Source organism: Sorex araneus, chromosome 2 (assembly GCF_027595985.1).
Source record: "Sorex araneus isolate mSorAra2 chromosome 2, mSorAra2.pri, whole genome shotgun sequence".
Taxonomy (NCBI): Eukaryota; Metazoa; Chordata; class Mammalia; order Eulipotyphla; family Soricidae; genus Sorex; species Sorex araneus.
The window spans coordinates 197,156,510-197,228,214 of NC_073303.1; the positions used below are offsets into that span (position 1 = coordinate 197,156,510).

General features: G+C 46.7%; 2 protein-coding genes across 2 annotated transcripts; both read right to left on the bottom strand.

The window, feature by feature from the left end:
* Positions 1-4,249: 4,249 nt before the first annotated feature.
* Positions 4,250-43,680, bottom strand: TMEM50B (transmembrane protein 50B). The gene is made up of 7 exons (XM_055126514.1): positions 43,523-43,680; positions 19,215-19,354; positions 17,573-17,685; positions 16,684-16,751; positions 12,263-12,355; positions 8,836-8,893; positions 4,250-5,643 (listed from the first exon to the last, which is right to left on the bottom strand). The coding sequence occupies exons 2-7, from the start codon at positions 19,311-19,313 to the stop codon at positions 5,598-5,600; spliced, it is 477 nt and encodes a 158-aa protein (XP_054982489.1). The 5' UTR covers positions 19,314-19,354; positions 43,523-43,680; the 3' UTR covers positions 4,250-5,597.
* Positions 43,681-56,530: 12,850 nt separating this feature from the next.
* DNAJC28 (DnaJ heat shock protein family (Hsp40) member C28) lies at positions 56,531-61,251 on the bottom strand. Its single transcript, XM_055126308.1, has 2 exons — positions 60,955-61,251; positions 56,531-60,036 (listed from the first exon to the last, which is right to left on the bottom strand). The coding sequence occupies exon 2, from the start codon at positions 60,003-60,005 to the stop codon at positions 58,845-58,847; it is 1,161 nt and encodes a 386-aa protein (XP_054982283.1). The 5' UTR covers positions 60,006-60,036; positions 60,955-61,251; the 3' UTR covers positions 56,531-58,844.
* Positions 61,252-71,705: the final 10,454 nt, after the last annotated feature.

Sequence of the window (71,705 nt, forward strand, 5' to 3'; positions counted from 1 at the left end):
GTCACTCCTGAGCTGAACCAGGAGTCTCGCTGGGCAGAACCCAAATCCTTTCCCTCCAAATAACAAAAATAAACGCCAGGGAGAGCCAGAGCTCCCTTGATGCTAGGGTTGGGAAGACAGGGAGAGAGTGGGGACAGGCCACCTGGGAGCAACACTGGGCAGTGTAAGTCCCTATTGCAAGGAGGAGAATAAGGCTGCAAAACTGTGGCCCCCGAAACAGGTAGTAATGGCCTGCCTGGGAACACCAATGAGATTTTTTTTTTGAGCTGTTCTTTATGAAAAAAAAAAAAAAAAAAAGGTTTTCTATGCACATAGATACAAGATCGCTTTCAAAAAACGGCAACTTTCCCCTGGCCATTAAATACTAGGGTGAATGTAGGATATCATTGGTTTGTCCTTTCTCCCTTGCCACAAAGAGTTTAGGCATATCTGGTAATAATCTCTAAACATTTTAAGACAACATTGGTATGTCCTATTCGTCTTGCCACAAAGAGCTTAGGTTTATCAGGTTACACCCATCAAAGTGCTCCCGAGTCACTCCCATTCCTTTGTCTATCTGTAACCACGTCTATGCGCTCTTCCCCAACCAGTTAATCAGCTTTTCCCCCTAATCAGACCCTGTTAATTTGTAAGGTCAGATCTTTCTAGAACACTGAACTTGTAAGTTAATACTGCCTTTCTCCTCTCCTTGTGTCTTTTGAACAGTTTACTTTAAAGCAATGTCCTTTTTGTACGGACAAAGAAAGACAGTTGTTAATATGCTTTTGTAACATGGGATTTAACTGGCTTCGAATATTATTCACTCCTGGGCATCTGCTTTCTCAATTTAAGCCTCAGCTGCCCTTACTTCCTAGCACCCCAAAAGCAGGGTCCCGACAAGGGACGGGACGGACCCAGGGCAAGTGGTGAGTTATATGCTACCCTGGCATCGAGATGGGCCTGGCCAAAGTGCCTAATGCTTAACTATAAGTTAAGAGCTTGATCATGGACAAATGCTGTCATGATCCAAAAGCAACGATGAGACTAGGGCCCTGCTACGAATAGGAAAGACTAATCTGGCCTGAGCACTATAGTCTGAGATCGAGATGACCCAAAGAGAGCAATTCTATAAGCTTAATGCATCTCTTGCTGTGTCCATACAAAATGACTGATATTATGAATGCTTATATGTTAGTTGGACAAGGAGAGGAGAAACATACCCATGGGATTCCGCTCTGGGGCGGGTGTCCTGCTGAGAGAGAATCTGTCCTGGAAGCAGCATCCCCTGAGGGAAAGAACTTTACCCCTATTGATTGTGACCACACCTATGTGTAAGCCCCAACCCCTCATGCAGGGGGATTTAACTAGGCTGTAAGAGTGGGCTGGGGGTCCCAGTGCCAGATCTGGAGAAACCAGATCGAGATCGAGATCCAGAGAAGGAGAATGAAGTAGCATGGGGGGAGGAAGAAGCAGGAGGAGAATCAGAGGAGAATGGAGATGGGAATGGAATAAACTGCAACTGAGACCAACCAGCCTGGCTCCGTTCCTTCCTTCGCCTGCCTCGTCATCGCCATCAACCTCCCTGGGGTGGGGGAAGCGGCTGGAGACTATTGAACGCAGGCGGTGGGAGAGATAGAAAGCGGCTGACCTGTGCCCAGTGTGCCCCCTTTTTTTGTATGTTTACACACTAGTTGGTGCTTGGGGGACCATATGGGGTGCCAGGGATTGAACCTGAGTCAGCTGTGGGCAAGGCCAGAGCCCTACCTGCTCTACTATCTCTCCTGTCTGACATTTAAGAAATCTGAGTATTAAACAGGAACTCTGTTTTGTTTTGCTTTAACATTCCTGTAAGACTGAAGTTATTACCAAAGAAAAAGTTGACCTCTAAGTCCACAGGTTCCATAGGACTGGGGATGTAGCACAATGGGAGAACCAATGCCTGGCATGCGTGTGGTATGGGTTCAGTCCCCAGCACCAAGAGATGGATGGTAGATAGAAAAGCAAATAAATATCCAAGGGCCAGAGCAACAGTACAGCAGGTAAGGCGCTTGACTGCCATGCATGCGGCTGGCCTGGGTTTAATCCCTGGCATCCCATAAGGTTGCCAGCACCACCAGGAGTAATCCCTGAATGCAGCAACAGGAGTAACCCCCAGCATCGATGTGTATGCCCCAGCCCCTCAAAAGAGAGAAGTAAAGAAACATACAACTTTCATCATGGTGAGTAAATACACAGAAGGGTTTATCTTTTTTTTCTAACTTTTTTGTTTGTTTTGGGGCCACACCCAGTGATGTTCAGGGGTCACTCCTGGTTTTGCATTCAAGAATCACTCCTGGCAGGCTTAGGGACCATATGTATGGGATGCTGGGGATTAAACCCAGAATGGCTGTGTGCAAAGCAAATGTCCTACCCGCTGTCTCTGGTCCCTTTTAACTTTTTGTTGTCATTCTTATTGTTTTGTTTTCTTTTCTTTTTGGGTCACACCCAACGGTGCACTGGGATTACTCCTGGCTCTGCACTCAGGAACCACCCCTGGTGGTGCTCAGGGGACCATATGGGATTCTGGGAATCGAACCCGGGTCAGCCGCGTGCAAGGCAAACGCCCTACCCGCTGTGCTATTGCTCCAGCCCCTGTTGTTGTTTTTTGAAGAACAGTAAATCTTTTTTTTTCCTCCCTGAAATAGAATCTTTGAAATCAATCCAATTTAATGTCCTTTACTGAGAGTTCTTGGTTTTCAGCCTACACTTGGGGGGAACCTTTCGGGGAGGAAGGCCAGATGCTCCCCAATCAAAGATTCAGTGTTCCCTGCCCTGGCATAACCCAGGCGGGTCTGGAAGGCTGGCCCAGACACACCACTCACAGAATTTTAAAATATCCCATTGCAGTAGCTTAAAGAACAGAAGAGGCACGTACTCCTCCTGTTTGAGAGGCCAACATAAAACTCCTTAGGCTGATGCAAACTGCTAGAGAAGAACAAGAATAAGCTCCCAAACACTTGAAAGAAAACAAAATTCTACTGACTTACGACAGTTTCTTAAGGGTTTCTTAAGATGGCACGCCCCCTGGTGACAAGAAAAAAAAAAAAGAAAAACTCAGAGTACAAGTCCCTTCCCCAAGCCTCAGGGAAAGGACAAGGACCCACATTCTTCCTTGCTTCCAGCCTGCATTTTTGGCACATAGCCTCAGGCGCTCCTAATTAAATGTGGCTGTGCCAGAGTTAGGGAAAGTAAACCAACTTCACTGTAAATGCAGAGCCCCCTGAAAATCTCGGCTTCCAGGTCAGAGACAGGATAGCTGTAAGGCACTTGCCTTTTCTATGCTAACCCTGGTTCGATCCCTGAGCACAGAGAGAGGAGTAAGCCCTGAGCACCGCTGGGTGTGGGAAAAAGAAAAAAGTTCTGGCCTCCGACCTCTAAATAATGAAATGTGACAACACAAAGGATATATAAAGTTCTTAAGAAATGTTACCTCTAGGGGCAGGAGAGTTAGGATAGCAGGTAAGGCCTTGCATGCACCCAGGTTGCATCCCTACACTACATATGGCCCCACGGAGCACCATGAGGATGATCCCTGAGAGCAGAGCCAGGAGTAAGCCCTGAGCTGGGTGCAACCCAAAAAACAAACACAAGGTGGAAAAAATCATAAATGGGGCCCTGAACACACAGCCAAAGATGTGAACACTTCAAATGAAAGACATATGGGCACAAGCATGAAAATGTAACCCCGATGAGCCAATATTCACCTTTTTTTTGTTTTGGGGCCACATTTGGTGATACTCAGGGGTTACTCCTGGCTCTGCGCTCAGGGATCACTCCTGGCAATGGTTGAGGGATCATATGGGGTGCAGGGATAAAACCTGGGTTGGCTGCATACAAGGCAAACACCCTCCAGGCTGTACTACCTCTCCAGCCCCTTCCACCACCCACCTTTTCTGAGCCATTTCTGACACCTTTTCTGTCCTTGGTTAGCCTCCAGCATTTTACAAGCCTGAATACAAGAGGTGTTCTTGTTTTATTAGATAAAATGTTTCTTTGACCAGGTCTTCTTGAATAGCTAAATAATGAACAGTGAACTATTGGGGAAGGGAGGGGAGGGACAGCATCACTAGGCTATGCCTGGTGCTGCTAAGGAGACCATGCAGTGCTGGGGATCAAACCCAGAGCCTTGCCCAGGCCAGGCCAGGCATTCTCTCCAGCCTCTGAGCCAGCTCCCTGGCAGCAAACCAACTTACGGTTCATTTTCTCCCATGGATGTGACAAGAAGGGAACGCGTGAGAAGTCACCTTTATTGCAACAGGGTACAGCAGGAGAATGGCAACAGGTACGCAGTCTCACAATGTTTGGGAAGCCGGATGGCTGACTGGTATTTTTTCAAGGGACAAAACGAGAAGAAGAGGAAAGAGACCAGTGATGAACCAAGCTGGTGTTCGGATAAAGGCACAGCGCTCCACGGCCGATGGCTTCATACTCTGTGCACAGGAAATCCCCCCGCGAGAGGAAGGAAGTGAAGCAAAATATAAGGCTGGCGTTAGACGCGGCATACGAAACCATGGATATTATTCTGTCTCTCACCAAAAGGCTCTCTCAAATCCTTCTGGAAGAAAAAGAGTTCCGCCTGTGGCCTGCCAGGACAGAGGACATCACGGGAGCAGGGGAGCCCTCCCTTCCCTGTGAAATCTGGAGCAAGGATGGTACAGACACACTAGGCAAAGGGCAGCTCTAGCTGCCAGCTGCCAGCTTCCAGACACAAGTAGGCAGCCTTTTCCAGCGCTTGAGGGCTGCCCAGAGCCTTGCGGTTGGTACCGGGGAGGCTGGAGCGGCTAATTTTTCACTAGGTCATAATGACTCCCTTCGGGAAGATGGGCTTCACCTCACAGCTCGAGGTGCCACTCTGTTCCATGGTTCAGGCTTTGGCACTGCAGCCCGGAGTCCCTTTCAGCCGCCTTCAGACATCGCCGGTCTGGGGCTCCTAACCACATACAACTGTGCTTTCCTCATCCTGCACTGGCCCTGCTCCAATAAGGTCCTATCAGAGACCCGGTGTTTAAAGCAGGCCTTTTTCAAATCAGTTCTTCAGGCATTAAAAAAGAAATCTCCATATAAAAGTCCACTTCTTTCATACACAAGGACAAATGTTTTTTTCTTGTTAAAAAAAAAATCTGCTTTAAGTCAAAATAAGTTACGGCTTACCAAAATCCCCTTTGAAATGGCTCAGTCAAAGTTCAGAGAGCGCATTAGGGGGAATGGGGGCGGGGGAGGTGGGGTGCTGCTTTTTTTTTTTTGCATGACTGCAGAAAAGAGAGAAGGCAAAGAAGCCGTGAGCTCTCACATGGGCCCACGGCTCAGGAGCAGGCCCAGCTCTCAGGCCCCAGGAAGACAACCCACGCTCCTCCGCCCATCTGTACATGGTAGTATAGACATATTAACCAACCAGTCCATAGGGAAAAAGGACACACATGTCAGAAGCCTGCTTCAACACTCAGAGTACAAACGCAGAGAGGAACCGACAGTCTCCCTGGATAGGTCCGTTTGGCAAAATGCAGTAAACTATATTGAGAGATAAAAACTTATCTACAGCTAGAATACAGTCAGAGAAGGGGGTTGGTGACAACGTGGTCTCAGCTCCACAGCTCCTCCGTCCTTCCGAATTTGTAGATCAGAGTGCTGGAAAGAGATGGAAACATATTGTGAGGGGCAATGCGGGAGTACCCCACTCACACCTTGGGGGCAATGCTGGAACTGAAGATGGTGGCAGTAGTGGAGGTGGGGTTGGCTTGCTCTGTAAAGCAGGTTTTTAACCCTGCTAGCCAGGCTGAATTCCACATCCTTCTTCCCTGTCTCCCATTTTTTTTGAGGTGCCTTTACTCACAATACTGTTAATGATCGACCGTACAGTGATGGAGGAATGTTACAGTCTCCTATGACTCTTTCATTCTCTCAATATCATCCTTCATGTCTATTAGTAGTTTTAAATCAGGTGACAGGGATAACTCCCTATGCTGGACAGAATAGGTAGAACCCAGGCGTGCCAGGGATGGAACCCAGCTCAGGCGCATGCAAGCCAAGAGCCTTAACTGCTGTGCTATTGCTCTAGCCCCAAGATGTGTTTCTACAGGGCCGGAGAGACTGGTCCACAGATGGAAGTTCGCCACGAGAGTGTGTGGAGAAAAGTGCAGTTAGGATCCAGAAGGGACCACTACGGCAATGATAGATGGAAATAATCACTCTGGACAAGAACTGAGTGCTGAAAGAAGTTAAAAATACATAATAACTTTCATACCTGTATTACAAACCATAATGCCCAAAAGGAAAGAAAAGTGGAGGGGGGAGGGGAAGAAAAGTGCCTGCCATGAGGTCGGGGAGGTGAGGAAAATTGGGGACATTGGTGGTGGAAAATGTACACTGGTGAATGGATAGGTGCTGGAACATTATGACTGAAACCCAATCATGAACAACTTTGTAATTGTGAAAAATATAAGATAACCAAACTTAAAAAAAAAAAAAGATGTGTCTTTATATTTGTTTTGCTATGCAGGGTCTACACCGGGACTTACCCCTGGCTCTGTGCACACCTAACCAGACCCAGGGGACCATATGGGGTTCTGGTGATTGAACCTGGGTCAGCTGTGTGCAAGGTAAACGCGCTGCCCATGGTACTATCATTCCAGACCCTAAACCAAGTTTTTCAAGGCTTAGAATATAAAAGTTTTATGGGGTTGGTGGAAGAATAAACTTGTTTTTAATTTTTTGCTGCTTTTTTTTTTTTTTTTTTTTTTTTGCTTTTTGGGTCACACCTGGCAATGCACAGGGGTTACTCCTGGCTCTGTGCTCAGGAATTACTCCTGGCGGCGCTCAGGTGACCAAATGGGATGCTGGGAATCGAACCCAGGTAGGCCACATGCAAGGCAAATGCCCTACCCGCTGTGCTATCGCTCCAGCCCCGGAAGGATAAACTTTTATAAATGGGTATCTAAAACGATACTTTCCTATTAAAAGATACTCATTTAGGGCCGGAGTGATAGTACAGTGGACAGGGCATTTGCCTTGCATGCAGCTGACTTGGGTTCGATCCCTGGCATCCCATATGGTCCCCCAACTAATGCCAGGAGTAACTCCTGAGTGCAGAACCAGGAGTAACACTTGAGCATCACCGGGTATAACCCTCAAAAAAAAAATGTTCATTTCTGAACATCACAAAATAAAAGCATAATTTTGGGGACTTTCTAGATGACTGTCCCTAAAAATTATTTCAATATTAATTTGTATGTTTACTAAAAGTTATCTTACAAAATCAGAAAATCTAATCCCCTAACTAGGTTTTGTATACCATATGCATACTCTGAATAAATTCTAATTTATTTTCTTCTTCATTAATGCTAGCTCTTCTGGTATTGTTGGTTTTTTTTTTTATTAAAACATAGGCTATTGGGACTGGAGAAATAGCACAACATGTAAGACACTTGCCTTGCATGTGGCTGACAAAAATTTGATCCCCAGCATCCCAGATGGTCCCCTGAATCCCACCAGGAATGATTCCCTGAATACAGGGCCAGAGTAAGTCCTAAGCACAGCTAGTTATGTTCCCCAAACAAAAAATAAAATAAAAAACACAGGCTATGGAAGCAGTACTCTGGAGTCCAATTTCTGTTCTATGTTTACTATTAGCTGGACATTTCAAACTACGCTCTCTGAGTCTTATTTCCTCATCAATAGAACTAGAACACCATCAACTTTATATACCAATTAAGTAGATCTATATATACCTAAGGTAATTAAATGAGCATTAAAAAAGTAACCCACATAAAGCCTCTAACTGTGGTTCTGGCACGTAGCAGAACTCCTAATTAAATGGGTAATGTACATACTTATACTATAGAATTTTCACCTTTGGAAACAGTTCTACATAAATGTTGTAAAACTTACTCATTTATAGATGCCACATTGTAATGCTGCTCATAAAATAAAACTAGTTTTGTAAATGGCAACAGGTATGGTTTAACAGATTAGGCAACTACTCTTACCACCATTACTCAAGAAAGCTGAAGCAATTAGGGAAAAGAAAAAAGAATGACCTGAGTTCAATTCCTGGCACCCATATATGGCCCCCTGAACCCCACCAGGAGTGATCTTTGAGTGTGCAGAGCCAGAAGTAAGCCCTGAGTACTGCTGGGCGTGGCCAAAAATAAAAATGAAAAGGATGATTAAAGAAAAGATGCAATCTTGTCTTTCGCTACAGGGACAGATGAAACTGGAGAGGGCCATGCAAAGCAAAATAACTATCAGGGAAAGACAAATACCAGCTAATCTCACCATCGTATGGGATATTAGCACTGTATCACTGTCGCTCCATTGTTCGTCCATTTGCTCGAGCGGGCACTAGTAATGTCTCCATTGTGAGACTTGTTGTTACTGTTTTTTGGCATATCAAATACGCCATGGGTAGCTTGCCAGGGATACTCTCGGTAGCTTGCCGGGCTCTCTGAGAGGGATGGAGGAATCAAACCCGGGTCGACCTTGTGCAAGGCAAACGCGCTACCCGCTGTGCTATCGCTCCAGCCCATATAGGATATTAAGAAACAAAATAAGGGACCAAAGAGGGCTCAATAAAAACAAGCCCTCAGACTCTGACCCCAACCCTTAGGTGACCAAGGCGGTGGGGGAGTCAGAGGGAGGGGCGGTGGGAGATCTGGAAACAGAGGTAGAGAGATACTGGTACTTTGGTGGTGGTTGTGGCGAGGTAACACTGTAACCCCCAAACATATGACCCATTACACTCTTACACATGAATGTCATCTCAATTTTTAACAAAAATACATTTTTAAACATTAAAATGAAAAATAAAGTTAGCCAACTCACCTAAAAAAAATCAGCGCATTTTGAAAGAACACAGCTAGTCCTGGATAAACATCGGTATCTGCACACACAAAGTAAAACCCATTAGGAGAAAAAACAACAGGCAAAAAAAGGGCCAAGGGCAGAACAAAGCATTTGAGCCATCGCTCTGACATGCTCTGTGTCTCGAAGAACACAGCAACTCCCCATTTGCTCTAAGAAACCCGGGATGGAGTGAAGTATGGAAATCCAGTGCCACTCTCTCACTAAGGCTTGCTCTTGCTATGGACGAACTCAGCAGGTTTTCTTTGTGTCTAAAGCAATTGCAGCAGTTCAAACTGCCAAGGAAGCAGTAGCTTATTCCTTTCCTGTCTGGCCACACACAACACAAATGTTAGAAAGACAGAGGTATGCTTGGGTTCTTTGTTTTAGGTTGGTTTTTTTTTTTCTTGAAGGGGCTATGGGACCAAACTCAGTGGTGCTCTGTGCCAGGGATCAACCTGGGGCTTGAGCCATCTCCCAAATGAAATTCTTGATTATGTTCATTGGTTTCCTTCCATAAATTCAGCTGTTTCGGTGTGCAAATCTGACCAGTATAAAAAAATTCATGACAGGGGCTGGAGTGATAGCATGCAGCTGACCTGGGTTCGAATCCCAGTCCCCTGAGCACCGCCAGGAATAATTCCTGAGTGCAGAGCCAGGAGTAACCCTGTGCATCGCTGGGTATGACCCAAAAAGAAAAAAAAATCATGACAATTCATCATGTTCTTTTGCACACTCTCCTCTGAATGCCACTTCACGGGAAAAGAAAATATCAGACACAACACAGATTTTTGTGGATGGTTAATTTTTTTTTTCTTTTTGGGTCACACCCGGCAATGCACAGGGGTCACTTCTGGCTCATGCACTCAGGAATCTCCCCTGGCAGTGCTCAGGGGACCATATGGGATGCTGGGATTCGAACCCGGGTCGGCCGCGTGCAAGGCAAACGCCCTACCCGCTGTGCTATCGCCCCAGCCCCAGGATGGTTAATTTTTATAACTATAACTCTAGGTTCTAGGTTTAAGATATTAGATAGGAGACACAGCAGTGAATCCCAAAAGACAGCAGTTCGACAGAGATCTCTCTGGACCCCGTACTGAGTCAATTCCACCGGGGCCCCTTAGATGGATCGGGTGTGTCCCCCCGCCCCCCTCCCCGCCTACTATGGATGAAAACCTGATGGCCAGGAGCTTCCAAAAGCAAAAGCCAGGTATGGGGTTCAAAGACTAAGACTCCAGGCCGAATGGTGGCGGCGGAGACAGGCTCTTCCTTCCCATCTCCCAGCCCACTTGGGGTCCTGGCTGTCACGCCCACGATCTGCCTCCAGGAGCCATCTCAGCACATCAATGGCCTTGATCCAAAGACTCCCAAATGAATCTCAAAATGGTTAGCTCCGGGGCTGGAGCAATAGCACAGCAGGTAGGGCATTTGCCTTGCACGTGGCCAACCCGGGTTCGATTCCCAGCATCCCATATGGTCCCCTGAGCACCGCCAGAGGTGATTCCTGAGTGCAGAGCCAGGAGTAACCCCTGTGCATCGCCGGGTGTGACCCAAAAAGCAAAAAAAAAAAAATGGTTAGCTCCCTACAGAGATTTACAATTTTACAATTTTAGAATCCAGAAGCATGCAACCACTTTTGTGACCGCACAACGTCTTATGATATCCGCAATAAGTAATAGAAAATAAATTATCTAGCATCTGCCCCTGGCAGGCAGGCTTGAATGGTGGTGGGAAAATTCTAAATAATGGTGGTAGAAAGGTGTATTAGTGGTGGGATTGATGTTGAAATATTGAATGTAATCAATTAATGTGAACAAAATTATGAAAATAAAATTTAAAAAAGATACTAGATACGATGAAAAAGTGACTCAATCTCAGCTTTTGCTATAACAATCAATATCACAGCATGGTTCGTGAGGCCCCAAAGCAGGCTCCTCAGCAGCCGTGACAAGCTGCAGCAACAATAAGTCTCAGCCAGGCCTCAGTTTCTGTTTCCCCAAAGCAGGACTTGCGGTTTCTGGTAAACTCCCAGTTGAGTAATTAGCCAAGATAAGGAATTGGGCAGCTGGGTCTGGCCGGTCATGAAGGGTCACTGCACCCTCCTTAGAAATTGTTACTAACCATTTTCTAATTGCTGACTGCCATTGTAATAGGGCCAATGATAAAAATAGATCAGTATATAAATTGCTTCTTAATTCTGAACCCTATATAAACTGCTTGTGATTTGGAGTCGGGGTCCTTGTCAAGACTCCACTGTACTGGATGAGACTTGGACCCTAGCTCGGGCTAGCACTGGCTCAGGCTAGTAATAAAGTTCCTTTGTTTTTGCATTATCATGTGTAGACTTGGTCTCTCCACAACTGGGGATCTGAAAGTTGGGCACAACAGGTTAAGAACTCCAATTTTCATGGCTGGAGAGATAGTACAGGGGTTAAAGTGCTAGTCTTATAGGCTGCTGACCCTGGTTCAATCTCCTGCACCTAAGATGGTCCCCTGAGCCTGCCAGGAGTGATCCCTGAGCACAGAGTCAGAAATAAGTCCTGAGCATAGGCAGGTGTGACCCAAAAACAATTAGAAAAAAAAATTTGGGGAGGATCACACCCAGTGACGCTTAGGGGTCACTCCTGGCTCTGCACTCAGGAATTACCCCTGGCCGTGCTCAGGGGACCATATGATATGCTGGAAATCGAACCCGGGGTGGCCGTGTGCAAGGCAAACGCCCTACCCGCTGTGCTATCACTCCAGCCCCAAAATTTTGAATCCCTTATTTACACCTATACTGAAAAATTATGGGCTCTGTTTGGAGGAGGTGTTTCAGTAGACAGTGGAACCCACCACCCTTTTTCTAAAATCTTGGAGTAAGATACATATTTTAAAATATAGAATTTTTCATATGTAAGTATGGGTGACACAGAGCCCATATTATTATTATAGCCCATATTATTATATTACACAGAGCCCATACCATCCGTCATCACTACAACACTTAATAAATGGAATAAAGACTACACTGCAATGGCCCTTGAGAACACTGGTTAGGCTGTACACAGACAGGGCCTCTCCTTGTGGACAGGTTTCTCACTTTTCCCACTGCAACCCTTGGAAGCGGGCATTCAGCGTGGAGCCTGGTGGTTGAAGGAAAGGGAATTTGAAATTCTGGAGAAGGCCAGATGGACTCAGACCAGCAGGTGCTGAGTTTCCTAAGCAGGATGACACTGGTGGGCTGGGGGACCTCGCTGCCATGCCTCATCACACTCCTCAGCTCTCTTGCCCCAGAGGATTTCCAAGCTAATTGACCTACGTTTGACTCCAGAGAGAGGTAGCACACTTGAGCCAAATAGAGGACACATTAGGATTTCTCCTATGAAATAAAAAAAAAAAAATTTAAATAAAAGAATTGAATACTTACTTTGGGTAACATATGCACCAAAGAGAATCCACATGGAGGCAATTAGTGACCCGAACATCAACATGAAACCGATGAAGAGCCACACTCGAGCACCTGTGTGGGAGACAGGCGTTAAGATTCTGCTCATTTCTGCAGCTCCCAATCCTAGGACATGCACAGCAAAACAGGCACATTTTCACATATGCTGTTACAATCGTAAAGTAAAGAAAGATTTTGCTTTGTTTTGCTTTATTTTGGGGCCACACCCTGCAGTAATCAAGAGTTACTCCTGGCTCTATGCTCAAGAATCACTCCTGGAGGTACTCAGGGGACAATATGGATGCCAGGGATTGACCTGGGTCAGCTTTAAGCAAAGTAAGCCCCCTAACTCCTGTCCTATCACTCCAGCCCCGAAGAAAGACTATTTTTTAATTTTTTTTAAATTTATTTATTTTTTAATTAGTGAGTCACAGTGAAGGTATAGTTACAGATTCACACATTTTCGTGCTTGTTTTCCCTCATGCAATGTTCGAGAGCCCATCCCTCCACTAGTGTCCATTCTCCACCACTAATGAACCCAGTATCCCTCCCACCCCCCCAGTCCCATACCCCCACCCCACCCCACCTCTGTAGCAGGGCATTCCAGTTTGTTCTCTCTCTCTCTCCTTTTGGGTGTTGTGGTTTGCAGTAGGGGTATTGAGTGGCCATCATGTTCAGTCTCTAGTCTACTTTCAGCATGCATCTCCCTCCCGGAGTGGGATTTCCAATCACATTTTACTTGCTGTTCCCTTCTCTTTCTGGGATGACTTTCCCCCAGCATGTGAGGCCAGCCTCCAAGTTATGGAGCCAACCTCCTGGTATTATATACTACTATTCTTGGGTATTAGTCTCCTACTCTGTTATTTTGTATTCCACAGATGAGTGCAATCTTTGTCTGTCCCTCTCTTTCTGGCTCATTTCACTTAGCATGATACTTTTCATGTTGATCCACTTATATGCAAGTTCATGACTTCATTTTTTCTAACAGCTGCATAATATTCCATTGTATAGATGTACCAAAGTTTCTTCAACCAGTCATCTGTTCTAGGGCACTCGGGTTTTTTTCAGATTCTGGCTATTGTAAACAGTGCTGTGATGAACAAATAAGTGCAGATGTCATTTTGACTATACTTTTTTGCTTCTCTGGGATATATTCCCAGCAGTGGTATTGCTGGGGAAAGACTGTTTTACAAGACAACTCTAAACGGGGGCAACCCCCTACTGGAGAGGGAAAGGAGTAAAAATCACTTTTTCCTCCTGCAGAGACACGAATGGAAACCATGAAAGTTTTCCAAGTAGTGATTTGGCTAAGGTGACTATGACACACAAAGTGCAAGGCTATCCTGTGGAAGTGTTATTTAAATAATAGGAAGCAGTAAATGGGATTGGATCACCATAACTTGCAGGAATGAGAGACTGCCAGTTAAGGAAGACCAATGCATTCCCTTGCCCTCGGTGTTAAATCACACCAGCACCCAAGGTGGTGCGAGCAGCAGCCATTCTCAGAAGCACACTCATTCTACTTTATGGCCATCCCACAAGATGACCTTGAAAAGTTCAAAGTCAGAGCCATCTCTTCAATGCTCTACTATAATATTCGATATTGGGTATTTCTGGAGGGGGACCACATCTGGTGGTGCCCAGGACTTACTCCGGACTCTGCACTCAAGGATCACTCCTGGCGGTGCTCAGGGGACCATATGTAGTAACAAGATCAAAATGGGGTTGGGGTTTTTGAGTGATAGCACAGCGGGTAGGGCGTTTTTCTTGTACGCGGCCGACCCAGGTTCGATTCTCAGCATCCCATATGGTCCCCCGAGCACCACCAGGAGTAATTCCTGAGCACAGAGTCAGGAGTAACCCCTGAGCATTGCCGGGTGTGACTCAAAAGCAAAAAAAAAAAAATCAAAAAGATGTGTATATATGTGTGTGTGTATGTGTCTGTGTAGCCATTGTACAATGTTAATAAACAGTAAAATATAAAAAAAAAATCGGGTTGTGGGTTGGTTATATACAACATAATCTCCTTAACCATTATATTATCTCTCTGGTCCAGAACCCTAAACTTCATTATTACTGAGCCTCTATATTCACATGGACACTTAAGTGGATTCAAAATATTTTAGGAAAGCAAGTTAACATTTGTGTTAGAGGAGGCTAGAGAGATAGTGGGTAGGAGTGATTTCCTCACACACAGCCAACCCTAGTTAGATCCCCAGCATCTTAAATGGTCCTATGAGCATTGCAAGTAATTCCTGAGCACAGAGCCAGGAATAACCCCTCAGCACCTCGAGTATGGTCACCAAATAAAAACAAACAAAAAAAACTTGTGTTTTCCTCCTCTCCTTTACATATGGCCAAATACATTTATCCTAGTAGAACTAAAAATATTTTAAAATTTCCTTTAAAAATGAGTATGATTGGGGCTGGAGAGGTTGTGCAGCAGGTAAGGCATTTATTTGCCTTATACACCATTGACCCAGGTTCAATCTCCAGCATCCCATATGGTCCCTGAGCCCTGCCAGGAGTGATCCCTGAGCACAGAGCCATGAATAAAACCTAAGCATTGCTGGATTATGGATTATGTCCCTCACCTGACACCAAAAAAAAATGTATGTTTTTATTTGGGCCTGAGAGAAAGCACAGATGTTATGCTGCTTGCCATGCATACATCTGACCCTAGCTCAATGTCCAGGACTGCATATGGTCCCCGGAGCACGAGTGATCCCAGTGCACAAAGCCAGGAGTAGGCCCTGAGCTCCACCCAGTATGGGCTGCCCCTCACTTGAAGCAAAATAAGTGTGCTTCTACTTAGCAAAAGAGGATAACATTTGACCTTTTTGTGTTTGACTAAAAGGAAGCTCAAACTCCATATGAACAATGAAGGGTGTCATTTCATCCTAGATCCTAACTACATGGTTCCTGTTTTTTCTCAGCACTCCATTATTTCACAGTTCCATTTGGCATTAGTAATTACCTTGATAACTCTTTCTAGCAAATTCCTTACATGGAAATTAAATGAGGCTGCATTAAACAAACCATCTAAGTAGGGTAAAAGCTTACTGTAACAGTATCTGAGCATGCCTGTAAGACAATGTGCCCTTAATTCTTAAAGCACTGGACAGAACAAGTAAATATTAACTGTAATGTACATTTTTAACTGAGCAGGGAATAATCATGAGATAAGACGTGATAGTAACTTTTTTTTTTTTTTTGCTTTTTGGGTCACACCCGGCGATGCACAGGGGACACTCCTGGCTCTGCACTCAGGAATTACCCCTGGCGGTGCTCAGGGGACCATATGGGATGCTGGGAATCGAACCCGGGTCTGCCGTGTGCAAGGCAAACGCCCTACCCGCTGTGCTATTGCTCCAGCCCCCATGATAGTAACTTTATGAGGGTAAAAACCTATGGGCTTTTGGGACTGGAGAGATAGTACGGCAGGCAGAGCATTTGTCTTGTACACAGCCGACCTGGATTCAATCCCCGGAACCCAATATGTTCTTCAAGATGTAGGCAGATAGATTAGAGAAGCCCCCCCCACATATACATTAATATGTATAAAGCATTCAAGGTAGTTGACAGTGCACGTAAAATATTTACATAGACTTACTAAATTCTTAATTATCCTTCAAAATTCCTCTCACAGCCACTCCAAACTTCCAAACAAATCACCCCTCCTGAGGCCTGAGATGTTGGACACAGGATTTCTAGCCCTGTGCTTTTGACACAGGACATGGAAATACCCTTGTAAGCCCCCCTAGATTCAAATAGAATCCATTATTATAATCTGAAGTAAACTACTACTAGATGATAAAAGTACTGAATTCTGTCAAACTCAAATACTAAAACAGTAATTTTAGTTTGTTTTTGTTTCTGGACCCCACCAGGCAGTGCTCAGGGCTTACTCCTGCTTAGGGATCACTCTTGAGCAGGGTTCAGGCGACCACATATGGGTCCAGGGATCAAACTCATGCGGGTTGCTTGCTAGGCAAGGGTCTGACCTACTGTATTATCTCTCCAGCCCTAAAGTAATTATTTATATGTGCTAGGCTTTTCTGCCCAGAGCGCCAGCCTTGGCTGCAGGGAAAGCCATCCACTGCATGAGAAATGATACTGGTTAGACTTTGGGATCTGGAACCAATCTCTCCGCAGTGATGTAAGAGATAACTGGAGTCCAAGATACACTGATGATGATTAGGCATGTTTTACCTGCGCCTTAGAGCAGATAACCTACATAAGTAGCAAGCTGAACCTTTTTTTAAAGGGATCTTAATGAAGGACTTGTTTGGAAATAAAGCTGAAATTATCTCTCATTGTTACCAAACACACTAGACGCTTGGCTCTTCCTGCTGCCCCAGCCCTCCTTGCCAGTTTACATAAACAACTCAAAGTGCCCTTACCTGTTCTTCCCAAACAGCCGCTCTCATAGCTATCTCCTCTCACCTGGGCATTGGATACAGCATTGATCCTGCAAGAGACCATTCACGGTGAGTGTTCATGTACTAATAGTTTCGTAGCTCACTGACAGACCACTTAGAGGGTACACACTATTTCTGAGCTAAAGGAAGTATTTATATAACTAAACACAGCTTTTTGTTTGGGGCCATACACCAGCAATGCTCAGTGCTTACTTCTAGCTCTGTGCTCAGAAATTACTCCTGGTGGTGCTAGGGAACCGTATCAGGTGCCAGGAATTAAAGCCAGGTAAGCCACATACAGAGCAAGCACCCTCCCTGCTATACTATGATTCTGGCCCTCTTTTTTTGGTGGGGCAGGAAACACATACAGCAGTGCTCAGGGGTTATTCCTGGCTCTATGCTCAGGATCAATCCTTGAAGTGCTGGAGGATAATCTGTGATGCTGAGGATAGAACCAGGGTTGGCTGCGTGCAAGGCAAGTACCTTACTTCCTATACTATCTCTCCATTTCCACATGATTCTCATTATACATGCTAAAAAGATATTTAACTAAACTCAACACTCATTCCTTATCAATGTTAATATCATGGCAGATATATGCTTAAGAAAACCAATCCAGAGCCGGGGAGATAGCACAGCAGATAAGGAACTTGTCCCTGGCATCCCATATGGTCCCCTAATCATCAGAATGACTCCTGAGAGCCAGGACTAAGCCCTGGTTGGGTGTAGTCCAACCCCCCCCCCCCACAACCACACACAACATGCATAAAACCCATCAACTAAATTAAAACAGTCTTCGATGTGGCATGGTACTTTAAGGAAAACCATATTTAGAAGGCACTCTTGAACCAAGAGCTACCTTCACACTTACATGAAAAAAGCCAGCGTGGAAAACACACCACACGTGTGAAAGGCGTGGTTCAGCTGTTCAGGCTTAGGGTACACCACAGCAGCGTCAATCATTATCCACCAGCCTGTGAAAAACTGAAGGAGCCATCACAAAGTTAAACTGGGCTTGAGCTCAACCGACCTGCTCCCAACAGCCCCTTTTCCTACAGACCATATAAGTAACCCATAAAATACTGTTTTGAATGCTGAGATTAAAAAAAAAAAAAGACTTACCATATCTGGGAGACATTCTGCAGCTCTGCTCTCAATAGAAAAATGTATCTGGCAAGGGATTCTTTGGCCTTTACTTGCCATAAGTACCTGCAGCCAAGGCTCTCTGAGCCAGCTTCCAACTCCCTCATTGCCCAAGAGCTGAAGAGGACATTTCTCCATCAAGCTCAAGCCTCCTGCTTCCATTAAGGAGCTCTACATTTACCAAAAAGAGTCTTCTTTCATGTTTCCGAACTTTATTGGAAACTATGCCATACTTTAAGAGAACCCAGTACTATATAGCTGAGCATGAATTTTAAAATGTAACATTCAGGAGCTAGAGCATTAGAACAGTGGGCAGGGTGCTTGCCTTGCATACAGCTGACCCAGATTTGCTTTCTGGCATCCAATATGGTCCCTTGAGTCCAGTCAGGAGTGGATCCCTGAGTGCAGAATGAGAAGTCCTGAGCACTCTGGGTGTGACCCAAAAACCAAAAGAATAAAATAAAATGTAATATTCAGGGCTAGAGAGAGAGTACAGCAGAGAAGGCACCTGCCACGCACACAGACACCCTGAGTTCCATTCCCAGCATTGCATACAGTCCCTTGAACCCCGCCCAAGAGTGATCTTGAGCACGGAGCCAGGAGTAAGCCTTGAGCGCCACCAGGTGTGGTCCAAAAGTCAAAATAATAACAATTATTACTATAATAAAATGTAATGTTCAGACACACTCATTTTGGGGCCCAAAACAGCACCCTCAGGCTCTCAAACTGAACTGCCAGCCTGGTTGGCCATGAATCTCTGGGAGGAGCCCCTGGGTCTCCTGAGAACTGTTTAGGAGCCTCCCCTCCTGAATAGATGCTGCAATTTGCATCAATATTGGCAGAAAGCAATAATGGGCCCAGTTAGAAATGTCATGGTTTGCTTTCTCTGGTGACTGGACTTTAAGTACGTGAGTAAAAGCATAGGGCTTCTTTAAGTGTAAAATGGAAATAAACATTGTCAAAAAAATTAAGCAAGGATTTCCTCCACTTTGCCCAAGTGCTGCAGCTGGGGGAAGAGAGATGGTATCTCAAGGGCACTGCAGTCTCTGCTCACAGCCGAAAGCGCAGTGAAGCCAAAAGGGCAATGCTGCTGAAGTGAGCACTACAGCTCACACACCGGAACGCCATGACTCACAGAACTCCACAAGAGCCTGGCTGGTTACATCAAATTCAGGGCCTGTGAGGATCTCCAGGGGCCCATACACACTACTGTATCGCGAGCAGGGGAAATGTGGGGTAACATGTTCAATAATAATATCTAGAACTCTGATGTCTATGCAAATATGGGGAAATTAATAGCTGCAGAAGAATACTCATAGGCCAAATGAAGACAAAAGACATCACATCACCAGCTGGGCCTTTTCACTCACCAATATTCCAGCTACCACAGAGGCCACAGCATTCCTTCTCTCGCTCCAGTCGATACACTCACACTCTGGCCAGCGGAAGTTATCCAGGAAGCCTGCCATCGTCTTGCCTTGAGCGTGGATCTTTCATTAAATACTGTATTCTATAAATAAAAGGGGGTAAAATATCTAAGCAAGTGTTTCTAGGACTTTCTTCCGTAAACTGTGAAACCCAAATTGATGTTAAGCGGTTGGAGCAGGTAAGGCACTTGTCTTGCATGTGGCTGACCCAAGATCAATCCTCACATCCCATATGGTCCCCTGAGCCCTGCCAGAAGAGATTCCTAAGTATAAGTAGGAAGCCCTGAGCACTGCTCATCGTGACAACCAAACCAACTTAACATTATGTCCTGCTCTTCAATGCTTAAGGAGTCCCAACTGCCATGTCTGCCTGCAGAGACGTACACAGGAAAGCACTGTTTGATTATACTGATGCAGGCACATAAACCAGTGACTCACACTGGAGGTGGCTTAATTAACACAAGCTGCAGCACCAGTATCAACGTGTTTCTGAGTATGGTGGCTTTAAAACAAGTCTGAAAATTCTTTGACATTTTTCCCACTAGAAAAGTGGGTCTGCATCCCTTCTGTTAAATTTATGCTGACAATGAAGAGATAGCGTAAGCTAACTTTTATTGTGCGACTTCTAAAACCAGGTGACAAAAGGCAAAGCAGTGTATTGCTGGTTCTCTGGAATATGAATACTCAAGTGCTCAGTCACTACAGGGGAACTCCAAGGCCACAATGCTGTGAGGGGACTGTGCACAGGTATTCCAGGGTGGACTTGGCCGAGAGACATTCCAAGTGCACTGTAGCACCCAAAATTTCCCCCTCCCCCTAGAATTCTGAATCTCCCCAGTTGAAACTCCCAAATCTATAGCACGGACCTAGGCCATCCTTGCCATACCCTTTCCAAACCCTGGCCCAGAGAAACCAGCAGCATCAGAAAAGAGCTGGTGTTATTTTCCTTTAGATTTTTAGTGTAATTTAATTTCTATAAGTTGACATTAACTCTAATTTTTAATAATGGCATGTTAAATAACTGACTTCCAAGCTTCTGAAATAAAATAATGCATGGGGCTGGAGAGCAAGTAAGAGGGTAAGATGCCTGTCTTATATGCAGCAGATCTCAGTTTGATCCCTGACTCTGCATATGGTTCCCCAAGCACTGTCCAGAGACCCCTAAGCACAGAGCCAGGAGTTGTCCCTGAACATCAATGGGTGAAGTTCTAACTTAACACACACACATATACACACACACAAACATACACACACACACACATACATACACACACACACACACACACACAGAGTACTGTGTTGATAAGTACTAGGAGAGAATCTAGAGGGGATCTGACCCTTGGGGGAAAATACAAGGAGAAAGATGAGCTCTGCTCGGTGATCAGCTTTGTTCTGAGATATATTCCAAAATGCCTATTCCAACCCAGTGAATCCCTGTGGTAGAGAATGGCTAAAATTTGAGCAAAATGACCATCTTTTAGGCTTGGGAGTCTCAGGATTCCTCAAGTAGCTGGAAATGGATGGGTGGGAGGAGCCTTGTAAAATGTGAGTCATACAGATATTTACAGTCAACTCTCTTTAAGTCCCTGGTGAGCCCCAGAACAGCACATGATAAAAGGGATTGCAAGGAATTCTACAGAAAAAAATAGCTCAAAGGCTGAAAAAAATAAAACCGAGATTTCAGCTGCTGCCCAATGAGAATAGTGTAGACTCTGAGTTCCACCAAATCAGAGGGGAGTAGTAAACCTTGTGGGTTTCCAGGAACACTCTAAAGAGTGAAAAACCAAGTCTCTGCAATTCCAAGATTATGGGACAGCACTGTAACTGTGAGGAAAAAAAGTAACTTTCTTCAGATGGCAATAACTGAATCCATAGTGTTTGTGAAGTCCAAGTCCTTAATGTCCAATATATAGTTAAAAAATATATACCATGTAGTCACAAAAGGAGAAAATATGATTTTCAAGGAGGAAAAAGAATAGTCAAAAGATCAAGTGGTGGGGCTGGAGCAATACCACCTCAGGTAGGGCATTTGCCTTGCACGCGGCCGACCCGGGTTCAATTCCCAGCATCCCATATGGTCCCCTGAGCACTGCCAGGGGTAATTCCTCCATGCATGAGCCAGGAGTAACCCCTGTGCATCGCCGGGTGTGATCCAAAAACAAAACAAAAAAAGATCAAGTGGTGCTGGGGATTGTACCTAGGCCTCTCTCATGCAAAGCTTATATTAAACCCACTGGAGTTCTCTCTCATGGCATGGTGATAGTTCTCTATAAAGTAAACCTTTACTTATAAAGTATAACCAGAAATACCATTCTAGTATTTTCTGAGGGAAGAAAAAACTATGTGTATGCAGACACACATAATATACAATAAAAATTAAAGTCTATAAGCATTTTATTCATTATAGCCCCAGAGATAAACTTAAATTTATCCAAAGAGCTGAAAAACCAAATTTTTTTTTCTTTTTGGGTCACACCCGGTGATGCACAGGGGTTACTCCTGGCTTTGCCCTCAGGAATTACTCCTGGTGGTGCTCAGGGGACCATATGGGATGCTGGGATTCGAACCCGGGTTGGCCATGTGCAAGGCAAACACCCTACCCGCTATGCTATCACTCCAGCCCCTGAAAAAACAAATTTTGACTGACTCATATGATAGAATTTTATTCAGCAACTAAAAGGAAACTGATACATATAACCACACAAAAAAATCTCTCACACTCAGGGCTGGAGCAATAGCATAGCGGGTAGGGAGTTTGCCTTGTACGCAGCCGACCCAGGTTTGATCCCCAGCATCGCATATGGTCCCCCGAGCACCACCAGGAGTAATTCCTAAGTGCAGAGCCAGGAGTACCCCCTGAGCATTGCTGGGTATGACGCAAAAAGGAAAAAAACCTCACACACGTGACTGCCGTAAAAGTCAGCACAGAAGAGTATACACTGCGGGATTTCATTAATTGAAGCTTGAAAAGAGGTCCAGAAATCAGAATGGTTGTCACCAGAATGGCTGAAACAACTTGGTGAGGGCTGGTATGAGGGAACTTTGGGGGATGATGTAAACGTTCCATTTCTTGACTGAGATTGTGCAAGCTCATACATATACTTACCAGCAGTCACCAAAGTGTACTCTTAAGATCTATGCCTTCACAGTATGTAAATCTTATCCACAAAAAGTTTTTCTTCCTTAATCATTCAGATAAGCTTTAACTGTACAAAATGGGTACATTTTGTCATTCAGATATGGTAATGAACTGCTACCAAAGATCAAACATTAACTGGTTAAAAACAACTCTAAGGCTAGAGAGATAATACAGCGGGTAGGGTTTGCCTGGCACATAGCCAACCCAGGTTTGATCCCTGGCACCAAGTGTGGTCCCCTGAGCACTGCCATGACTGATCTCTGAGAACAGAACCAGGAGCAAGCTCTGAGCACCAATGAGTGTCATTCAAAAAGAAACAAACAAAAAAACACTCTAAGGACAGTCTTCATGAATTGAAGATGATGGCTAAGGAGTAAAATGAAAATCTTGGGTTTTTTTTTATTAATTTAAACATTTACATTTTAAAAAATTATCTTTATTTAGGTTTCTGATTCAGCACAGCACATGTATCAAAGACTAATCAACATAAAGTAAATAAGACATTAATTGAAAGTCTTACATCTCTCTAAACTCTGACCAAGAATGTCAAGATTGCCACTATTACCAGAACTCCAACCTAGTCAAGCTGTAGACAAACTATTGGGTTATTTTGTTTTTGTTTTGCCAAGTCAGGGATAAAACCTAGAGCCTCACGCATGCAAATCAAGTACTCTAACATGGAGCTACAGCCCCCAAAGTTCTGTTTCCTTATATAAAATCCATCTCCTATATATATGTTAACCATTCTACATAGTTCTAAAAGAAGGAAATATGTAGCTATTTCCACACACTAACTTATAAAATGCTGTGGTCTCCTCCATCTTGAGGTTTAGCTTGGAGGTGAGCACAGCGAAGCATCAAGCACACACATGTGGATAACAGCTGAGACAGAAATACACACGACCCTCACTGAGGATAACGGGAAACCTATTTTATTTTATTTTGCTTTTTGGGTCACACCCAGCGATGCTCAGGGGTTACTCCTGGCTTTGCACTCAGAAATTACTCCTGGCAGTGCTTGGGGGACCATATGGGATGCCGGGGATCGAACCCGGGTCGGCCGCGTGCAAGGCAAACGCCCTACCTGCTGTGCTATCGCTCCGGCCCCCCCCCCCATGGGAAACCTATTTTAGAACAGCAGGTCAGGAGAAGCCTCTCTGAAGAGGTTAACATTCGCAAAAATGTAAAAACATTCCAATGTTAAAGCTGAGCAAAATCAAATTAAAGAGAAGCTTGAGAGCAGTGCAGGCGTAATTCTCTACAAAGCCCCTAAATCTCTCTGGCACAAGGAAGAATTAGCTGGTGCCAAAAGGAACCAGGAGAGAGGAGCAAGTGAGTTGGAAAAGTTTTAAAGAGAAACAGGTACAGGCCAGATCACACTGTAGATTAATATGGGCTTTATTAAAGATTTGGAGTTTCACAGCATTGTAACGAGAAACCAATAGAAGAACTTGAAGGAGTAAAGGGGCAGGAGCGGGAGGGAAAACTCAATGGGCTAAGTGCACCCCTAGCACTGCCAGGTGTGCCACCCTGCCAAAAAAAAAAAAAGGAGAAAAGGGACAAAGGTAGCAGGAGCCCAGTCACTAAGGTAAAGTGGGGGGAGGAAAGGGCTGGGATGATAGTAATTCACATCCCAGCTGAGACTATTATCTATCCTATGGGCTTTATTAGTTAGTATTTACCAAAGGATAAACACACTTATCATGACAACGCTGGCTCCCTGGCTTAAAGTTTAATCAAGTACACAACAGTTAACATATGACAACAGGCCTCTGGCGACTCAATACTGGCAAAAACTACACAACACAAAAGTAAATGTTCAGTGATAGAATGATGGCTAAGTAAAACAGTTTACATAAGTAAACATTAAAATATATTTTTAAAAAGCATTTAATGGCATGAGTCAATAACAATGATATGAAGTTTATAAAGCAGACTGAGGGCCAGAGAGTACCACAGGACCCCATATGATCCCAGAACCCCACCAGGAATGATTCCTGAGCAGAGCCAGGAGTAGGCCCTGAGCACTGCCAGGTGTGAGACACAGCTCTGCGGTAGAGAATTCACCTTGCATGTCTGAGTTCGTGGATTCAAACTTTAGCACCACCTCCCCCACCCCACCACAAAAGAAAATTATTAAAGTAGCATTATCCATAGGCAGAGAGAAGCAAAGAGTGACCACCAGGCTTCTACAGTGAGTTCCAAAGAAATGGTCAGACCCCATTCATCAAAGCATAAAGGGGGTCAGGAAGGTGGTGCTGGGGTAAGGAGGTGCTTTGCATGCACAGGTTCAATCTCTGATAGCACTTAGTCCTCTGAGCACTGCCAGAAGTGACTACTGAGCACCGGTATCCAGTGAATGCTGGGTATGGCCCCAAATCTATAAGGAAAAAAAGCAGCTGGGTAAAAGGGAAATGGGGAGTTTGAGAGTTTGAGCACCCTGTCCTGGATGTGACCAAAGGAAGCGCCCAGAGTCTGAAAAATATGGAAGGAATTGATCCAGGATTCACCTTTGACTTACTGCCCTTCTTCCCTGAATAGCTACTTCGAGGTACCCATGACAGCACCCATCCACACAAAACAGTGTTTCATCAGCACAAAATTCCTCCAGAGCAAGAACTGAACTGAGCAAGAACCAGCGGGTACTGGAGGGGGGAGGAGGCGGGTAGGGTGGGGTGAGAGACCATCAAACTTGGTCCCATCAGCAGAGGACTGCCAAACAAGCACAGAATTCAATCAACACCTTTTTTAATTAAATAATAATTGTCATCACTGAAAAAAAAATCCGTTACCAAAAGATCAGGAGATGAGCAAAATATAGAACACAATGGAAAGATCATTCAAGATGCTAGGTCTATAGAACAAAAGTGAAGCAAGTGACGCAAATGAAACAAAAATAAAATCTCCATCCTCCCTGCTGTTCACCATGACTAGCTATTAATTACTGGGTGCTGAACAGGGCTAAGCTTCTTACCTAGCTCTCCATTCTATCCTCACACAACCTGGATGCTTCGGCTATTCCTCACAAGACTCCAAGACACTGACTATTATTATTTCTGATGACTGACAAGACTTAGAGCGTAATCAGCATGGAGATGTGAGTGTCCCAGCGCACAGGACACTGGGGGCACCTGACAACATGCTCTGCACGGCCCGGCATCAGCTCCACGGTGCCTCTCCCATCTCAATTTCCTGAGAAAATGCTATTTATTGTTCCGAGGCCCAGGGGGAAGCAAGTGAGAACAAGATGGAGGAAAAACTGCCCCAATTTAGAGGAACACTGGGGACATTTGCAGGTGGCAGAGAGTGGGCCAATGAGGCTGCAATGCCCGTGGCACTGACCGCTGATTCCGATCTCACCAGAGAAGTCTGGGGAACAGAGTTTTACTCCTTTAGCTGTTCTAAGCCTGGTTTCCAGGCACTCACAGTATGAATATTTCATAGGCCTTAAAAATCCAACAGCATAAATAATTTAGAGATCTAAGTGCTTCGGGGAAAGATTTTATATATGTAATCTCAGGGAATGTTTCTTTGCCTTCTGACTTGTAAATCATATAGAACAAGAATAAGTTCTGGCAATTACCACCATGAACATAGAGTTTTTAGGGAGGGGAGGGGGGTTGCCCAGAACTTATCAAGGGCTGTTCCCTGGCTCTGTGATGAGGGATTTCTCATCCCTGTGTTGAAGGGACATAGCCAGTACTGAGTATTGAACCAGGGTTAAATACATGCAAGGGAAGTATCTTAATCCCTGTACTATCTCTCTGGCCCCGGGAATATAGATCTCTGAAGAAGCTTCCATTTTCAAACCCTATTACTTTCTCCAGCAAAATCCTTAACAACTTTCAATTATTCAAAATGCCATTTATTTGGGGCCAGAGCAATAGTACAGTGGGTAGGGCATTTGCCTGGTCAACCAAGGTTTGGTCGCTGGCATCCTATATGGTCCCCTGAGCACTGCCAGGAGTAATTCCTAAGTGCAGAGCCAGGAGTAACCCCTGAGCATCGCCAAGTATACCCAAAAAGAAAAATAAAAAGGCAATTATTTGATAAATCATCTCCTCCCCTGATTCTCTATGAGGCTGAGTCACATAGTTAAATCTGGAATTCAGCTACCTGCATCAGATCCTCTGTTGCACCCACCCCCCACCCCAAAAAAAATCAACATGTATGAGCCCAAATACATGCTCTCCTCTTCCAAGCCTGATCATGTTCCAGGTTCCCTTTAATGAATCAGTCACATATATCCCTTTGTACAAGCCAGAAAGCAAGTATCATTCTTTTTTTTCCAGGCACCATGGTAAGCAAAACTGTTATTGACAGAACTTAGTGCATACATCATTTCATCAGCACACCCTCCACCAGTGTCCACTACTCTCCACCAGGTCCCAGTATTGTTCCACACTCCACACACATACACCCAACCACCCCCTCCTAAGATTCCTACTAAAGACCAGTTTCCGGCTTCTGTTGCCTTTGGGCATTTGTTATTCCCCTATGATGTTTCTTTATAGCCTGCATATGAAAGAGAATGTTCTGAGTCTGCCCCTTTCCTTCTAACTTCACTCAGCATGATACTTTCCAGAGCCACCCACGTAGCAGCAAACTGCATGATTTCATCTTTCTTTTGTAGGCTTCCCATCCACCCCATCAGCTGGACATGCCCCCTAAACAGTTCTCAAGTTTGACCCCAATGGTGCTCCCACGCCACCACCTCCATGACCAGTTCTGCTCTCACCAACCATTCTAACAGCCTGCCACATTCACTCCTGCCCAAGAGTAGATGGATGACTGCTAAAAAATAAAAAAATAGGGGGCGAGGGGGGAGGTATACTGTGATTCTTGGTGGTGGAATATGTGCACTGGTGAAGGGATGGGTGTTCGAACATTGTATAACTGAGACTTAAACCTGAAAGCTTTGTAACTTTCTACATGGTGATTCAATAAAAGAATAAATTAATAAAAAATAAATAAATAAAAATTAAAATTAAAATTAAAAAATTTAAAAGTAAAATTTTTTTTTTAATTTTAAAAAGGCCAGATAGGACTGGGTTAAGGCATTTGCCTGGCACAGAGCCAGCCCTGGTTTGATTCTGGACACCACAAATGCTCCCCCAAGCCCGGCGTGATCCCTGCGCACAGAGCCAAAATAAGCCCTGAGGATCAGCTGGTATGGCTCCAAAACGAAAATAAAATTTTAAAGTACATTAATAAAAAGCACAAAGCTAGGGCTGGAAAGATGATACAGCAGATAAGATTCTTGCCTCGGATGTAGCTAATCAGGGTTTGATCTCCAGCACTTAATCCTCCAAGCCCACCACTAGTGATACCTGAGCACCACTAGGGTTGCTCAAAAACAACAACAACAACAAAAAGCACAAAGTTACCATCTTCCTCCGGCTTAAAACCTCCCAGTTGCCTTTTCATGGGCTTCAAAGGTACAGAGCACACTTTATGGGGCAGCCCAGGCCTCACTGCTGCCCTGGCTTCTCCTGACACTTCCTCCTTCTCACGGTCCCTTTCCTTTAGTTCCTCATACTTTTTACCTCACTCCACACCCTGAAACCCAACTCTCAGCGTGCCCCCTTCTCACTGCCAGTTCACCTGCTTCACTCCTACTCATCTGTGGTGTTACTGCAGTTGTCACTTTTCAGCTCAGATCACAGCTTTGCCTTCCTTCATTCAACACCTGTTTCAGAGAGTCTTCTAAGTGCCCAGCACTGGGGAGCTGCCTCAAAGAGCACATAAAAAGGCCCAGCTACACTAAGCTTTGGTGGGGGAAGGAAACAGTTAACAACAGCTTTTTGCTTTCTGTTTTGTTGTTGTTTGGGGGCCAAACCCAGCGGTGCTCAAGGCTCTGTGCTCAGGGGTAACTTTGGGAGATGCTCAAGGGACCATATACAGGAGTGGGGATCAAACTTGGGTCATTTGCATACACAGCCAAAGCCTTAACCGCTATATTCACCCCCTACCGTCGGCCCCCTTCTCCAGCCTTAACACCAGTTTTAAAAATACATTACAAGGCCAGAGCTGTAGTACAATGAGTAGGGTATTTGCCTTGTATGTACGGACTGGAGTTTGATCACCAGTATCCCATATGGTCCCCCGAGTACCACTAGGAGTGATTACTGAGTGCAGAACCAGAAGGAATCCCTGAGCACTGCCAGGTGTGGCTCCCCATCCAAAAAAAAATTAGAAAATAATCAAAGCCAAGGAGGGTAAAACCTGAGCATAATGAACAAGGAGAGCTAACAGTACAGATGAGAGTGGGGCCGGCTGGAACAGCAAACTGACAGCCAAGGTCGCCCCACTGAGCACCTGACACTCGAGCAAGGACTTGAAGGGGGAGAGTTCACCTTGTACCATGTGACAGAGAACAAGAGCAAGACCCGACCCTCAGGCAGTGCTAAGTATGCAATGAAACTGGAGAGTAGTAGGTTAGGGAGAGTGAAGGAGAGGGGAAAGGAGAGAAAGCAAGATCACAGACTGGGAAGGGTGATTAATCACAAGAGCTTTCTGAGCAGAGCAATTTACATCTAAAAGGATCCCTGGGGTCTGCAGAGAAAGTATCAAGGTTAAAGTGCTTGCCTTGCTTATGACAATTCCAGTTCAATCCCTGATTCTAGTTTTATTTCTGGCACCGCATCTGGTCCTCCTGAGCCCCACCAGGAGTGACCGCTGAGCGCAGAACCAGGAGTAAGCCCTTAGGACTGCCAGGTGTGACTTAAAAACTAAAAACATTAAAAAGTGAATATAAAATTAAATAAATACAAGGGTCCTTGTGGCTGAAAAATAGCACAAAGATTAGGGCATAACTAGTATTTTCCCGATCTAGAACAATCTGCAGTATCACATAGCTTCCCCCCCTGCCCACCCACCCCAACTTCAAGATCACTGGGAGCCCGGGAGGCTCCTGGAGCATCACTGGGATGGCCTGGGTAATCCCTGGCGCTGCAGGCCACATCCTCAGCATGTACGAAAACACTGTGCAGGAGGCTGGTGCCTGAGCACCACTTGGGTGGAAGGTGAAGGGGGGAGGGGGAGGGGAAGAGGAAGGACCTCTCTGACAGTTGGGAATGAAGCTCAATAGCCATGCATGCTTCCCATGCATTGAAATGAGTTCAGTCCTCAGCTCCCCCAAATAAGCAAGCAAATAATAACCCGGGACTTCCAGGAGTAAGAGCAGACAAAGAGAGAGCAGAAAAGGAGGCTGGAGAAACACTCCTGGTGGCAGCTGAGGCTGACTCTTTAGTCACTTCCTAGATATCCTGGCAGCCGAATTGCTACTACTAGTCCTGCCCACTCCCCCAGCAGAGGATTCCATGAGGGACCGTCCATGTCCATTTAGCTGACCATGGTTTTACTAGAGCCTAGCACACTGCCTGGCACACAGCAGGTCCTAAAATGTTCGGTGAGTTCCTGAACCTACTAGAGCTCTCAAATTCTGAAAGGCAATCCATGTTTCATGCTATCACTGCAAAAAGAAAGAGGGTCAACTTAATACCTTGGTTTATTTAAACTGATCATTTTGCGCAAACTGGTCACAGAAACATAACCTCATTAAGGGAAATAAATTCTGCCATAACAATCCAATCAAACCTTATTTCTTAAAAGCATGCTCCATACTTTCCAAAGTCCTTAAGGCTACTAGAATTTTCCAGAACTCGGATGTTGTAGCTAGGCTGAAAACTATATAAAGGTGTGAAGCTGGACTCCTAGAATCTTACAGTACTTAAAACCAATAGCGGTCTGGAGCGATAGTACTGTGGGCAGGATATTTGCCTTGCTTGCAGTTAATCCAGGTTTGATCCCCGGCAGCCCATATGGTGCCCCAAGCACCACCAGAAGTAATTACTGAGTACAGAGCCAGGAGTAAGCAAGGTGTGGTCAAAAAACAAACAAACGCAATTTTTTTTATTTGTTTTTTGTTTTTTAGGGGTCATACCCGGTGATGCACAGGGTTTTTTCCTGGCTCATGCACTCAGGAATTACTCCTGGCGGTGCTCAGGGGACCATATGGGTTGCTGGGAATCGAACCCGGGTCAGCCACATGCAAGGCAAATGCCCTACCCCCGTTGTGCTATCGCTCGAGCCCCTAAAAAACATTTTTTTTTAAATGTAAGTAAAACCAATAGCAAATCAGTAACATTTGTCTTAAAACATTTAAAAAAAGTGTGTGTGCTGGGGGGCGGGGGAACAGTTCAGATAATAACATAGGAGGTAAAGCACTTGCCTTGTATGCAACCAAGCCTGATTTGAATATCTGGTACCACATTTGATCTTCTAAGCACCAGCAGGGACTAGCACAACCCGGTATGGCCTAATGCCACCCCACCCCCCAAAAGAACACAGAACATTAAAAAATAATTAGAACTCAGATTCAGATTAGATCATATCAAGCATTCATAAAGTTCAACAGCCTATAAGATAAAGTCCAAAATATACAGAAAGCTTACAATCTTTTCCTGATATAGCTTCCTCTAAACTTTTGCTATTTTGATTCACACATAGAAAGAAAATCTGAGACCAAAGCAATAGTATAGCAGATAGGGTACTTGCCTTGCACATGGCCAATTCGGGTTTGATCCCCAACATCCCATATGGCACCCCTAGCCTGCTAGGAGTGAACCCTGAGCTCAGAGCTAAAAATCCTGAGCACTGATGGGTGTAACCCCCCCCAAAAAATGGGGGGAAAGTATCTATTATGCCTCTCTATCTCTTGCCTACAAGTAAATCTACAATCCAATCTTTGGGATACCAAACATTTTCTTAGCTAGATGGACTTAGTGCAAGTGCTTTCCTGAATAATTGTTTTAACAATATCACATCCTATGCAGAGTAATTATTTGGTCTGTATGCTTGCCAGACAGCACTTGAATGATGTCTGGAGAGAGAAATCAAAGTAGGAATCCTGTTTCTGGCACTCGCTCTGCTGTCATCTCCTGCTGTGTGGCACTGAGCTATGAGAAAGGTGAGCTAAATCAGGGGTCCCCAAATATAGTCATGTGCAGAACTGAGTGAACTTCATAGTCACTTGGGGAACTTAATGGGGGGGGACTGAACTAGATTTACTTCCAAAAATCAAGAGAAAGATCTACTTTTGAAACTTCTCAAGGGAACCTAATGATTAGCAAGTTAAAGAATCACTGTTTCAGGGGCCGGAGCGATAGTACAGCAGGTACGGCATTTGCCTTGCATATGGCCATCCAGGGTTCGATCCCCGAGCACTGCCAGAAGTAATTCCTGACTGCAGAGCCAGGAGTAGCCCCTGAGCATCGCCGGGTATGACCAAAAAGCCAAAAAAAAAAAAAAAAAAAGAGACTCACCCTTCCAAATAACCTCAAGGGTCTTTTCCACTGCTAAGATGCTAACTATCACTGGCTCTCCAGTACTAAGCCTCCAAGAGCAAGAACAGCAAGAAACTTGGAAGGATTGAATCAGTAACTTCATTAATGTAAAGTATACAACTAAAGAGCCAGGGAGATGAAGCACATACTCTGGATGTGGAAGCCCCAGGTACCTGGTACCATATGGTCCCCTGGGCCCTGCAGTTCATAAGCACTGCACAAAGAGTAGTTTGGAGGATCCCCAAGCACAACTGGGTATGGACCCACCACATAAATTTATGAAGTTTTGTATTTTAATCTTTATATAATTATAAATAAACCAACTTTATTTATCTTGATATGCTAAAAAAAATGCTTGTAAGACAGTCTTGAGTCAGTTGCAGAAATCTAAATACAAATTAGCCATTAAGATGGGGGGGGCTGGAGTGATAGCACAGTGGGTAGGGCGTTTGCCTTGCATGTGGCCGACCCGGGTTCAAATCCCAGCATCCCATATGGTTCCCTGAGCACCGCCAGGGGTGATTCCTGAGTGCATGAGCCAGGAGTGACCCTTGTGCATTGCTGGGTGTGACCCAAAAAGCAAAAAAAAAAAAAAAAAAAAAGATTCGGGAGGCTGGAGCAATAGCACAGCAGGGAGGACGTTTGCCTTGCACGTGGCCGACCTGGGTTCGATTTCCAGCATCTCATATGGTCCCCCGAGCACTGCCAGGAGTAATTCCTGAGTGAAGAGCCAGGAGTAACCCCTGTGTATTGCCGGGTATGACCCAAAAAGCAAAAAAATAAATAAATAAAAATCCAAAATTATTGGGTAAAATCATGAAAATGACCTTATTTTTAGGATACACATGGTCACCTAGAGGCAAAATAGCAATATCAGCAACAGAAGATCAAATGACTCAGCAAAAGAGTTCAAAGCTAACAGGACAAGGGGCTGGAGCCATACCACAGCAGGTAGGGCGTTTGCCTTGCATGTGGCCAACCCGAGTTCGATTCCCAGAATCCCATATGGTCCCCTGAGCACCGCCAGGGGTAATTCCTGAGTGCAGAGCCAGGAGTGACCACTGTGCATCGCCGGGTGTGGCTCAAAAAGAAAAAAAATAGCTAACAGGACAAATCTGAAAATGTTCAATCTATTTAACTTCTCTATGTGCTTAAAAATGTTAAAGAGTAGAAATTTGAAGAAAAAAAAACAGAAATACATACAATTAGGAACTGCCATCTAAATGCAGCTCATGGGGACACAATCCCAGGAATCTGACTGGAATCACATTCTATTTTTTTTTTTTTGGCTTTTGGGTCACACCCGGCAATGCACAGGGGTTACTCCTGGCTCATACACTCAGGAATTAACTCCTGGAAGTACTCAGGGGACCATATGGGATTGCTGGGAATCGAACCCGGGTCGGCCTCGTGCAAGGCAAACGCCCTACCTGCTGTGCTATCGCTCCAGCCCCTAGAATTACATTCTTTTTTGATTTTTGAATTTTTTTTTTTAAAGAGGGTTAGAGGGCTGGATTGGGCCATACCCAGTGATGCTCAAGATTTGCCCCTGGCGCTATGCTCAGGAATCACCCTTAGAGGGACTCAGGGAACCATCTCTAGTGCTGGAGTTGGCTGTGTGCAAGGCAAGCACCTTCACCCCTATCCTCCAATACCAGCCTTCCTTATTGAGGCTACCCACAGGAACCCTGCTTAGTCAGCCTGCCATCCAGAGCTTGTTCACCAATGTCCCACCTCAGCCCCTCCAGGACATCTTTCAATCACAGGTGAAAGGGCATCCTGGCAAGCAGTCCTGGGAACAGAAAAGTCTCAATATGAGCTCAGAAAAGGTCTCCAATGGAATCTTTCTAATGGGTTTTCAAAGGGGATGGGATTACCAATGACCGTCTTTCCAAATGAGCCACCACGGGCAGCTTCGATGTTCACACTGGCTAACCAGCCCCTGGCTAACTTTCATTCTGTCCCCCACTCCCCTAGGCCCCGAACCTCTGAAGCAGGCTCACTGATCAATCTTGCCCCATGCCAGGCCCTGCCTTTCACTTCCCTTAGCTATGATCGACTGGTGTGCAAACTGGGATAGCAGAAGTCCATCCTTCATCCTTCAGAAAGCCAGAGTGGATCAGAATAGCAGTGCAGGGATAAGAGACAGCACAGCACAGGGGTTAAGGCACTCAGTTTGGTCCCTGGTACTGCAAAGGGTCCCCGCAGCACCTCCAGGAGCAATCCCTGAGCACACAGCTGGGACTAGCACTGCTGGGGATGGCACAACCTTCAATACTACCAAAAAAGAGAACACACACCAATACTGTTAACCTCTGCCTTTGGCCAGCAGGCCTCACCTACAGAAGGCCACTGTGCAAGAGGCACGTGACTCCTCATGTGGTCCTTAGCAACTGTGACTGAGAAAATCATTCCTGCTTCTGGGTGACAGCAGCGGATGCAGACCAGCATCTCAGCTTAGTGGCTCCAGCCAGTCCACTGAAACTGCAATCAATGGTAGTCTGGTCTGCTGAGTTTGTTGCAGGATTTACAGGTGTGTGACTCAGGAGGGGCAAGTTCTGAGGTTCCTAAGCATGTAGGACTGGTAGTGGTGAGGGGGTGCATTTGTCTAGGGGCCAAGCTTAGAGTCATCTCTGACCCCAAAACTATCTGGGGTGATGTGCATTTTGTTGACCATGTCTTTACATTCAGCCATGGGTAAACACAGTAAAGGCTCACTCCTTGGAGTTCGACTCTTCTGGCTGCCAGGGACCTTGACCTTGGTCTGGCACAGAGCCTCAGTCCCATGTTCCTTGTTCTGCCACGTGGGCATGAGGACTTGGCCAAGGTGCGCCCTGGTCATTGTGCCCTGGGACTTTCCAAAGACACTCCCACACACATACCTGTCTAGAGCTTCAGGTTGGGAGTGGCATGAGGACAGAAGATGAATGCTCACCAGCAAGGGCTGTGTCCAGGGTCCCTAAGGGCCACCTTCCAGCTACAGGTCATACACACTCCGGGGCAGGTGAGGGTGGGCTCTGTTTGCACACCGGGTTTCCTCCCACCCCCAGAGAACATAGGTAGCTTAACTGACTGCAGAGTGAAGGGAGTTTCTAAGTCATAAACTAATGACAGGAAGAACACAAGAGGAAACAACAGCAACAGCCTGCCATGAGCTGGAGAGCAGGGAAGGATGTAACTGACGCAGACCAAGAAGAAAGCAGAATTCCCGAAGCAGGCAAGTGGAGAACCAGCTCAGAAAAGACTAGTGCATGGGAGAGCCAAGAATGGGGGAGTGCACCTGAAAAGTTACATATCTGGATTCTGTCCCTTTTCTCTCTGTGGTAACTACTGGCAACTACTCATTCCACCATAGGGAAGAAAACAGAGAAAGCGACAAATTATTCCTAGAAAATTTTCCCCAAGGAACCAGAGAAAAATTCAACAGAATGAATGCATGCTTTTCAAGCAGGAAGCCCCGGGCTCAGCCTCTCGCATTGCGTGGTCCACTCAACACCAGCAGGAGCACTGAACCAGGAGCAGTCCCTAAGCACTAATAGATGTAGGGGGGAAAAACATAAAGACAAAAGAAAAGTTCCCTAGAATAAAGTTGATTTCAAGCAAGTTCCCTACGAGGCCAGAGTGATAGTACATACAGCAGGTAAGGTGTTTGCCTTGCATGATGCCAACCCGGGTTCGGTCCCCAGCATCCCATATAGTCCCCTGAGCACCGCCAGGAGTGGTTCCTGAGTGCAGAGCCAGAAGTAATCCCTGAGCATCACCAGGTGTGACCCAAAAAGAAAAAATAAAGTTTCCCTATAAAAAGTGATGGTGTTCCCAGGTTAAAGAATCCATTAAGGGGGCAGGAGCGATAGTACAGTGGGTAGGGCGTTTGTCTTCCATGCAGCCGACCCGGGTTCAATTCCCAGCATTCCATATGGTCCCCCAGCACCGCCAGGAGTAACTCCTGAGTGCATGAGCCAGGAGTAATGCCTGTGCATCGCCGGGTGTGACCCAAAAAGCAAAAAAAAAAAAAAAAAGAGAGAGAGAGAGAATCCATTAAGGACTGGGCCTATGGTACTGAGGCAGTATAGCTGCCCTGCAGGGGCCAGAGTGATAGCATAGCAGGTAGGGTGCTTGCCTTGCATGCCGCCAACCCGGGTTCAATCCCCAGCATCCCATATGGTCCCCCGAGCCCGCCAGGAGTAATTCCTGAGTGCAGAGCCAGGAGTAAGCCCTGAGCATCACTGGGTATGACCCAAAAAGAAAAAAAGAAAAAAGGAACAAAAAGCAGATTCTAAATTTGCAGAGAAAAAACAAAGAATCGGCAAACCTGGTGACTTTAAATTCTCTACAGTACTGTCAGCATGTTTTTAATAACTTAGCAGAGCTAATGTAGCAATAACTAGAGTAGCTTATTACAAGCTATAAATAAGTTAGCAATAAATAATGTCTAACTACTCCAAAGTTCTTTTTTTCATTTTCATTTTTTTGGGTCATACCTGGCAATGCTCAGGATTTACTCCTGGCTCTGTAGTACTGGGGATCAAACCAGGGTCAGCTGCACGCAAGGCAAACACCTTAGCCCCCATACTAACTCACTGTCTCTCCTTTTTCTTTGTTGGTAGTGCTAGGAATTGAGTCCAGGGTCTCATACAGGCAAAGAAGATATATGCTCTACCACTGAGTCATATCCCCAGTTTAACTTCAAAATTCCAAAGGAAAAATACTTCTGCTTTTGTTGGTTTGGTTTGGGGGGGCACCTAGTGGTGCAGAGACTATTCAGAGGTTGGTACCTGGGGGTTGTTCTGGTGGTACTCAGGGACCATGCAGTGCCTGGGGTCTAACTAGGGCCTTCTCAAAGCATGTGCTCCAGCCGTCTGAACAATCTCTCTGATCCCTATAGGGGAAAAAAAATTCCAACCCAAACTCTACTTATTAGCAACCAAAATATTACCAAGTGTGAGGATAAAACAAAACATATTTGGACAGATGAGGACTAATTGTTAAAAAGCTCCTGGAATTTGAGCCCCACTGGAAGAGAGTGACTTATTAATAAAAGACTACACAGGCTGTGGGCAAGATCCCAGTCAGAAGCCCAGAGGACACTCCAGCTGTGCCCCAGAAAAGGCAGAATAACCAGGCCAGATGGAAGACACAGCCGCAGTACCTGAGGCCCGGCGCACCCAGCAGAGCTGGTCCTGGGCCTACCCTGGTATTTCCAGGCCCCGCAGCCTGCATTACCCTTACCCACTAGCACATGGAGGCCACACGCATCCCTCTCCCTCACAGAGGGGCTGCGGGCATGTCCTGCAAACCCAAAGGAGAAAGACAGGCTGCTCTCTCCCTCTGCTTCATTTCTCCTCCTACCCGGGCCCTCCAACTGCCCTTGCTCGCGTGAGTGCATTTTCAAGCCCTCACTCCTAGAGCTACACACTGACATCCCTCATTCAGGGCAGCGGGACTTTCCGGTCTGCCCATCTGTTCCCAAAAGACTTCAGCTCCAAGTGACAAAAAGGTCCCTTCATCACATAGTCAGACGTGTGCTTGGCATTAGGAGACCCAAGTTTAATTCCCCAATTTACAAAGCTTCAACCCTGTCTATGAGACCCGCTTAGATCTCATCTGTGCAGCTGTGACCTGAGCACAATTTCTTTCATGAGAAACTTACTGCTAATACATAGTTTATTAATAAACATCAAGGATTCACTGCAGGAACTAATACAGTGTTATGACTTTACAGTCTGCTACAAAAGATTAATCTCAAAGGGATTACGATCTTGTCCTCCTGTAGAACATTAATCAATTAAATCTCACTTGGCATTTTTATTGCAACATTCCTTTCCCTGAGGACTACATAAAGATATCTCCTTTAAATTCTCCTATATGAAGCTCTGTTGGGACCGGAAAAATAGTACAGCAGCAGGTGGGGTGTTTGCCTTGCACAGGGCTGAGCCAGGTTCAATCCTCAACATCTCATAGGGTTCCCTGAGCACTGCCAGGAGTAATTCCTAAGCAATGCTGGGTATGACCCCAAAAGCAGGGGGAAAAAAAAGAGAAGCTCTGTAACTTTGAAATAAAACTTTGAAGGACTGGAGAGATAGGGTAGGGCATTTGCCCTGCATGACATGATCGACCTGGGTTCAGTCCCCAGTACTCCATACAGTCCTCAAGACTGCCAGGAGTGATTCTAGAGTGCAGAACCAGAAGTAAGCCCTAGTATGGCCCCCCAAAACAAAAATAAACAAATACATAAATAAAATAAAGGTTCTGTCTTCCTCACACTTTATCCACCACTAGGTCTGTGCCCTGTGCTAGGATGGAGTAAGGAGCTCAGGGTGTTTCATATGTATGCATTTATAGGTGTCTGAAAATAAGCATGCACTAATGTTTAAAATCCAGTTTTGCTGTTATTGTTGCTCTTTTAGGCCACACATGCCATAGCCAATGTGCAATCTCTCCTGACTTAAAACTTCAAACCATTTTATTGTTTTAAATTTTATTTTAATGAATCACCAAGAGATATAGTTACAGACTTACAAACTTTTGTGATCACGTTTCAGTCATACTATGTTCAAGTACCCATCCCAATCACTAGTGCCCATTCTCCACTACCAGTGTACCCAGTATCCCTCCCGCCATCCCTAACCTTTCCCATCTCCTGCCTCTGTGTCAAGCACATTCCCTCTTTTTCTCTCTCTCCTTTTGGGCGATTCAATCCATTTTAGAAAGAAAAGCAAAAACAAAAAATTAGTGGAGAGTGTATTTATGGAAGAAACACAAATGTTTCCTTTCTTAGCCTGGTGATGGACACAAATGTGATCAGTGACAATTATGTTCTTTAAATACATAAATGTGTTTATGTATATACCTCACCCATGCACGTATAAATCACCACACTCCCCCCCATCCCCCCCAATGTGTGTGTGTGTCTTTGATAAGCATTTTATAACAAAATAATTTTACTTTAACAGAGAACAAGAACTTGTTACTGATGAATATTCATGAAAGTAACCACAGGCATTACACAAACTTATGCCTGTTCACATTTACCCTTCCTACAGGCATTCTCTCCATGCTGCCAAGTCTGTTCGATGAGTCAACAAAACCTTTATTAACCTTTAAAACAACACTTTTTTTTTTTTTTTGCTTTTTGGGTCACACCCGGCAATGCACAGGGGTTACTCCTGGCTCATGCACTCAGGAATTACTCCTGGCGGTGCTCGGGGGACCATACGGGGTGCTGGGAATCGAACCCGGGTTGGCCGCGTGCAAGGCAAATGCCCTACCCGCTGTGCTATTGCTCCAGCCCCTAAAACAACACTTTATTAACAAGGCTGATAAATCCCCCAAGGCCATAAAGAGAGTACAGTGCGGAGGTTGCTTGCCTTGCATGTGGCTAAGTAGGGTTTAATACCAAGCACCCTATATAGTACTCTGAGCACTGACAGGAGTGATCCCTGAGCACAGACCCAGGAGTTGGCCCTGAGCACCACTGGGTGTGGCCAAATAAACAAAACTAAATTCCCCATTATTGAACCTGGTCTGCACCTTTTTCATTTCTGGTCTCTAAATACAAAAGGAAACACACACACACACACACACACACAGACATCACAATTTTTGCAAAATGCATTTAAGTTTAAATCTTTTACCTTGAGTCTTTAAATTGTAAAATATTTTCAGTTAAAAGGGCAGGGAAAAATGGGCTAGAGCACAAACTCTGCAAGCAGAAAGCACAGGTTCCATTCCCAGTATGGCATGTGTCCCTAAGCACCATCCAGGTGCACTGAACAGGGAAAACTCCCTGAGCACTACCAAGTAAAGTCCCAAAACCAACCAAACAAAATTTCAATCTATGAATTTAATCTATGAAATTTAATAATTTAATTAAATTTAATAAATTTAATCTATGAAATTAAATCTAATTTAATCTATGAAAAAGTTTCTGAGGTTTGGGATGTTATCAAGCATTAGCCTTGCGGGTTTGAGGTCCTCAGTTTTTGGTCCCTAGCACTACAAGAGAAAAGAGGTGAAAAGAGCACTGAAATTACACGTAAATGATCTACATGGAACTAATCCTCTGATCGAGAAAGATTTCATGCACTGAATCTTTTAATGACTAAAACTCAGAAGCCAAATAAATGCACTTTAGAACAGAGAAGACAATAGATAACAGAACACCTGAACAACAGTGTACTATGCAGCCTATCTTTTTACTTGGGGGAGGGCGTACATCCCAAAGAGTGCTCAGAAGGTCCGAGGGCCCAACCTGTGATTCTCCACCAACCAGGCAGTCAAGTGAGTGCAGGGGCCCGAGGACGCTGCAGTCTCTTAAAAAATGAGCAAGGTGGGGTTGGAGCAATAGCACAGCAGGTAGGGCGTTTGCCTTGCACGCAGCCGACCCGGGTTCTAATCCCAGCATCCCATATGGTCCCCTGAGCACCACCAGAGGTAATTCCTGAGTGAAGAGCCAGGAGTAACCCCTGTGCATCGCCGGGTGTGACCCAAAAACCAAAAAAAAAAAAAATGATGCAAGGTGGCTGGAAAGATAGCACCGCAGGGAAGGTGATTGTCTTGCATGTGGTGGACCCAGGTTGAACCCCTGGCACTCCATATGGTTCACCAGGCCTGCCAGAAGAGCCAGTAAGTCCTGAGCATTACCAGGTGTGGCACTAATTCCCCCTCCACCCCACAACAAAAGACCAAGGAGCAGAAGAAATGTGCAGGGGATTATGGCACATGCTATGCAAGTGGCCCTGGTTCGAGGCCACACTGCACAGTCATGTGGCTCTCCCCTATCTCCACCCCAACTCCATCTCATGGTGGTCACTGGCACTGCTAGAGCAACCTCATAATCCCCAGCAGCTCCGAGCCAAGCAGTACGGCATCCTCAAAACACAGATCAACAGGCGGAGAACAGCTGACAGAAGCCCCAGGGCACTGTCTGGGAGGCCCCCTACCTTCCGCCCCCAAATTGAATGAGGCAGGTCCACAGGTACTGACAGGAAAATGTGTCCTGGTATAATATTAAGTCAACTGTCCAAAGGCTAGGGTATGAGCCCTTTCTCAGGAATAGAAGAAAGGATGCCAAGGGCTTTGAGAACTGAAGAATGAAAACATTGTGTAAGAAATGTATATAATTTGGGGGCCGGAGCGATAGCACAGCGGGTAGGGCGTTTGCCTTGCACGCGGCCGACCCGGGTTCGATCCCCGGCATCCCATATGGTCCCCCAAGCACCGCCAGGAGTAATTCCTGAGTGCAAAACCAGGAGTAACCCCTGAGCATCGCTGGGTGTGACACAAAAAGAAAAAAAAAAAAAAAAGAAATGTATATAATTAGTAAATACGATCACACTATTACGTGTCAATGCTTTTTAAAAATATTTACTGAATGGCATGCTAAACTACTGAATACTTGTATTGCATTATGTGTAATTATATAATGCAATTAAAATATATAATACAGTAAGTCATATTCAGTGCATTATATATCAAATGCATTATAAAGTATTTTGTCTTAATTCTTTCTTAATCTTTTTCTTATATATTTCTTGGGCCATACCTGCGATTATCAGGTGTGGACTTCTGACTCTGCATTCATTAATCACTCCTAGAGGTGCATGGGGGACCATATGGGAAGCCCTGGGTCAAACCTGAGTCAAATGCAAGGCAAATGCCCTACCTGCTGTACTATAGCTCAGGCCTCTCTTAAGTTTTCATTTATTGTTATTTGGGGGGAAGGAATGGGCTACTCCCAGAGGTGTTCTGGGAACCATACACGGTGCTAGGGACCCAAGCAGAATCTGTCTCCATGCATGGCAAGTACCCTCCCTCTGCACTAGCTCTCTGGACCCACTATAAAGTATTTTAAGTGCAACGCTTTTATGATATTAAATTAACAAACCCGTAAAATTTAAAGAGTTGCCTCACCATATTTGAGAGATGATGATAAATTCAATCTAAACATGTTAATCCTCTGCGATCAGCCTATAGTGACTGCTAGTCAGAGGCATTTAAAATGCATTAAGCTCCTTACTATAAATGAGGAAAACCACAAAATCAATTTGTTTTAGCGAACAACTTACTGCAATTTTTATGGTAACTAACATAAAAAGTGTTACTGCACAAATTGTCGGAAGAAAACTGCAGATAAAATTGTCGAAAGTATTTGCGCTGAGTTGTGGTGCGTTACTAGAAAACTGTCGTGATGCTGTTTGCAGATCAGTAAATATATGGCAAGAGAGAAGAAACAAGTTCTAACTTTACACTGATCCACTTCCGAGTTATTTGAATGTATAACCTGATAGTCTGCGATGCCACTAATCGTCATCGTCATCATCATCATCATCACCATAATCATCATCATCTCACAACTAGACTATAGCATGATTTTTTTTTAAAGGAGCAAATACGGATAAAAGACGAAGTTCCTGGCCCCGACTGATAGACAGTACACCGAGTGGGGCGTTTGCCTTGCACGCCACGGGTCCGGGTTCGATCCCCAGCATCCCATATACCTCACCCCCGAGCACCGCCAGGAGTAATTCCTGAGTGCAGAGCCAGGAGTAACCCCTGAGCATCGCCGGGTGTGACGGAAAAAAGCAAAAAAAAAAAGAAAAAAGAAAAAGTTCTTGACCTGGCAACTCCAGAAGTCGCGAAAAGGCCCAGCCAGGTAAAGGGGAGGGTGGGGGCGGGGAGGGCGTGTCTGGAGGGTGGGGGTGAGGAGGCTGCGAACCCCATCCTCCCTCTGGCCTGCAGAAAACCTGCTTTTCCGGCCTCCTGCGAAGTCCCGGCCCCCCCCCGGGTTTTCAGAGGGTGAAGCGGACGCGTCCGGCCCCCGCCCGCCCGCCCGGTGCGGACCGTCAGCCTAACGCGGGCGCCGCGGCCGCAGCCTCGGACCTCGGCGGCGAGAGGGTGGGCGCGCGTGCCGCGGGCCCGGGAAGCGGGGGGCGGCGCCTCGGGAAGGGAAAAACACAAAACAAGAAAAAACAGGGGGTTCGGAGCCCCCCAGCGGGGCGCCCCGGGGAGGCGGGGGGGGGGGGGAAGGAGAGGCTCGCGGCTCCACCAGGGCGCGATTCGGCGCGACGTGGGGACTCGCGGACACCCGCGCACACGCGCGGGGCCGCGTCCCCCCGCTCTGGCTTCACACGAGCATCGATTTGCCGTCCCGATCCAGAACCTTCGGGGGTGTGTGTGTGTGTGTGTGTGTGTGTGTGTGTGTGTGTGTGTGTGTGTGTGTGTGTGTGTGTGTGTGTGTGTGTGTGTGTGTGTGTGTGTGTGTGTGTGTGTGTGTGTGTGTGTGTGTGTAAGGGGGACGCAGAAGCCAACTTTGGAGCCACCCCCCGCCCCGGCGACCCCCCACGCCACCACCGCGGCGCCCCTCCACACTTCTGACTGGAATGTGCGCGCCGCCGCGTCCCCTCGCCTCACCCGCCTCTCCGGAGGGGGACGGGGTGCGGGGGGACAGTCTTTCGAAAAGCTCCCCGAGCCCGGCGGGGCGACCACCCACCCACCCCCACAGGTCCCCCCTAGTCTCCGTGTGGCCCGGCCCGTCGGGGTTCGCCCCCGGCTGGCCCGCGTCGTTCCACAGCGGGGTCGGCCCAGTCGCAGCCCGCCGCCCCCCGGCGCTCGCCGCGGGGTCACGTCCATGGGCCGCCCGCCCCGCAGGCCCCGCTCGGCCGGGCCCGGCCCCGGAGCCGCTGCACCTGACAGGCCGGGCCAGGGGGCGGGGGGCGGGGGGCGTCTCGGCAGCCCGTGCCCGGGGGCCCGCCGCCCGCACTCACCCGCTTCCCCGACGCCCACGCCGAGTCCTGGCGCGCGCGGGCGGAGGCGGAGGTGGAGGCGGAGGCTGAGCCGGTGTCAGCGCCGCGGCCGGGCCGGCGTCCTCGGCTCCACCTCAGCCGCGGCGGCCGGGAGCCGGCGACGGGCGCTCCGAGAAGGCGCCGGCGGGGCGGGGCGCGGCGCCGTGCGCACCCTGGCAGCCAATCGGCGCGCAGCAAGTGGCCACCGGGGGCGGGGCGCGGCGCCGGGGGGCGGGGCGCGGCGCCGGGGGGCGGGGCGAGGGCGCCGGGACTCTGCGGGACCTCCGGGGAGGCGGGAGCCCCGCTCGGCCGCCGGCTGAGGTCGGCGCCCGCGTTCCCGGGGCCGCCCTCGGTGGGTTAGGGTCGGCGGCTACCGCAGCCGCGTGAGATCACCTGCTTGACGGACGGTTAAGGAGAAAACCCGAGGTTCCCCAAGGGCCGGGGCTGTCTTGGCTTCTGGGCCCAGCGGTGGCGGCCGCGGGCTGTCCGGAGGAGCAGGTGCCCATGGAGGGCTCTCAGGCGTGAAGGGCTCTTGGGGTGCCCTTTCCTACTCCCTGGCTCTCGGAAAGGTGGAAATACTCGTTCAAGATCACTAAGTCGAGGCCGGAACAATAGCACCGCGGGTTATTTGTCTTGCACTCTTGCACGCAGCCAACCCAGGTTTGATCCTCCGCATCCCATATGGTCGCCTGAGCACCGCCCGGAGGGCAGCGCCAGGAGTAAATCCTGAGCATCTCCGGGTGTGGCCCTCCACCCTCCTACCTCCTAAATAAAATCACTGACCAGTACTGGTAAGCCGAGCTGACCAACCGTCACAACTGGTCTGATTGTGATCTCATCCTTGCACCAAGATATTTGGCTTTTTTTTTTTTTACTGTCTCCTTGAAAGAGATTGGTTGTTTCGTTTTGCTTTGTTTTTTAGGGTGCCAGAGCGCCTCCCTTGCCTCCCTTGTTTGCAAGTCTGAGCCCAGATATTTGATTCTGGCACCAATTTCAATCCCAGAAGGACAACTGAAAGTCTGACACTTCCCACCCCCAAGACAAGAGCAAGAAGGGGAGATGGTGTTTTTGTTTAATAACAATTCAAATGCACTGGGTTTGAAATTCTTTTAGCTTCAACAATCTTTATGATCCCCATCTAAGTTTCCTATGGAATACAAAGCACCATTTAATGTAAATTCCAGATATTATCAGTGGAACTCTTAAAGACTTTTTACCTAGGTATGAAAAAATGAAGGTTTTAATGTTTTTGTTGTGGGAGGGGGGTAGCGGAGAGAGATGGATAAGCCCTGTTTCAGACTCCAAGTGTGGCTCTGTATTAAGGAGGTTCTGAGCGGGGGAGGGATTACTGGGGAGGGGGTTGGTGGCCGCCTCAGCCAGTGATGTTCTATTCTGGAAAACCCCAACCATGTGGTGCCAGGGAACTAGGTCTGCTGTGTACTAGGCTTGCACCTTAACCCCACACTACTTCTCCAGCCCCGAGTTTTTATGTTTTATGTCTCAAGTGATCACAAAGTGCCATCCTCTTTGTCTTTTTTGGTCACACTCAGCGATGCTCACAGGCTACTCCTGACTCTCAGGAATTACTCCTGGTCGTGTTCAGGCGACCATATGGGATGCAGGGCATGGAACTCAGGTCTGCTGCATGCAAGGCCAATGCACTACGGGCACCTCAGTTCTCATTTTGATGGATATTGTTTCACCCTCTTGTTGGAGGGGGGACCCTGAGCACATCCCAGGGTGCTCAAGGTCTAGCTCTGCTCAGTGGGGAAGGTCACTCCTAGCAGTGCTCAGGAGTACCACCTGTACATGCTGAGAATGGAACCATACCTCCCACAGTCAGCCCATTTAACTCTCTGGTCCCTTCTATTTTGTTTTGTTTCACTTTTGGGATCACACCCAGTGGTGCTCAGGGGTCACTCCTGGCTGGGCTAGGGACCATATGGGGTGTTAGGGTCAGTAAGCACTCTTGCCGGCTATACTATCTCTCTGGCCTCCTTTTTTTTTTTTTTTTTTTTTTGCTTTTTTGGGTCACACCTGGCGATGCACAGGGGTTACTCCTGGCTCATTCACTCAGGAATTACTCCTGGCAGTGCTCAGGGGACCATATGGGATGATGGGAATCGAACCTGGGTCGGCTGCGTGCAAGGCAAACGCCCTACCCGCTGTCCTATTGCTCCAGCCCCTCTGACCTCCTTCTTTGACCTTTCATTTGTCACTTGGCTAATGCAGTACCATCATCTGATGTATGTGCTAGGACCTAGAGCTCAATAAATCATCGTCATCGTCATCATCATCATCATTATCATCATCATCATCATCATCCCATTGATCGTCGAATTTCTTGAGCGGTCTCAGTAACGTCTCCATTTGTCCTAGCCCTGAGATTTTAGAAGTCTCTCTTTACTTGTCCTTTCCAATGGTGCTGCATTGGAGGCTATTTCAGGGTCAGGGGAATGAGACCCATCATTGTTACTGGTTTCGGCATATGAATACGCCATGGGGAGTTTGCGAGGCTGTCCCATGTGGGCAGAAAACTCTCGGTAGCTTGCCAGTTCTCCCAGAGGGAGAGCTAGGCTATAAGATATCAGGGAGCTTGGTTTTATAGTCTCTGGATGTTGGCCGTTTGTGGGATTACACAGTGCCGGGGGCAGTCCCTGGGTGTGACCGCCTAGCTACTGGAAAATGGGGAATCTGGACGGAAGAGGCCCAGTCCCAATCTGAGCAGTTTGGAAGTCTCAGCCCTGGGTGCCACAGACCTGGGTTCCTCTACCGGTTCCTTCATGCATGAGGCTCGTCCAAACATATGGCGAGGGGCCTTGAGCATGGCTGTGGCTAGGCTCCAGAGGTCTTCGGCCACCGAGCTCAATAAATACTAGAACAAATTACTTTTGAAATATCTAACAACTTTAAAACCAGTTACATTTCTGCCTTATAAATTTTTTGAAATATTTCCTACCTGGCTTCTATTTTATTATTGTAATAGCATTAGGGTTGCTATAAGCAATATTCACCAAAAGATTGGCTTAAACAAAGTTTATGTTGAAGAAGACCTGAGTTCATCTACAGCTGCCCTAGCATCTTGTGGAGACAGAGCAAGCCCTCTTATACCAGCCAGTAGCATCACTCATGGATGTGCTTATGCTTTCAAATATACCAGCATTGGGGGATACCTCGTTTCATTCCTGATGGCCTAAGACAGCTGCTAGAGCTCCAGCCATTATTATTATGCCTCTAATCCAACAAATAGAAAAGAAGACAAAGACCACCCCTGCTGTCTATAAGAACCTTTCTTTTTTTTTTCTTTTTGGGTCACACCCAATGATACTCAGGGGTTACTCCTGGATCTGCACTCAGGAATTACTCCTGGCAGTGCTGGGGGACCATATGGGATGCAGGGGCTCGAACCCGGGTCGGCCGCATGCAAGACAAATGCCCTACCCACTGTGCTATCACTCCAGGCCCCTGTAAGGACCTTTCTTAAAGGTTATATATACCACCTTTCATTCTGCTAGCAAACACTAGTCACTATACCAACACTGAGGAAGACTGTAAAATGAGATTCAGCACTAAGAAAAGAAGAAAAATGGACATGAAAGGACGGAGTGGCTTCTACCATAGTCCCAAATCTCATCACTTTTTTGGGGGTGGTGGGGGGCACATCTGGCAGTGCTCGGGGGCTAGACCAGTATTGCTTCCAGCAGCGCTTGGGTTGGGATTCCATAGTTGGCGCAAGGTATCAAGCCCAGCCATCCTGAATGCAAAGCTTATGCTCAGCTCATTGAGTTCTTCCAGACCCTTAAATCTCATCATTTTTTTAAAAAAAAATGTATGATGTGGGGCTAGCGCAGTAGTACAGTGGGTAGAACACTTGCCTTGTATGTGTCTGACTCGGGTTTTATCCCCAGCACCCCACATAGTCCTCTAAGCTCGAGTGATTCCTGAGTGCAGGGGCAGGAGTAACTCCTGACCATCACCAGATGTGGCCCAAAAATTAACAAACAAATAAAGGTATAATGCATCTGCAGGTAGGGCATTTGCCTTGCATGCAGCCGACTGGATTCGATCCCTGGCACCCCAGATGGCCCCCCAATCCCTGCCAGGAATGATCCCTGAGCATAGAACCCCTGAAACAAAACAAAGTAAAACTATATCTTTTATTATTATTACTGAGTCACCATGAGATACAGTTACAAAACTTTCATGTTTGAGTATCAGTCATACAATTATCGAACACCCATCCCTCCACCAGTGTACATTCTCCACCACCAATGTCTCCAGTATTATCCCCCTCCCCTTACCAACACTTCCCCTGCCTCTATGGCAGATAATTTCCCCCACACTCTCTCTACTTTTGGGCATTATGGTTTGCAATTAGATACTGAGAAGTTATCACATTTGGTCCTTTATCTACTTTCAGCACACATCTCCCACCCTGAACTATTCCCCCAACCATCATTGACTTAGTGATCTCTTCTCTATTACAGCTGCCTTCTCCCCAGCTCATGAGACAGGCTTCCAACTTTGGAGCAATCTTCCTGGCCTTTGTGTCTACTATCCTTGGGTGTCAGTCTCATATTATGCTATTTTATATTCCACAAATGAGTGCAGTCCTTCTATATCTGTACCTCTCTTTCTGACTCATTTCACTTAGCATGATACTCTCCATGACCATCCACTTATAAGCAAATTTCATGACTTCATCTTTCCTAATAGCTGCATAGTATTCCATTGTGTAGATGTACCAAAGTTTCTTTAACCAGTTGTCTGTTCTTGGATACTCAGGTTGTTTCCAAGTTCTGGCTATTGTGAACAGTGCTGCAATGAACATACAGGTGCAGATGTCATTTCTACTCTGCTTTTTTGCCCCCTTGGGATATATTCCCAGAAGTGGTATTGCAGGGTCATACGGAAGCTCAATCTCTAGTTTTTGAAACAAAACTATATCTTAACATGAGAAGACTTATAGGGTCCTGAGTGATATTCCAGTGGATAGGGCATTTGTTTTGCATGCAGCCAACCTGGATTAAATTTCCATCATCCCATATGAGCCCTCAAGCTCATCAGGAATAATTCCTGAGTGCAGAACCAAGGTTAAGCGTTGGGCACTACCAGGTGTGCCCCCTCCAAAAGAAAAAGATGAGAAGACTTTATAAAGTCTGGGCCCAGGAATATGACTTAGTGGTACAATGACTGACTTGCATATGTGATGTTGTGAATTTGATCCCTGGTACCACCCACAGGCCTGAGTGTGATTCCAGCAGCTCTGCTCTTTGGAATTCCTGGCAACACGACAACATGTGTGGCCCCACGAAGGCACCAGAGCTGAATGTGCAAGCCCTGCAACCAAGTATATGACTTCTAGTCACTGCAACACCGACAGAAATGGAGAGAGGGAAAAAATGGTTTGTATTAAGAGTCTGTAAGAAAACGCTCGCTCCATAGATGAAGATGCCACTATTGACCTGCCTGTTTGCTGGCACATCTTCTGAGTGGCTTTTCCAATAGTAAGTGGGCTTTGCACCTTGCTTCTCTCTCATCCTTTAAACCGCCACTTCGCTGAGTCAAGTGTATGTCCACCTACGATGGCAAACATAAGAACTCCTGGGAGGGGCTGGAGAGATAGCACAGCGGGTAGGGCGTTTGCCTTGCACGCGGCCAACCCGGGTTCAAATCCCAGCATCCCATATGGTCCCCTGAGCATGGCCAGGGGTAATTCCTGAGTGCAGAGCCAGGAGTAACCCCTGTGCATCGCCGGGTGTGACCCAAAAAGCAAAAAAAAAAAGAACTCCTGGGAGACACCGAGGTTAAGTTGCATTTCAGCTGTGCTGATCTTGAGTCCTCAGTAAAAGTGGATTCAGCTGACCGACAACTTTTGCACACGCCCAGTCTGACAAATTCGTCATGGGGTGCTGCCTGTGCTTATGGATTGCTCAGTTCCCAAGTCTTGTGACTTTTGGAACCATTTTCAGGTTTGGCCCAGGATAAGGTTTTATAAGACCAGCTTCACCTACTGCATTTCACTGCACAACCATTGAAGGCTTTATGCCAAATGTTTTTTTTTTCTTTTTGCAAAACATTGGAGGATGCGGCCAGTATGTAAAACTTCCCCCCACCCACACACACAACACCAAAAAAAAAGTGGTGCAAGTATTACTTGTTTGTTTGTGGGGGCACACCTGGTGGTGTTCAGACTTACTCCTGGCTCTGTGCTCAGTGATCACTCCTGGTAAGGTTTGATGAATCATATAGGGTGCTGGGGTCCAGCCTAAATTGGCCACATACAAGGCTAGAACCTTCCCGCTGTATTCTCTCTCAGGCCCAAGTATTACTTTAGGGCTGGAGCGACAGCACAGCGGGGAGGGCATTTACCTTGCATATGGCCAACCCGGGTTTGATTCCCAGCATCCCATATGGTCCCCCGAGCAATGTCAGGAGTAATTCTTGAGTGCATGAGCCATATGTAACCCCTGTGCATTGCCAGCTGTGACCCAAAAAAAAGCAAAATAAAAAAAATTACCTTAAAACGGAGTGGGACTGGTATGGGTGAAATATACTAGAATAGATACCGCACCTGGGGCAGTGACAGAGGATCAGTCCTTCCCACTAAGGTGCCGCGGTTTTTGCTTTGTTCTTAGCCTCATGCACAAGGGGGTTCCTGTCCTGTCTACTAAAAGCATGCACCAAGAGGGGCGGGGGACTCGCTGAAAGACTTGAGCGTGTCTTGTAAGCATGTGCTCTGAAAAATACTGTCTCTTCAGAAGCTATGGAACTGTGTTACCGAAAAAGACTTCCTGTGAGTACAATCAGGATTGCTGGATTTGAGTGTCAGTGTCTTGATATTAAGCTCATACTCTAGTGGCCTCTGGTGGCTTTGAAAGGATATTTAGTATCAGTGCTTAGGAGGGAAATATGGGGATGGGTAGGGGGAGAGAGAATAGTGTCTTTAATATCATGCCCAGCATTATGAGCTTGTGTTTGTGTATAAAATACAGTTCTGGGCTAGGCGTAGATGATAATGAGCAAAGTTGTTTTGCTTTGGGTTTCTTTCTTTATCTTTTTCTTTTTCTTTTTTGGTGGTGGGAGCAGTTATGGCCACACCTGGCGGTGTCAGGACTCACTTCTGGCTCTGTGTTCAGGGATCACTCCTAGTGGTGCTCAGGGGACCATAAGTGACGCCAGGGATTAAACTAGCGTAGGTGGCATTCAAGGCAAATTCTTCACCCTCGTACTGTCTCTCCAACCCACAAGCTTTTATCCTGCAAATGTCTGTCGGACATTGGATTGAGCCAAACCAGGAACAGCAATTCTTTTTGGTCAACTGCCTGCACGTTGCAACAACCCCCACATCCCCAGCTCCACCTCCTAATGCTTGTGGCCAGGGATGATGCTCGACATATTTGGCAACGAGGGTAGTATGGACTTGTCAACTGATCAGAATGGACGCCAGCCCACTCGGGGTGACTGGCGGAAATGGGCTGGGTCAAAGCTCTAACCTGATCTTTATTTCACGAATACCCCTCTGATTTCCAAACTGTCCTACAGGGGGCAGTAGCACCTCTTCTGAGAACCACTGGTTTCCCACTGAGGACCCAACAACCCTCTGCAGGAGTTCCTGCTATCATCTCTTAATGACAAAAATCTTGCAAGTCTGGTCTGATCCTCCTCATGTGACACGAGTAAACTGGAACTCAGGATAGACACCTTGATAGTAAGTAGCACGTGTGCTTCTGAATTCTAATCTCCGTGGCCCCAAATCTCGACACCACATTGCTTTATGCTTTATGAACTGGAGGCACGAGCTCAGGGGAAATAAAAGATGAAGCAATGAGAACCCAATAGAAAAACACTTTGAGGGGCTAGAGACATAGCACAGGGGTTACAGCACTTGCTGTGCATGTTGCTGATCCCGGTTTGACCCCCAGCCTCCTATATGGTCCCCCCCCACACACACACACAATGACTTTGAGTCCCTTACTGCCCAGGAATCTTGGTGTATGGTGCTTTCAGATCTCACTCCAGAGGCTGCACACTAGCGTGGTCTGCTTTACACACCTTGTGCTGAGTGTGGGCCAGAACAGAGTTGAGGACCTGGGAGATGCACAAAGGGCTTGATCACATGGCATGAGGCATCCCTGGTTTCTATTCCTAGCACTGCCTGGTCCCCTAAGCACCATACAGGGTATCGCTGTCCCTATCCAATCAACCCCTCTACCAGGGCTTACTCCTGGCTCTGTGCTTAGGGAACCATATGGGATGCCAGGGATAGAATCTAGGTCAGCCATCTGCAAAACAAGTGCCCACCCACTATACTATTGTTCTGACCCCCAGCCCCTATTTTTCTTTTAATTAAAAATAACTTACTTGGGCTGGAATGATAGTGCAGCAGGTAGGGCGTTTACCTTGCATGTGACTGACCCAGGTTCGATCCAGGCATCCCATATTTTCCCCTATCACTGTCAGGAGTAATTCCTGAGTGCAGAGCCAGGAATGACTCCTGAACATCACCAGGTATGACCCTCCCCGAAAAAAATTATTTTCACATACAGTAAAACATCACTCATCCGTTTTTATTCATTTAATGGCTGTCATATGGTCACAGAATTATGCAACCATTACCACAATCAATTTTATGACACCATTTGAAAGGTGCTGAGGACAAAATCCAGGGAAGCATGAACTCTGTTCCGAGCCACATCCCTAGCCCCAATTTTACTTTCATGTTTACTTTTGGGATATTTTGCTTGTTTGCTTCGATCTAGCTTTTGGGGAGAGGCCAGAACCCCAAAGTGGTGCTCAGGAGGTCATGTGGTTCTGGGGATCAAAACTGGGGCTCTTTGCATACCAGCACGAACTCCAGCCCTTTTAACTACTGCCACTCCCAAATCCAATTTCAACATTTCTATGTTGAAGGTCCTTAGAAAGGGGGCCCGGGCAGAGTACAGAGGGCAGAGGGCACTTCCGCACACACAGCTAACCTGCGTCCAAGTCCTCAGCATTCCATATGGCTTCCCGAGCACTGCTAGGAGTGATTCCTGAGTGCAGAGTCAGGGGTAACCCCTGAGCATCACCAGGGTCACCCCCACAAAAAAAATACATAGAAATGGGCCCGAGAGATATTACAGGGAGTAAGATGCTTGCTTACATGGGGCTGACCTCCAACTCAATCCCCAGAACCCTCTCGGGTTCCCTGAGCACAGCCAGGAGCGATCCCTGAGTACAGAGTCAGGAGCCAACCCTGAGCACTACTGGGTGTCTCTTCCCCAAAAATATCCACAGGAAAATCCATAACCATTAGCTGCTGCTCATTTGCTTTCAAACTCTTAAGTCCTACACCAGCACAAATCTGCTTTTCTTCTATATAGATCTGCCTAATTGAATCTTTTGATGCAAATAGAATCATACAATGTAAGTCTCTCTTGTCTGGTTTATTCTGCAGTTATTGTTTAAGCCTCTGCTTGCTGAAAGAGCAACAGAAAACACTGTAGTAAATGCAAGAAATTGACTGAAACTGACAAATAGCTTTGAAATCAAGATTTCCCCCTACGCGGGGCTGGAGCAATAACACAGCAGGTAGGGCATTTGCCTTGCACGTGGCCAACATGGGTTCGATTCCCAGCATCCCATATGGTCCCCTGAGTGCTGCCAGGAGTGATTCCTGAGTGCAGAGCCAGGAGTAACCCTTGTGCAACGCCGGGTGTGACCCAAAAACCAAAAAAAAAAAAAAAAGATTTCCCCCTAGGCTTCTCTTAGTGATCAGGTTTTACCCTAACAAATCTTAAATAGAAACTTCTAATATTGGGGCTGGAGTGATAGCATAGCGGGTAGGGCATTTGCCTTGCACGCGGCCGACCCGGGTTCAATTCCCAGCATCCCATATGGTCCCCTGAGCACCACCAGGAGTGATTCCTGAGTGCAGAGCCAGGAGTAACCCCTGTGCATTGCCAGGTATGACCCAAAAACAAACAAACAAAAAAGAAACTTCTAATATTATTATATAACCATAACTTAATGCTTAGAGAATACTTTAGTGGCATCAAGCGTCCTTAATTGTGCCAGGTCCCTTCCATCTAATATCTCAATGATCCCTCATGGTAACTAACAACCATTATTCCTATTTACATCCGAACGGTTTGTACTGGTGAGATGTTGGTAGTGTGCCCCACATCTCACACTAACATCAAGGAGCAGGGTTACCCCAAGTCCTGAGATACCCAGATTTCATCTGTCTGTGTCCCAGTTCTTTGGTACGAATGGCAATGCCCACTCTAGGTGGATTAAACAGAGAGAAATTTATGAATGGACACTGAATCTTGGGGGAGAGCTGGAGAATTCTGGGAACAATGCCTGAAACCAGAAGAGCTGATCTGGAGAGCAAACCCCAGAGCCCAGACCCAGTACCCTCCCCTTCCCACCTGGAACTTGCCTGCTCTGCCATCAGCAGGCACTGATGCCCTTTCTGTGCCAGGCGCACCAGCCAATAGCCACTGTCTTCCTGCACTGGCCAGGGATAACCACCACAGAGAGTCAACACATCTGTTTCCTTCCACATTTCATTCTGCACCCATAGCTCCTACAGATGTGTAGGGAGCCATTTTACAAGCCCGGCTCTTATCCTCTAGTCAAGTGGAGGCTTACTTGGGATTCCTGTAACAAGGTCACCACTGCTGACCTTACTGATCTTATCAGTTCGCCATTCCTCTCTCACTAGCTAACGCCCATGCCTGATCTGCCCAACGCCCATGCCTGATCTGCATTTTACTATTGTTCCTATGGGGGTCCAAGCATGCATACCGCCCCCTCCCACCAAGAGGTATAAGTATTGTAACTGCTGTGAATAAACACTCTTTCTCTCTCTCCTCCTCCTTCTGGCTCTGCGTCTCTTTGTTCGGTTGCGTCCCCTCCTTAGCCCCACGAAGGGTCCTCCCTGCGGGACAGGATGATGCCCACAGGGGGGACCCCACACAGATGAGGCCTGTGGACAGGGCCTGGGGCACACACCCACTTCTGAGCCCTTTGGGGAAAGGCGGCTATCTTCTGCCAAGATCAAGTGCAACGGACTGACTTCCGGTGGGAGAAGCCACCTTTTCCCTGAGTAAATGACACCTGCCACCATCCACAGGTGCTATTTGAAAGATAACAGGCAGCCGGAAGAACAATACTGCATCATTAAAACTCAGTTCCCTGAAAATCTGGGGGCTCAGCTGGGTAAATCGTGGTGTCAACTGTGGCTGAACAGGAAAGTTAAGAAGACAAACTCCCAAAAGCAGGTTAGGCGCAGAAGGGAAGCAGGGGGAATGAAGACCTGACTATAGCAACCTAGAACAAGTATAGGGATAAGGCACATGACTTGCACACGACAGACCCCAGTAAGATCCCTGGGACCATACATGGTTCTCCATGGCAGAGCCAAAAGAAATAGTACAGCGGGGGGCTGGAGCAATAGCACAGCGGGTAGGGAGTTTGCCTTGCACGCGGCCAACCCGGGTTTGATTCCCAGCATCCCATATGGTCCCCTGAGCACTGCCAGAAGTAATTCCTGAGATGCAGAGCCAGGAGTAACCTCTGAGCATCGCTAGGTGTGACCCAAAAAGCAAAAAAAAAAAAAAAAAAAAAAGAAATAGTACAGCGGGTAGGGAGCTTGCCTTGCATGTGGGGTGCCAGACCCGGGTTCAACTCCGTATGGTCCACCAGTCACCATGAGGAGTAATTTCTGAGTGCAGAGTCCAGGAATAACCCTTGAACATCTCTGAGTGTGGCCCCCGCCAAAAAAAAAAAAAAAAAAAGACAAAAAAGAAGAACTGCCAGGAGTGATCCCTGAGCACAGAGCTGGGAGTAAGCCCTGAGCACTACAAGGTGAGGTGTGGCCCTTAAATAAAATGATCTCTGTGTCAAAGCGGGTCGTCACTGGACCAGTGGTTGCTGGTTCTCAAGGTCCCTGTAATTCTAATTCTCTTACCAGTATTTGCTGAGTTTTGGGCGTATTAAGATGTTCAGCTCTTCAAGGAGGATGGGTTTGAGGGCTAGGGTGTGGTGGCATACGACGACCACCAAGGGAAGGTGAGGGTCCTTGCAAGAGGCAGCTGACCTTTGAAATTGGTGTTGTCAGGACAGAAGATGTATCTCTCGGGCAGGGGGGTGGCGCTCAGGTAGATGGGAGCAGGAGCCATGGAAGGGCATCCATCACCCCAGGGAGAGTTTAGTGTGTGCCCTGGGTGAAATTTGAAATCTCAGGAGGTTACCACTATGCCCAAAAATGTGCCAAAGTGAGGTGGAAAATGAACAAGAAAAAGTTCAGTGCTACATCATAAAATCTGTGTAAAATTCCAACTCAATAAATCCTGACCAATGGGCCAAAATCTTTTGGCTGCCTGGAATTTGTTTACTTAAGTGAACTTTTTAAATTTTAATGGAGATAACAGGAACTGGAGAGATAGTGTAGGAGTAGGGCGTGGCTAACCTGGGTTCAATCCCTAATATCCCATATGGTCACCACCAGGAGTAATTCCTGAGTGCAGAACCAGGAATAACCCCTAAGCATTCCTGGGTGTGTTCCCAAAATAAACCAAAAAATAACAATTGAAAAATAAATTGAGATAACACTGGTTTTAGAGTGTAAATGCTTATACACTTTAGGGGTACCGCATTACTATCCAAAGCCCACCACCAAAATGTCAATGATCTCTTGGCCACAGTCCACTGGACACTTCTAGCCAAACCCCAGTAAGTGAAGTGGGAGGGAATAGAAAATTGACTGCCACATCCTCCTGGCTCTGCCATCAGGAGTTGCTACAATGGTGCCAGGAGGGACCAAGGAGTGCCAGTGATTGAACTAGGACCTGAGAATGCAAGGCAAGTGCCTCTTCCCTTGTATTTATCTCTCCAGCCCCACTAAGGGAATTGTTTGACATAAGTGAATTTTCCCTTGGAGCCAGCTAAAAGTGTCATTATTGTGACTATTAATTGTTTACACAACCACAGACTATTGAATAATCATTAAAAATTAATTTTATTAACTGTATCCATGTATTTACAAACATAAAGTGTGCAGTGCTGAAATTAAGGATTTACTAGGGTTTTCAGGTTGTCTCATCTTCCTATTTTCCATTATTCAAAATTATTTTCTTCATCATGCTGCTGCAGCGCAATTAGATATACATCTAATTCTCATTTTTAAAAAGATTCACAGAATCAAGACCTTCTAAAGTGTTTTCAGACTATAGTTTATCATAACTATATTTAATTAAATTCACAATTTGTGACAAGTACTTCTATCATTGTGGAAGTCAAATGACAACTCATTCAATTAAATAAGCAGGTATTATCCCAACTGTGCTGACTCCATCTAAGCAGAAGGTCCAGAAACCCACAAAGCAACTGGTTCTCGAAAGACCAGAGTGGCATGTCCACACTTCTGCATGAATCTCTTACGCAGTGTTGTCTGTTACATAAACTCCAAAAATCAGATTTTCTGGAAGTGCATGGGATCCTGCCAATCTCATAAATGTCCATTTCATCAGTTCCAAAAGGCATAATTTGGCACAATATTCAGACTTACTCTGTTTTCTAGAGGGTTACCTAAGACAGGACATTAGATCCTGAGGGCAGTAAAACGAGATTTCATAGTGCTGAAAATGCCTCTCAGGAGTCTAATACACACATACAGAGGCTTCAGGTAGGAGTAATTAAGCAGTCCACGATCTAATTAGAGATGTACCCAGAACTGAACCTTTTAATTTTCTTTTCCTTTTTCTTTGCTTTTGCTTTTTGGGTCACACCCCGCGATGCACAGGAGTTACTCCTGAGTTTGCACTCAGGAATTACTCCTAGCGGTGCTCAGGGGACCATATGGGATGCTGGGAATCAAACCCGGGTCGGCCGCGTGCAAGGCAAACGCCCTACCTGCTATGCTATTGCTCCAGCCCTGAACCTTTTAATTTTCACTGAGCTCAAAGATTCCCCCCCCCAACTTCCCACAGGTTAGAAAATTAACTAGAACACCTTAAAAATGAACCACAGTCCACTGGACACTTCTAGTGGACTGTGGTTCTATTTCCAACAATTGTATCTATTAAATGTATCTATTTCCAATAATAGCTTTGTTGATTGATTTCTGCAGCCCATGGAGGTCTTTACTTTTAAAAAGAAGAGTGAATTAAGGGCTAGAGCAATAATACTGCAGGGAATGCATTTGCTGTGCACATGGCAGACTTGGGTTCGATCCCCAGCATCCCATTGGTCTCCCAAGCACCTGAATGCAGAGCCAGGAGTAACTCGAGCATCACTGGGTGAGACCCCAAAAAGAAAAAGAAAAAAGAGTGCAGTAACCTCATTAGATTAAGTTACATCTCTTGGGCTGGAGTGATAGCATAGCGGGTAGGTCGTTTGACTGGCACGAGGCCGACCCGGGTTCAAATCCCAGCATCCCATATGGTCCCCTGAGCACCGCCAGGAGTAATTCCTGAGTGCAGAGCCAGGAGTAACTCCTGTGCATCACCAGGTGTGACCCCCCAAAAAAAAAAAAAGATTAAGTTACATCTCTTAATGCTTCCACTCACAAAAAGAGCTTAAAAAAATGAACTTTCTTGGTTTTGGTGTTTCAGTTTGGGCCATACTCAGCTATGCTCAGGGCTTACTACTGATTCTGTATTCAGGGATCATTCCTGGTGATGCTGAGGGTGCCAGGTATTAAACCTGTGTCGGCCACCTGCAAGGCGAGCACTCTACCTGTTGTCCTATAGCTCTGGCCACCACCTCCCCCAGAATATTCTGGAACTCTAATTTTAGGTGTAAACACTGTGAGTAGACTTGTAAGAAACAAAAAGCATCATTTGGAAGTTTATTTGCCTGTACTTCATACCTCTTGTTTTGTGTCTCTTCATAACACATTGTTAGCTTTGTCGCTGGTGCAGACTGTGTTTGAAAACAGCAAACAACTCTTTGCAAGTTATCAGAGCTGAGAACTGCAGTAAGATTTCTGGAAGCTCTTGTATCCCTGTCAGATTTCATTGAAGACTTCTGTTTAAACTCAAAAATGGATCCAATACATTTTCTTAGAAATTTTCTTCTTTTCTTGTTATAGCCTCAGAGCAAAGCTGGGCTTTGCTGGTGCAACTGTTTCTTATGGTCCATTTTTTCTTTCTTTTTTTTTTCACAACCCAGGAGGGTGTGATTCGTTTTAGAAATGGACAGAGACACAGTTCTCTGATGTTTGTATTACAGCAATAAACCTCCAAGGGTAATGTCAGCCCAGTTGCAAATGATGTGGGTCACTGTTGTGGTTTGGTTGTCAATAGAGAAAAAGTCATATTTTAATGAATTTCCACACATTCATCCAGTTAAAGAAACTTGTCTTGACCGCAGGAGTTTTCTCCCCTTTTCCCTGGTCAGAGTCAACTGCCTTTTTTTCTGTGACTTCTTGTGTTTTCATAAGGGCTTCATATGTTTCCTGGGCTCTGGCAATTTCTTTCTGTGCATTAAAGTGGACTTTCTGCCTGGTTAGGAGGGGAACAATTAAATTAAAATCATTAATTCGCTTATTAAGCTTTTTGATGTCTTCTTGAAACTCCTCACAAACTTGGTCCCACTGTTTTTGTTCAGTGGGGGTCATTGGATTCCCAAGTTTTTTTCTTGACACTAAGATTGCTCTTCGGAGTTCATCAATAGTATCCTTTATTTCCTTTTGCATTAAGATCCATTCTGGTTGGTATCCATTGTCTATCAATATTCTGTTGAGGTTGTGAGTCATGGGATCCACATACGAACAGCCAGAGAATTTTTTAAGAGGCTTTCCTTTCCCACTAAGATTATCAAAGTCTCCTTTGGCCATTGATTCTTGAATGAGATCCTCCACTAGACGCTCGATCGCTTGAGTGATTTTTTGTTGTTTACTCTGTCTTACATCCTTCACGGTTAAACTATGGGCAAAATACTGCTTCTCTAGTTTCTGCCTTTGGTATTCCATCACTTGCTCAGTTGCACGATCTGCTCGAAACTGCCTATACTGCTTCTCTCGTTGGCTTGGGGTTCCCAAACCAACACCTTCAAAACTTAAGTAGTGCCGGTGTTGGGGGGTTTTATATCCGAACTTTTCCTCCTCCTCTTCTGCTTCTGCAACTTTACTCTTTCTGGCGTTAGTTTGTTCGGTCACATGGGAGAGCACCTTCCGATAAGCTTCTTCTACCTTTATAAACTTGGCAGCATCCGCTGTGTCAGAACCCCCGTCTGGATGGTACTGCTTGGCGAGCTTATGGAAAGATTCCCTGACATCATCTGCAGAACAACCTTCCTGCAAATTCAGCAGCCTATAATACTCTTGGATCTTTTTTTTAGGTATAAGAGTTGACATCATTCTGTTTCTAATGAGATCAAGATGCGGGAGCATTTTTATTCGACTTGGAGTCATTGAAACATTTATCAGATGCAATCTCAAGATCGGAGCCATCATCACATGCATTATGTTCATTCTTGTACCCAGAGTTCCTCCTAGCAGTGATCTACAAAATGACAATACAGGAGAACAAAGTTGGAATATTAACTAAATTCCTATTTTCAGCCAGGAGGCTGCTATTACAAGTGAAATAAAGGGCTGTTCTATTGCTCCTGCCAAAATTCCTAAAAACACATTTCACTTTTATTAGCTGAGAAATGCACATTGATTATATTTAGTATTAACACATTAATACAATCTGGATTCTACCACAGACTAACCACAGACTTTTAGGTCTGGCAAATTCTTAGATATCCTCTAATCCAATCTTCCTATTTCATGTGAAAATGTAGGCCCAGAATGCCAAACCATATAACCAACTCATACAGCAAGGGGTAAGCCAAATCAGTTATGGTTACGGCAGGAAGATGCTTAGTTAACTGGCTGTATCCTCAGCAGATTTTAAACTTCATCAGCATCACTGTTTTTTTTTGATAGTGTATTTATTTGAGTAGTTCTTGTCATTGTTCCAAGGAGAAGCCTTCTCACGAGAATACTTTCATACATGTAACCAGACAAGATGACAAAAGTATGCACCTAGCAGGGCATTTAACTGAACAGAGAAGCAAACTGTTGGTGACACGATCTAGAGCAAGATGCAAGATGCTACTTTGCAACATGCTTGGGTGGGGGTGGGGTGCGCCAAGATGAAAAGGTGACCCCTTCCAGGTAAAGCTGTTGGCTCCTTAAACACATGCTCTGGCAAAAAGGACTTGAACATAGACGATGACAATGAAATGCTGAAAGTAGCTTCACTGGCAGTGCAAGTTAGAGGGATTCGATACTAAAACTGAGTTTCCGGGGATGTGATTTTCTGGAGCATATAGGTCAATGTCATTTGGAACTGGTAGACTCGGTGGTGCTTAGCAATTACCGAGAAGGGGGATCACGTTGACTCAAGCCCCGCCCCGCGCCCCCTACTCACCTTCACCGCCTTGGGGAAGGGGCTCGGCGGGCTCCCGCCCCCCGGCGGCGCCTGCGCGCATGCGCATGCCGTTCGCCCTTCACTCCCCAGGTGACTCCGCCAGGCTAGATCATCTGCCGGTATTTACTGCGGAGCGCAGAATCTTATCTAATCTTCGGGGCTGTTTGTCTTATCTCCCCTACGGGGATCTAAATATCTCCCTTAAAGCGAAGTCTACCACATAGGACACCACACACGTACACACAAGGCCCTTCGGGGCGCTCCGTCCCGTCTCGCGGGAACTAGGCTCCGCCCTCATGCCCCCCGCAGCGGAAGGAGATAGGCCGAACGGGATTGTGGGAGATGTAGTTTTCCCGGAAGTGTGGCGGGGCGGGTGGTGGTGGTGTTCCGGGAAGTGTGGCGCGCGCCCTCCCGAAGGCGCGGGGCCGCCAAGATGGCGCCGCGGCACGTGTGGCGTCCTGGGGGTCAGGGTCCGGAGGGTGTGGTCAGAGCGCTCGCCAAGGGTCTTTCCTTTCTTTTTTCTTTCACTTTTTAGGTCACACCCAGCTATGGGTTGCTCCTGACTTTGAACTCAGAAATTACTCCTCACAGTGCTCGGGCGACATGAGGCTGGGGATCGGACCCGGATCGGCCGCGTGCACGGCAAACGCCCTCCCCGCTATGCAATCGCTCTGGCCCTCGGCTGGGGGTCTTGAAGTCTTGATGGGTGGGAGTCTGAGGAAGATGATTCCGCAACGAAGTGTGTGCGACCTCCAGTGCTTTCATAAATGACCGAAAAAAGGGAAGGGGAAGAAATTGAAAATAGTTAGAATACTCAACGTGAGTGTGGCAGAGAGAGGCTTGGAGTTTTTTGTGGCCCCCAAACACAAAAAAATTACCTTGGGTAGGGGACTGGCGCGATAGCACAGCGGGTACGGTGTTTGCCTTGCATGCCTCGATTCTCAGCATCCCATATGGTCCCCTGAGCACTGCCAGGAGTAATTCCTGAGTGCAGTCAGGAGGAACCCCTGAGCGTCGCTGGGTGTGACCCAAAAAGAAAAAAAAAATTCCCTTGGGTAGGGGACTGGAGCGATAGCACAGCGGGTAGGGCGTTTGCCTTTGCACACAGCCGACCCAGGTTCGATTCCCAGCATCCCATATGGTCCCCTGAGCACTGCCAGGAGTGATTCCTGAGTGCAGAGCCAGGAGGAACCCTGTGCATCGCTTGGGTGTGACCCAAACAGAAAAAAAAAATTCCCTTGGGTATATCCAATTCTTCCAGCGTGCATGTGTCCTGATTTTCCCCCCTACCCCCCTTTATTAGGGCCTCCCCTAATAGACAGGCTCCAAGCCCCTAGGGTGGTGTTGGTTCACACCCAGTAGGACCGAAGTCAGCCCTGGGCGTATGTTGCACAGTGGGACCCTCTAGATCCTGCTGTGTTACTTTTTTGGTTGTTTTAGTTTTGGGGGTACCATATCTGGCAGTGTTCAGAACTGACTCCAGCCTCTGTGCTCACTCCTGGTGATTCTCCAGGGACCTGTTTTGGTGCTGGGGCTTGAACTAAGGTCGGCCTCGTGCAAGGCCAGTGCTTTAATCCCTGTACTATCTCTCTGACCCCAGTTTGTTGGGGGTTGTTTTTATTATTTGGGGGGGGGGCGGTGGGGTTTCTCCCAACCAGTGCTGAGGATTCTCAGCCAAAAAGGCTGGTGGTTCAGTGCCAGGGTTCAAGGATGGTATCACTTGGGATACTTCAGTCATGCTAAAGACCTTCTAGGACTGTACCCCTTGATGCTACTGGGACCATTTGGTGCCAGGGATAAGACCAAGTTGGAAGCACCCTAGTCACTGCAGCTCCCAGCCCTCTGGCTTGCTGGGACTCCGGAGGTGGAGCAAGGCACTTTAAATACCTAGAAGTGAGATGCCGGGATCCATGGCCTCTTTTTTCTTACTCCCCTCCTCCCCTCCCCTCCGCTTCCCTCCCCTCCCCTCCCTACCGCCCCCATCCCCTTCTCTTCCCTTTTCTTCCCTTCCCTTTCTTCTGTGTTGGGGAACAGTACCTGGCCGTGCTCATGGGTTATTTCTGACTGTGGGCTCAGTAATCACTCTTGACAGTGCTTGGGGACCATATGGGTGCTGGGGGGTTGAACCTGGGTCAGCGGTGTGCAAGAGAAGCTCCCTACCACTGTACTATTTCTCCAGCCCTCTTTTAAGTTGTGTTCTTTTGGGGAGATGGGTGGGGTGTTTGGGGCCAACATCCGTGGTGCGTGCGGCTTACTCCTGGCTCTGGGGACCATATTCAGTGCGGGGAGTTCAAACTGGGCTTGGCTGCAAGCTAGGCAAATCCTTTCACCCTGCACTATCTCTCTGTCCCCTCTTTGGTGCTTACGACAGGATACTTCCCTGTGTCTTGGTAAAATTAAGAGTGTCAGTACTGAATATGCTGAATATGCGCTGAGCACTTACTTTCTACCAGACACTGTGCTGTGCTAAGTACTTGGTCATTCTTGACATGCTCTGCGTGCTGCAATTTCCTCTTTTTCACATGTGATGAAACAGTTGCCACAAGCTCAGGAGTTTTTTTTTTTGAGAATTACACAATGTGCGTTAGCCAGTAAGCTCTTCAACAAGGTGCCTCCCCCAGTAAAGCCATCCTGTTGTCTGTGTTCTCTGATAACCTTGTCTCTGGCCAGTATCTGCCAAACTACATTCTTCTAGGCCATAAAGGGGCTTGCCTCCCCCCTGCAGTGTTCATTCTCTGGCCAGCCGAGCAAAGGGCCTGAGGCAGGGTCCAGAGCAGTATCTCTGGCTCCAGGGCTTCAGCTAAACTGAAAACCAGCTGCTTTCTGAGTCTCAGAGACGGATTCCCCCAGGCCACCGGCACTTGATGGACCTTTAGGGGTACACACCAGTGACATTTCCTGGAAAAGGCCTCTTTGGGGAAAGTCTGAGTCTTTGGGGGGGGACTGATGGCACCCTGAATTCAAATCAACGTGTCTGAATCAATCTCCATTTCTCATTTTCCACAAAAATCTTATTTTTTGCTTGGATTTTTCAGTTGGGATGTAGAGGAAACTTAAGTATACAGTATACAGAGTGACTGTCGTATTACATTTGGAGGGGACGCCTGCAGCCTGGGGGTTGTGCCCAGCAGTGCTCAGGGGACCGAGCTGTGCAGGGGTGGGAGCTGGAGCTTCCACGTACCAAGCTCAGCTGGCTCAGTGCTTTCTGCCAGCTCCCCGTGGGGTGGGGTGGGGTGGGGGCGGGGGCGGGGGGGGGCAGGGCACACCCAGGGCAACAGGGGACAGGTGCTCAGGTGCCTCTGTGTCTCTGTGCTCAGGAATCACTCCTGGCGGTGGCCTAGGAAGGAACTGGATTTGGTGGGACAGCCGCCTGTAAGGCGAGTTCTTTCATTTTTTTTTTTTTTTTTTTTGCTTTTTTTGGGTCACACCTGGCGATGCACAGGGGTTATTCCTGGCTCTGCACTCAGGAATTGCTCCTGGCGGTGCTCAGGGGACCATATGGGATGCTGGGAATCGAACCCGGGTTGGCCGCGTGCAAGGCAAACGCCCTCCCTGCTGTGCTATTGCTCCAGCCCCGAGTTCTTTCATCTTTGTTCTGTCTCTCCGGCTCATTGTTCGTTTTGAGGTCATACGGGCAGTGCTCAAGGGTTACTCCTGGCGCTGTGTTCAGGAATTACTCCCGGCAGGGCTCAGGGGACCATACGGGATGCCAGGCTAGCACCCTGCCCGCTGTACTGTGTCTCCAGTCCAGGGCCCACTATTCTTTTTAGCCATTTTCTGTTAGGCGCTGTGCTTTACAGTACCACTAATGGCAGCGTTTCGTGCATGAAACATCCGAGCGTCAGATGCTCTACCAGACAGTCGGCCTCCCTCCACCACTGCCCCGATGTCCCTCCCTCTCGCCCGTGGGGAACGTCCTCCGGAGGGCCAGTTCGGTTTCAGCTGCCTTTGGGTATTTGTTGTCCCCCTACTATGTTTTTTTTTCTTATATATATATCCCTTATTGTGAGAAAGATCATTCTGTGACTGTCCCTTTCCTCTGACTAATGTCATTCAGCATGATACTCTCCAGAGCCATCCACATAGCAGCAAATTATGTAATTTTGTCTTTTCTTACAGTCCAGAAGTATTTTGTTGGGTATATATACCATAGTTTCTTTATCTAGTCACCTGTTCTTGGACACTTGGGGTTTTCTTCTTTTTTCTTTTTTTTTTTGGGGGGGGGTCACACCTAGTGATGCTCATGGGTTTCTCCTGGCTCTGCACTCAGGAATTACTCCTGACGATGCTGGGCGGGGATGGGGGGGTGGGGGAGGCATATGCCGGGATTCGAACCTGGGTTGGCCACGTGCAAGGCAAACGCCCTACCCTTGGTACTATCCCTCTGGCCTGGGATTTTTTGTTGTAATTTGTTGTGATTAGTGCTGCAATGAATGTGGAAATATCTTTTCTGAATTGATTTTCTGGGCCCTTGGGGTAGATTCCGAGAAGTGGAATTACTGGAATTCTAATGCTGGAAGCTTAATTCCTTGGTTTTTGAGGAATGTTCATGATGCCTTCCAAAAAGACTGGATCAGTCAACATTCCCAGGAGCCGGGAATAAAGGCCTTTTTTCCCAAACATCCTTGCCAGCACTGGTTGATTTTGTTCTTTGTGTCATGTGTCAGTCTCAAGTGTGAGTTAATATCTCTGGCTAAATATTTGGGGCGTGTGGGGGCTACACCCAGCTGTGCTCAAAGGTCTCTCCTTGTTATACAGTCAGGAATTAGTCCTGGTGGTGCTTTCGGGGACCACAGGGGATGCCGGGATTGAACCTGGGTTGGCTGCATGCAAGGCAAGTACCCTCCCCGCTGTGCACTCTCTCCAGCCCTCTCTGGCCAAATTTTAATTTTGTTTTGTATATTGATACTACACTTGATCTTAGCCGAAAGAAGCGATAGCGCAGTGGGTAGGGCATTTGCCTTGCATGTGGCCAACCCGAGTTCGATTCCTCCATCCCTCTCGGAGAGCCCGGCAAGCCACTGAGAGTATCTCGCCCGCACAGCAGAGCCTGGCAAGCTACCCGTGGTGTATTCGATATGCCAAAAACAGTAACAACAAGCCTCACAATGGAGACGTTACTGGTGCCCCCTCGAGCAAATCAATGAACAACGGGACGATAGTGCTACAACAGTGCTACAGTGCTATATTGGGAATATCCCTAGTGGTGCTTGGGGGCTACTCCCAGCTGGGTGTAGCTAGGTACTAGGGACCAAGCCTGTGGCTTCTGTATGCAAAGCATGTACCGCACTCTTTTTTTCTTATTTTTAATTTTTTCTTTTAAATATAGGAGTACTGCTATTTATTCAGCTACTGATTAAGCTGATTGAAGTGGGCATGGATTCCACGTTGCCTTTTTTTTTTTTTTTTTTTTTTGCCTTTTGGGTCACACCCGGCGATGCACAGGGGTCACTCCTGGCTCATGCACTCAGGAATTACTCCTGGCAGTGCTCAGGGGACCATTTGGGATGCTGGGATTCGAACCCGGGTCGGCCGCATGCAAGGCAGACGCCCTACTTGCTCTGCTATCACTCCAGCCCCTCCACGTTGCTTTTTTGAAAAAATGTTTTAAATTGAATATCCGTGCAAAAGACCATTGCAAAGCTGTTCGTAAAAAGCAAGTCATACAATGATCCAGTGCCCACCCCTCCACCAGTGCACATTTCCCACCACCAATGTCCCTCGTTTCCCCACCCCCACCCCCCCCACCACCACCCCCACCCCCAGCCTCCCTCTATGGCAGGCACTTTCCTTCTTGCTCTCTCTCCTGTTCCTTTTGTGCATTATGGTTTGCAATACAGGTGCTAAGAGGTCATGGTGTTTGTTCAGGGCATTCAGTATTTTTATTGGGAGGTAAGGCTGGAGTAGCTTTTTAACTGGGTGGCAGTTTGGGTACCCGGCTCTTTTAAATACTCTCCCTAGCCTTGGGATTGGTTTTAAATGAGAGACTATTCATTGGGAGTCTGTGCCATCTCCTAGTTCGGAAACAACACAACCCCCTCCCTGCCCCCCACAGTTCTATGCTTTCAGAATGGAGCATTTGGAAACAATTTCCCCCACAAAACAAAAGAGAAGATTAGACAGTTCACAGGAATGTACTTAATGTACCCAGTCAATACACCCTAATCAATGTACCTAATCAATCATTTGTTTCCTGAGTGAGTGGGATATGGTAGTGCTAATCATATTTTAGTTTCTAAGAAATTCTTTTTGTTGCTGTTTGTCTTTAAGCCACACCTGACAGTTCTCAGAAGTTACTTGAGCCCCTCTACTAAATTCTTTATCTTATACATATTTGAAATATTTCCTGAGCTGCTACAAGCAGCTTGGCATACAAAAGCAACTGCTTTGTACTCTCTGCTTTCATTTTACACTTTTTTCGAGAGCAAGTGGGGGTCTCTGTTTGCATCCATCTGTGCAGAGAAGTCGCTGTGATGCTATTGAGTTGTGCTGCCATGGCAACCAAACTTGCACTTCCCTGAAGACTGACTGTGAGTTTAGCTGCATCCTCAAACCACGCGTGTCAGTCATGTTGGTTAAGGACAGCTTTTGAAGCTTCAGATCCTGGTACCGCCTCATATACGCTCTCTTCTCTCCTCCCCTCTCAATTTGCTTTCACTGGACAAGGTAGAGAGCTTCAGGTAGAGACCAGAGAGACATAGTGTAGGGGTTAAGGTGGTTTTCCTTCTTTCTTTCTTTTCTTTTTTTTTTTGCTTTTTTTGGGTCACACCCGACAATGCACAGGGGTTACTCCTGGCTCATGCTCTCAGGAGTTACTCCTGGCGGTGCTCAGGGGACCATATGGGATGCTGGGAATTGAACCAGGGTCGGCCTCGTGCAAGGCAAACGCCCTACCCGCTGTGCTATTGCTCCAGCCCCGTTAAGATGTTTTCTTACATGCTGGTGATCCCAGTTCAATCCCTGGCACTGCCTATTGTCCCCTGAGCACCACCAGAAGTGGTGAGCACAGAGCCAGGTGTGAGCCCAGAGCACTGCTGGGTGTGGCCAACTTTCCCCTTCATCCCCCAAAATTTAGGGGTGCTGGAGTGATAGTACAGTGGGTAGGGCATTTGCCTTGCATGCAGTACCCCATATGGTTCCATGAGCCCACCAAGAGTGATCCCTAAGTCAGAACCAGGAATAACCCCTTAGAACCAATGAGTGTGGTTCAAAAGCCAGGGGAAAAAAAGGGATTTTTTTTTGTTTGTTTATTTATCTGGTTTTAGGGCCACAACTGGCAATGCTCAGGGGTTACAACTGGCTCTGAACTCATGAATTACTCCCAGTGGTACTTGAGGGACCATACGGGATACTAGGGATTGAACCTGGGTTAGGTATAAAGGGCAAGTACCTTCTCTGCTATATTATCTCTCCAGCCCCCAAAGTTACTATTTTACCCTTTGATTTATGGGATACACCTAGCTCTGCTAAGGGCTTACTTCTGGCTCTTTCCTTAGGGATCACTTCTGGTGGTGCTTGGGGAATCATAGGATTCCAAGGATCAAACCCAGGTCAACTGCATGCCAGGCAAGCACTTTACCCACTGTACTATCTCTTCAACCCCCTAAAAGTTTTTTTACTCTTCCAAAAGCTTTATGTTGGGGCCGGAGTGATAGTACAGTGGGTCAGGTACTTCCTTTGCATGCTGCCAGCATCCCATGTGGTTTCCTGAACACCAGCAGGAGCTAGTCCCGGGTGCAGAGCCTGGAGTAAGCCCTGACCATCACTGGTTGTCATTCAGTGCCCCCACCCCCATCCCCGCTCTCCCCCAAAAAAAGGTTTTTATAGAAAGAGCTTTATATTTTTTTATGGTTCTTAATTTATTTTTTGCCACATGCAATTATGCTCAAGGCTTCTTCTTCTTCTTTTTTTTTTTTTTGCTTTTTGGGTCATACCCAGCGATGCTCAGGGGTTACTCCTGGCTTTGCACTCAGGAATTGCTCCTGGCAGTGTCAAGGCTTATTCTTGACTCTGCGCAGGGATCACTCCTGGTGGTGATGGAGGACCACATGGAATCCTGGAGATTGAACTTGCGGCATCCACATTCAAGGCAAGCAACCTACCTGCTGTGCTATCTCTCTGGCCCCAATTTTTTTTTTCTTTTTTGGGTCATACCCAGTGATGCACAGTGGTCACTCCTGGCTCTGCACTCAGGAATTACCCCTGGCGGTGCTCAGGGGACCATATGGGATGCTGGGAATCAAACCCGGGTCAGCCGCATGCAAGGCAAACACCCTATCTGCTGTGCTATCCCTCCAGCCCCCTCTGGCCCCATTTTTTATTTTCTTTTTGGGTCACACCCGGCAATGCACAGGGGTTATTCCTGGCTCATGCACTCAGGAATTACCCCTAGCGGTGCTCAGGGGACCATATGGGATGCTGGGAATTGAACCCGGGTCAGCTGCGTGCAAGGTAAACGCCCTACCCGCTGTGCTAATGCTCCAGCCCCTGGCCCCAATATTTTTTTAAATTTTACTAGTGAATCACCGTGAGGTACAGTTACAGACTTACAACTTTTCATGCTTGTGTTTCAGTCATACAGTGCTTAAGTATCCATCCCTCCGCCAGTGCCCATTCTCCACCACAAATGATCCCAGTATCCCTCCAGCTCCCCACCCCATCCCCCTCACTCCATCTGGCTCAATTTTTAATTTTTGCTTTTATTTTTTGCCACATCTGATGGTGCTCAGGGATTACGCCTTTACTCCTGTCTCTGCATTCAAGAATTATATCATGGTCTTCTCTACACATGGGGACCATATAGGATGCTGAGGATTGAACCCAGACCGGCCGCGTGCAAGGCAAGTGCCCTACTTGCTGTACTATTGCTCTGGCTCCTGGCCTAGTTTTCTTTCTTTCTTTTCTTTTTCCTTTTTGGGTCACACCCAGTGATACTCAGGGGTTACTCCTGGCTGTACACTCAGGAATCACTCTTAGCGGTGCTGGGGAACCATATTGGATGCCAGGGATCAAAGTCAGGTCAGCCATGTGCAAGGCCAGCACCCTACCTGCTGTACTATGGCTCCAGCCGCTGGCCTAGTTTTCTTATTATATATACTTGTTAATGGTCATGGGGCTTTCTGTTTGGAGCCACACCCTGTGGTGCTTAGAGCTACTCCTGGTTCAGGGCTTACTCCTGGGTTTGGACTTAACTCCTGGCAGTGCTCAGGGAACCATATGGGATGCTTGGATTGAAACCAGGTCGGCCACATGTAAGGCAAATGCTGAACCTGCTGTATTATCTCTCCAGTCCCCCACTATCAGATATTTTATTTTATTATTATTGTTTTTTTTTCTTTTTGGATCACACCCGGTGATGCTCAGGGGTTACTCCTGGCTCTGCACTCAGGAATTACTCCTGGTGGTGCTCAGGGGACCATATGGGATGCTGGGAATCGAACCCGGGTCGGCCACGTGCAAGGCAAACACCCTCCCCGCTGTGCTATCCCTCCAGCCCCTGTCAGATATTTTAGAAGCAAAACTAAATCTATTAAACTTGGAGCAGGGGACTGGGAAGAGTTGGTTTCTGTGCTGGCAGAAGAGAATGGAACAGAAAATAAGCTGGGAATGTTTTTCTATTCAGTAAAATAAAAAAGCACTTTCTGTTCTTTCCCTGACCACTCATTATCTGCTCTGGGCGGTAGCCACAAAGAACGTCTGGTTCTGTCCTTGCTTTTAGGAAACACACATGAAAATATTTATGGGCAAAGAGTTGTGATGTCCGCAAATTATTTTCTAACAATTCAGAAATAAGTGCCTTCGTAGGACAAAGGAGCAAGAAGAGAATGAGAGAGCAAAGAATAAAGCGCAGAAAGTGAAATGCTAATTGGAAAAATCTGGAGAAAGTCTGGTTAGGAGGATTTGTATTATTCTTGCAATTTCTCCATTAAGTGGGAGTCTTTTTTTTAAAAAAAAAATCTTAAAAATGTTTTGTTTTTTAGGCCACATCGGGTGGTGCTCAGGGGTTCCTCCTGGCAGTGCTCAGGACCATGTGGGACGCTGGGGATGGAAGCTCGGTCAGCTGCATGCACGGTACATGCCCTCACTGCTGTATATCACTCAGGCCAAGTGGGAGTCTCTTGAATAGAAGAACGAAGCTATTCGAAGTTGCCAAACATTGCAACCGAGATCTTGACTTCCAGGGCCAGGAAATGGCCCAAATGGCGGGAGCCCTCTGCGTGAGGAAGGCGATTCAAACCCCAGCACCGTGTGGTCCTCGGCGTGTCTGGGAGTACCCTCAGCACTACTGGGTAATATGCCAAACGCAGAAACTAACTCCCCCTGCCCCTGCTGATTTTGATTACTCTTCCAGAAGCTTCTTATGGTTACATCTGTCCTTTGGTAAGGAAGCTGGACCTTTGTCATCGGGGGTGCTGAGCCACCGTGGGAGAGTGGGAGCTGGTCTGTGACAATCCACCAGTACGTTCCTGACCTCCCTGAACCCCTAGTTGTGAAAGTACCCCTTGCTTAGCTAATCGGTTCCTGCCTGGGAGGGCCGGAGAGATAGTACAGTGGGTAGAGCTCTTGCCTTGCATGTGGCCAACAATCCCTGGAACCCCATGTGGTCCCCTGCAACCCACTGGGCGGAGGTCCCAAACCTTTCAGATTGTCCCTGGTGGTCTGCAACACTGCAGGGCACCTGACAAAAACAGTGTGTTGCAGGCGAGCAGTCATTTAAGTGACAGGACTGGAATCTTTTTTTTTTTTTTTGC

What these genes read in the sequence shown, in the direction of transcription:
- TMEM50B (XM_055126514.1), bottom strand. Translation starts at nt 19,313, where the DNA reads ATGGCAGGCTTCCTGGATAACTTCCGCTGGCCAGAGTGTGAGTGTATC. An exon ending in TGGTGCATATGTTACCCAAA is followed by an intron (nt 8,894 to 12,262) that starts GTAAGTATTCAA and finishes TTGTGTGTGCAG; the next exon opens with ATACCGATGTTTATCCAGGA. An exon ending in AATGCGCTGATTTTTTTTAG is followed by an intron (nt 5,644 to 8,835) that starts GTGAGTTGGCTA and finishes ATCTCTTTCCAG; the next exon opens with CACTCTGATCTACAAATTCG.
- DNAJC28 (XM_055126308.1), bottom strand. Translation starts at nt 60,005, where the DNA reads ATGAACATAATGCATGTGATGATGGCTCCGATCTTGAGATTGCATCTG.